The sequence below is a fragment of the Seriola dumerili genome, unplaced genomic scaffold (assembly GCF_002260705.1).
Source record: "Seriola dumerili isolate Sdu_G_001 unplaced genomic scaffold, Sdu_1.0 BDQW01002262.1, whole genome shotgun sequence".
NCBI lineage: Eukaryota > Metazoa > Chordata > Actinopteri > Carangiformes > Carangidae > Seriola > Seriola dumerili.
Genome location: NW_019176517.1, coordinates 57,863 through 128,817, shown reverse-complemented (window position 1 = coordinate 128,817; position 70,955 = coordinate 57,863). Strand labels below are relative to the sequence as shown.

Below are 70,955 nucleotides of genomic sequence, written 5' to 3'. Positions count from 1 at the left end.
ACCTTGAGTTTAGATCTTTTTCCCATCTGTTTAGTGTTGGTTTATCAACTTGCTGTGTGATGACAGACCAAGTTGTTAGAGCAATGAATATAATAATGAAAGCATGCTTTGCAGCTGATTTTAGGAGTATAGTGCTTGGTTTTTGTGATGAGTGGAAATTCCCACGAGTTGCTGGTGCTATTGATGGTACTCACATTAACATCAAGGCATCAGCAGACTACTACAATCGAAAGGGACAGTGTTCAATCATTTTATAAGGTGTAGTAGACGATAATATTTCTGGAAGTTTTTGTATATATATTTGAGTATAAACATGGGACAACCAAGTCCATGACACCCATGTTTTTGCACTGTCATTGCTCTCTGATTGAGGCGTGTGTAAATGTGTTTCCAGGACTGGGCTCATTGGCCAATCACAATCACTGCCTGTCACTCCCCCTCCCTGGTCAGCTAACACAGCTAATAGAATCTAATTCTGAGGAATACACTGAAACACTGCACTGCACAGTAGGGTGAAAGTTTGCAGGGTTCTAAATCAGGACTATGAGAAGTGGTTCTTAATATCTACCTCAGATGAAAAATGACTCTCTAGATTATACAGAATAATGATGTGCTTTACCCCTCTCAAAGTCGGAAAAAAACTTTACCTGTTCATGGTTCAGGCCAATGTCTTGCAGGATAAGACTGAAGTGGAACTCTTGGATAGGAAGTTTCCTGAAACAAATAAATTCCTTTATGTATTGTCAAGTGCATAAATTAAAACATTGCTAATAAATTACTGACTATTATTTGTGTTGCAACACCGTGCATATTGTCTCCACATGCAAATATACACAACTATCCAACCTCAAATAATTTAATAGTGAGATGGGACTGCCATAACAAATGTTAGGTTCCCACTGGTACATGGTGAAACAAACTAGTCTGCGATCATCAAAATTTTATTACTAGTTCATTAAAAAGAGAAGAGAACGGTATGGGAGAGAATTCCTCTAAAGTTTTATTAATATGACAGTGGAAAATCAATGATGTAGGTGTAACATTACTTTGCTTCACTTGCAGTGAGGTGTCTGAGCAGGACATTTGTACCAAAGGTCAGCCCATCCATATCCTCTGTTGCCGTGGCAAAGACCTTCCCTGCTTTAACCAGAGCGGCACAGCTGGCCTCTGCCTCACACGGAGCCTGCCATACAAAACACATCTAATTACATTTAACAATAATTTACCCAGAACTGTCCTGTTGCAATTAATTTCTCTGGCATGGGGAAAAACACTTTGTTCTACAGTATGCCTGGTAACTAGGGTCATTTTAAAAAGAAGAGGCATTTTTCACATTTATTATGTTGCAGCCTTATGCTAAAATTGTTTCATTTCCCCATATAGACAGGTGTGTGCCTTTCCACATCATGTCCAATCACTTTACCAAAGGTGAACTCCAATCAAGGTGTAGAAACATCTCAAAGATTATCATGAGAATTAGGAGGAACCTGAGCTAAACTTCAATTGTCATACCAAAGGGTCTGAATACTTACGTGATGTTTATGTGATATTTCACTTTTTACTTTTTAATAACTTTGCAAAAGAAAAAAATAACATTTTCTGTTTTGATTTTGTCATTATAGGGTACTGAGTGTAGATTGATGAGGAAAACAATGAATGTACATGATTTTGGCATACAATTGCAACATAACAAAATGTAAAAAAAAAAAAAAAGTGAACCTGTGGTCTGAATACTTCTTGAACACACAGTGCAGTAACTCAACAAATTTACTTGAGTTTTTCTCCAGATATATTGAGGATACGGATATTCCTGTTCTGGTGTGAAAGACACATCAAACATATAATTCTTATGACTTTTTCAAATTGTAATTCATGAATATTCCATACTTTATGGTGCAATAAAATATCGATTTAACATTTTGTGTCTTTAGGGGCCTGAAGTCTGTCCTTACAATAAAAAAGTAAGTGGGAAAGAAATTATAAAAATGTAAAATTATCAGGGGAAGGATTCAAGGATTCACACTGTTCTACAAAATCACAGTCAATACAATGTGAGGAAATTCTTAAAAGCCAGCAAGAGATGCAGTCAAATCTTGATCTAACCTCAATGTAAGGCACTCCCATCAAGGTCAGCAGGTTCTTGCACTCATCATTATGCTGCTTGGTGACTTTTACCAGACGCTTGGTGAATTTGTCAATATTCTCTTGTTCCCCTAGGGTTGACAGAAAAAATTTGACATTTTAATATATAACCAAATTGATAAATTTCTACACTCAAAAAAGTAACACTGATCGCACTGTTTTACCCAAACTGCAAAAACAGAGTTTTTGACTTCAATGACAAAAAAGAGCTTGCATAAAAACATGCCACAATAAATCCAAACTGGCACCATTTATGACTATAATCCAAGTGCGAAAAGCATTAATTGTACCCAGTTCCTGAGCTTGAGCAAGCATCTTCTCAGCTTCTGCCCTCCTCTCCCCTCTCTTCTCCAGCTGGGGGTGAAAAGAAGAGCAAACACAGTTAAGAGAGAGAGAGGACAAGAGAAAGATGACGTTACAGTCCACATAGCTCGTAGTTCTTTGAATATATTGGTATATTTTTTGTCGATTGATGTTTTTTATTCTATGCCATTGTTTCCTCTGACGATGGAGAAAATAATGTACAAAGGATGAACTCCGGCTTTAATGTTTACCAGATATGGAATTAAACATCCCATACCGGCTGAGCTTAAGAAGCCGTACCGTGGATGCAGAGCTGGGGCTAAGCTAAAGGCTAGGAGATGGAGATATAAGCCTTTTCTACCATCGATCCTCATGGGAAATGTAAACTACCTGGCTAACAAGTGTGATGAACTGGAGGTACTTGTCAAGAGCCAGCGAGCATATCGTGAGTGTATTCTCATGTGTTTCACGGAGACCTGGTTAAACGACAACACTCCCGACCGTTGTGTAGATTTACCCAGCTTCACGAGCGGACACAGACGCCAGAGGAAGTGGGTAGAATAAAGGTGGAGGACTGCTTCTGCTTGTGAACAATACATGGTGCAACCCCGGTCATATCACAGTGAAGGAAAAGATCTGCCATTGGGATATTGAACTGTTGGCAGTTGGTCTTAAACCATACTATGTACAGAGGGAGTTCTCACACATTGTAGCCATTGTTGTTTACATTCAACCATGAGCAGAGCCTGCAGTTGTGATGCATTCATTGCAATTCATTAACCATGTCACTCTTACCTCTCACCTGACTGACTTCACTCAGTATGTTGACTGTCCCACAAGGGAAAATAAGACACTTGATCTGTTGTATGCAAATGTCTACACTGCTTCAGCTCTACCATCACTTGGCAGATCAGATCATAATCTGGTTTTTCTTCAGCCTTCCTACAAGCCCTCAGTACTAAGGCAGGCTGCAATCATCCGCTCATTCAGGAACTGGACCCCGGAGGCCAGTGAGTGTATAAAAGACTGTTTTATACACTCACTGTACACTGCTTTCCAAACAACAAACCCTGGATCACTAGTAACATCAGGACCCTCCTCAACCAGCAAAAGGAGGCCTTCAGGGATGGAGACAGGGAGAAGCTCAGGTGTGTGCAACATGAGCTGAAGAGGAGATTAAATCAGGCGAAGGACTACAAAAGGAGAGAGTACACAGCAGCACAACAACACCAGAGGTGTGGAAGGGGATGAGGACCATCACTGGCTATAAAGAAAACAACAGCCAGGCAACATCAGGTGATGTGGATAAGGCCAATGAGTTCAACCTGTTCTTCAACAGGTTTGACACAGCCTCACCTGTTTTCTCTCCCACTGCTTCAGCTGCAGTTTCTCCTACAGCATCTCCTTCACAACCTGACATTGCAGCTGCAACTCCCTCCACACTGGGGTCAAGTCTCCTGTCCTTTACAATGGAGGAGGTGAGTGCGGAGCTCAAGAGGCTACATCCTGGAAAATCAGCAGGCCTGGATGGAGTGTGTCTGAGGCTGTTAAAGGACTGTGCAGCCCAGCTGGCTGAGCCTCTCCAGAGGATCTTCAACTTAAGCCTACAAACAGGGAGGGTCCCAGCCCTGTGGAAAACATCATGTCTTATCCCGGTACCTAAAGTAGGACGACCGGCTGAGATAAATGACTACAGACCAGTAGCCCTCACATCACACATCATGAAGACCCTGGAGCAGCTGCTTCTCCACTTTCTGAGGCCACAGGTTTAACATGCACTTGACCCCCTACAGTTTGCCTACAAAGAACATATTGGAGTGGATGATGCCATTCTTTACATGCTCCACCATGCCCATTCTTACTTGGATGAGCCAGGTAGTTATATGAGGATTATGTTCTTTGATTTCTCAAGTTTTCACAGGGGACTGTTATGGCTCTGTTCCTGTTCACCCTGTATACTGCGGACTTTAAATACAACACTGAGTCCTGCCACATTCAAAAATTCTCCAATGACACAGCTATCATTGACTTTCGGAGGTCTAGGCCCATCCTTCAGCCAGTCAACATTCGAGGGAAGGACATTGAGGTGGTGCACATTTATAAATACCTAGGTGTGCACCTGAACAGTAAACTGGACTGGTCCCTGAACACGGATGCCATCTACCCTAAAGGGGCAGAGCCGGCTCTTTTTCCTCAGGAAGCTCAGGTACTTTGACATCTGCAGTGAAAAATGCTGTACATGTTTTATGTGTCAGTGGTGGCCAGTCTACTCTTTTATGCTGAAGTCTGCTCAGCAGCATGTCAGACATGAACACAAAGAGACTGGACAAGCTGGTAAAAAAGATGGGGTCTGTGCTTGGCAGGAGTCTGGACTCACTGAGGACTTTTGTGGAGAGACGCGTGCAATTTAAGATGGAGGCCATCTTAGACAATACCAACCATCTTCTCCACAACATTCTGGCAGGACAAAGAAGCAGCTGCAGCAGCAAACGTCTCATCTCACTGCACTGCAGAACAGAGAGATTCTGGAGATTCTTTGTTCCCACTGCCTTCAGGCTATACAACGCCTCAGCCAAAGGAATTGGACTAATCTAATTATTATTATTTATTTATTTATTATTAACTGTTTTTATTATTATCATCATCATCAACGAGCTAATGGACACATGAATTTCACCTAGGGGATAAATAAAGTATCTATCGATCTTACTATCTAACTATCTATCTATCCAAATTATTTAAACACATCGACATGTCTTTGCATTTACTGATTTATCAGACAAATTAAAATATTACAGAAACTAACACTATTGCCAAATCTGGTAAAGAGTGCAATTTTCAGAAGCTTAACCATCATTTCAGAAAATGTTGATTAATGGCACATTTCTGACACACTGTTCGACTTACAAGTGATCAAGATTATATGTGATGCACTGACTGCCACTTTCACAATGTCTGCTTGCAGGAAGAAAAGCACCAGAGGAAGTCAGAACCCATACCAACCTCTGCAGACTTGAGCTGTGGTGGCTTGCCATCAAACACATAGACAGGTTTGATGCCGTGTTCCAGCATGCGGATTGTCCGGTAAAACATTCCCATCAGGTGACTGCGGAAGAGAGCAACCAGGTGGCAAATAAATTTCAGCATCATTTAGATTTGAACTACCTGGTCCAAGTTCAATCCAAGAAGTTTTGCATTTCTATTGAGTGTCTATTATGACTTCTCAGCCTGAGTTTTTAAGTCTCTTATTTGTAGGGGTCATACCTTGTTGTCTCTCCATCTTCATTCTGCAGAACATTGCCATCCTGTCGCACAGCAATCAGGAACTGATAGATGCACATGGAGGCATCTATAGCAATTTTTCTGCCTGTTAAGAAAAGCAGTTAGCAAGTTACAGTGGAAACCACATCTATTGATCATGGTTACAGTGATCAACGGCTTACATGGATCAAAAAGCTTCAAGAAATATTTCTGTGCAAATGCCGTTCAATAATTTGCTTATAGTAATCAAGTGTTGCTAACAGTAATCAAATACAGTGTTTATTTTTAGGGCTGGGTATTGCCACTGATTTCCTGAATCAATTTGATTCCAACTGTCAAGGTCCAGATTTGATTCGATTCCCGATTCGATATTGATTCAGTTAAGAGATATTTCACTTACAACATAAATTTTTCTTGGATATCAATGAGATTATCAGAGAATTACTGCTGTAAATTGTTCCTCTAACTTGGTGCATTATTAAAAACATTCATGCTTACATTATAAATGGACCCCAAAGCAGTGACAATAATGTGCTTTCTATTTAACCTGACCAACAGTTTCAACACATCTCAAGAAATAATAGATGTAACATACCCCAGTGCACCAGCTACACTGTGTATGAACAGGTACACATGGTTTATTCTTCACATCTTGCACATAGCTTTGCTTTTGTCCAGCTCTTCACTGTGTTCATCTGAAATGCAGCCACACATCTGCCTTGAGACTAGCCGCTGACTTCATTGGGACCTCATCTGTCATGTTTCTGTCTCTCTGATGTGCAGTGCTGTTTGTTTAAGCACTAGAGCGCACCTATGGTGCACTGCACGGTTGAGTTGCGGCTCGTTTCAAAGTTTATGTAACCACTATTCCTTCCAAGTTTACATTCATTTACTGACTTGTTTCGAGCAAATGAAGCCGCATTGGAAACATTCATTCAAAGGAGAAGCTGTAGGGGTGAAGCTAACAGGCTAGGCTATGAAAACGTAGCTAAGCTAACAGGCTAGGCTATGGAAACGTAGCTAAGATAGCTTTAATTTCCTGCTGCACAAACTGTCCAAGTGTGAACAGACTGGCTTTGTCATGTTTCTGTGTAAATGCATCACAGATAAAGAAACTGTCAGAAGAGTGAATGATGAATGAAAGGAGGTCCTCTGTTTTTTCCTCTTTACTACTCAACTATTTAATTCACTGGGCAGCTTAAAGGTTACCGGCAGCTACCGGCATCTTTTAAGGTGGACTGTTTTCTTGCGTGTTACTCAATGCATGGTTGGCGTTCGGAAATGACCTATACTCACCTTACCAGATCTCGTTGTGACAGCCTCACATGTCCACATGAGAGTGTAATAGACGTATATTAAAAGATCGATCTGGGGTTTCGTGAATCGATATCGGATTATTCTAAAGAAAATCGATTTTAATAGCAGAATCGATTTTTTCAACCCGGCCCTATTAGCCATATTTATTTTCATACAGTAAAACATAGGGGGGGGGGTCACCTGATACAGCATTCATACAATTTACCCAAGGGAGATGATTAAACGTTCATCTAACGTCATCAATATAAAGGAAGACATGTACCAAAGTAGTTCTTGATGTCTTGTTCTTTAATGGCACCTGGGGACTGGTCAGCAATCAGCTTGGCAAGTCCGTGTATTCCCATTGCGGTAGGAAGTCTGAAATGAAATAATCCTTATCATATTTATATTATACAAACACCCTGCCGCCTTCCACGTGCCTAAGGAACTATAAGGAACAATAAACGGCCTAGCAATTCACAACCTTTCACATTTTGTTTAGATACTAGCACGCCGATTAAAACTAGCTCATAGTGGTAGATTAGAGTAAACTATGTGTAAAGTGTGTGAATTTAAAGTGAAACAAGATCACATTCTGGCGTTAAGTTCACTGCAGCCAGAAAAGGTTGCAGAACTGCGGTAGAATGAAGGGCTGAAACCTGAGCAAAAATACATGTATTCACATATTTGCTATTAACGTTTTACAACTACTGACACTTTGAATTTCAAATGTTGAATTAGGTTAAATAGGTTAACTGTACATAACGGACTCACCAGTTAGCTGTTTCACTGTAGTTTATTGTCTTTCTCCGGTGTCTCGGGCGTAACGACCTGTCTGTTTCGCGGGAAATAAAATAGCAGGCATTGCCAGTCAATCTATCGAGTACAGCGTTCTTGCTCTTGTTTTTCTTCTTCTTCTTCTTCTTCTTCTCTTCTTCGTCTTCGTCTTCTTCTTCTGTTTGGATTTGCGGCAGACTAGATGCAACAAAGGCGTGTTGCTGCTTTCCACAGGCCATTTGTAGAATTCCATTGACCATTAAATCCTTATGTAGAGTCCAGTATGGTGGAGAAAGTTATTTACAGTTTTGTTATTTCACAATGCTCTGTACCTTCAAGAATGATCCGTAACTGTAGCTCGCTTGCACGAGGCTTTTCTTTTTTTCTCAGATTTCTCAGACTTTGCAACTGTCTTCTCCTAAAAAAAGGATGCCCAGGAATTTGAACGTTTAACTCCTTCAAACAGGTGTGTTATATAGAATGCAGTCCCGCTATCATGATTTTTTTTTTAAAAGATCAAATACTTTGACTTTTCGAGCACAACATTCTCGAAGACCCCGATGAAGTGCGCATCGATAATGCAGGTGTGATTAAACTGGTCTGAGTTCTAACAAGGAAGTCCTGGAGGGGCATTCGATTGGTTCATTGAGGCTGAAGGAAATCCGGTCAATAGGGCAAAATAATAGAGTCGTTAGGGTAGGGATGCAATCCGTTTAAATGCTGTCTTTTGGTGGCGTTAAAGCACGAAAATAAACCAGTTTCAAATAGTTTGTGAGAGGGCAGTAGCACTGGCTGCGAATAACCTGTAACGTCAGAGGTGTGTTTTTGTTTCTTCGGCCACTCCGGAAAACTTAACCGAGCCGTCGTTATTTTTATTTTTTAGGGTGACGTGGAGTCGGATGCCTTCTTCGAGACTGTCTAATGTGTCAGTAAAAGTACTCAGTGTAACAGGATATAACCTTAATGAATGCATAATATACTGGGACATTGCATTAAGGCTTTCCAAGATGTTTAGCTGTAAATCTCTACATTGAGCTCCAGTATCGGCTCACAACGGAGCAGAGAGGAGACTGTCGGGGCCTTGAGTCAGAGGAATCCGGCAGACAGACAGGTTTTGTTGGATCTGCAGCATCGGGACTGAAGTGACACAACAGTGATACTGGTAGAGCACATTTCGCTAACTTCATGTCCTCACTCATTTGCGGGCTCAAAATGAAAATGTATTGTGTATCAGTTATTAGTTTTACATGGATCAGTAGGGGTCCACATTGTTGTCACGTTTCCTTCCACAGGAGCAGCAGACAAATAGGATGGGCCCTGCGTTTTGTGGCACTTTTTAAACATTTTAACCTCCTATTGCAGCTGTAAATTGGGGAATATACTAATTTTGCCATTACTTAAATCACTAGATACAGGCGCAAAGGGCTCTTAAGCACAACTGCCTTGGCTATAGTCATCAGTCTGTTCTTAATGGTTCAGTTGATATACATTGACTTTAGAAAATATTCAGACTCCTTCACTTTTTGCACATTTTACTGTGCTATACATCTCATTTTAAAGTCTACACTCAATAACCCATAATAATAAAATGAAAACATTTTTTTTTTTTTAAATTGGCAAATATATTTAAAAAATCCAAAACTCCATTTACAAAAGTATTCAGTATTAAAGTCTTGATGTTTACAAATGACCTGTAAAAGTAATATTGGCAGCAATTACAGCCTTGAGTGTTCTTGGGCAAATCTCAACTTTGCACACCTGGATTTGTGCTGTTTACCCAATTCTTTCTGTCATCCTTTCAAGCTCTGTCAGATTGGATGTGAAGCATCTCTGAACTGTCATATTCAGGTCTCTCCACAGATGTTCTATGGGGTTTAGGTCTGGGCTTTGGCTGGGCCAGTCTCAGGTTGTGTGCACTCAGGAGTACATTTTCTTCAAGTACTTCTCTGTATTTGGCTGCATTCATCCTTCCGTCAATTCTGACCCATCTCCCTATCCCTGCTGCTGAGAAGCTCCCCATAGCATAATATGTATTATGCATAGCATAATGCTGCCATTACTATGCTTCACCATAGGGATGGTATTAACCAGGTGATAAGCAGTGCTTAGTGTTCACCAGAAATAGTGTTTGGAGTTATGGTTGATGGTGCTTCTGAGAGAGTTATCCTTAAAGCAGGTTCTCCAACCACTGCAGAGAACTTCTGAAGCTCTGTTATAGTGACTCTTAGGTTCTTGGTCACCTCCCTGAGCAATACCGTTGTTGCCCTGTGGCCAATTCAAGCAAGTGTCCTGGTGGGTCCAAACAATAAGTAACAATTATTCAGACTACTGTGCTCCTGGGAACATCTTATCAAATGAGGGTTCTTAGTGGCTGTCCTGGCACTAAAAAAATCAGAAGGTCTAACTCAACAGAGAGCCCGCCCCAAGCCACTGCCAGTTGCTCTAATCTGAAACTAGCTCACCTCTCAAAGCCTTATTTTAGTATGACCAGAAAATTAATTTGTTCTGAAGGTTACAGCATCATCAAGCTGATTTGTAAAATATGTGGTAGAGAATATGATCAACTAGATTTTAATTGCATTGCAACAGCAAAGTACAAATTTTGCATTGCTGTGGTGTTTGGTTAATAATGCTACATCTGTCCTGAGTATGAATCAAGCTTTTAAATTCCTCTTTTTAAATCCTACCTTAAAAAACAGAGATCTGTTCTGCATTTTGAGACAGTGGTAGTTTCTACACCAAGGTTGAGGACCAGCCATGTGACAAAAGTGTTGGTAGTGCTCCCTTTAATTCCAGTCAAAAAGCCCCATACACTGATGAAGCTGAAATACATTATAATTCATGTTTACACAGAGTCTCACAATTCTGAATGAGTTTTTCTCAATTTTCTGTTGTGTTCTTTGGAACATTGAAGGAGTGACGTTGAATAAAATTCAATATGACTTAGAATTTTTCACATACCAGCCCTAATTGGCAGGGACACAAGCTCATTTCTTTACTTGAAATAAGAGGCTGTAAGGCCCTGTTCAGACCTGGCATTATGTGTCTCAGGTCATCTGATCACAAGTGGACAGCTCTAAGAACAGGTGTGAAGGCACCCAAGATCTGATCACTCAGACCAAATTCAAAGGTGGTTTGGGCCGAATGTGGCCAAATTCTTTTAGTTGTGTTGGCAAAAGTGTCCTGGGCCACATGGAGGGACCCCCTACTCAACTGACGTCCTCTGCCACAGTGTAATTAGTCCCACCACAGATTTTAAAGAAGCTACACTGACTACAACATATTGATTTTCTATTTTATTTTTTACTTTTTAAGTGGCTAAAACCTTATTTAATTATAAAGCTGTGTGCAGTGCATTGATTTGCTCACCCCCTCCTTGCCCCCGCTCGCTCTCTCTCTCACATTGACAACAGACCCATTTGTTCATAGTTGGACTGGTCAAAACAACAACACATTTGGTCTTTGCAAACAGAAGTGATGTACGTGTTTATTTGCATATTGTGCGGGGAAGTAAGATCCATTCACAAGAGGTCTCTCAAGACTCTTGAAGTGTCAACTGATGCGCATACAGCTGTCCACTTGTGATCGGATCTCTCAAGATGTATTTGATGCCAGGAACAGGGCCTATGTGTCAGAACATACAGTCTAGTTTAAATCACACCTGTTCCTGATGAATTATCCATCTTTGCAGCAGGGGTTATGCAGTGTGGAGTAGGACAACTGTCTGGTGGCTGCCAGAAGACAATGGGACTGCACTGCATCTTGATCCTGTGCTTGTTCTCAGGCTGGATAGTGGGCTACAAGCAGGGGGACAATGTGACTCTCTATGTCAACAAAGTGGGTCCTTATCATAACCCCCAGGAGACATATCACTACTACACCCTGCCTGTTTGCAGGCCAGAGAAGGTCGGTCTAAATTCTGTTTTACAGTGTATCGCCCAAATTTACAATAGTAGTACATATTTCCCACCATAAAAGGAATATGGTACTTCAACAGTGATGAAGTGTGATTGTAGCCAGCTGCAAAGTTTTGGTTTGCATGCTATAACTTCTTCATAGCATTATGTGCTGTTTGAATTCACTTGATCAGAGAATTATGACCACCTAATGCTTTGTGCTCCCTTTTTACACCTTGTAACATATATTGTATCACTTCTTCTCTAGGTACACCATAAGTCCCTGAGTCTGGGAGAAGTGTTGGATGGTGACAGGATGGCAGAGTCGTTATATCTCATCCGATTCAGAGAAAATGTGGAGAAAAAAACTCTTTGTCAGCTCACTCTTTCAGAGAAACAGGTTTGTATTTACACAAGTAGGGTATAGTTTTGAACTTAACACTGTATATTAGCAGACATCTTAGTTTAAGTGACAATGCACTCATCTCATAGGTGATTGAAATTGTTTATAATTTATTAACTAACTTGATTTTAAATTGAATTTCCTGTATCAATTAGTCCCTGGTTGATGGGTGTTGCAAGACAAGGACCATTTAGTACAACAACTTTCTAAAATCTTGTAAAGTTCAACTTTATAATTTTTTTTATCATTATTAACCAATTCTTCAAGTACATTGTTCTCTTTAATGTGCTAATCTATTGTAATTTAGTTTTAAAAAATTGTGAGTATAATTCAATTAAAATGCAAATTTTCCCTCTTCACAAATGTAAGATAATGGAACTGAAACTTTTATTTAGATATTTGAAGTTCTTGAGGTGTTCTTCTTTTTGTTACATACCTCTTATAAGGCCATATTATTTTGTGAGTTGGAAGATATGTATTGGTATCGGGATTTAATGCTCTAATGCTCGGTGTGTGCTGTCACAGCTGAGAACCTTTGTATGTTAAAACCTGGTTTGGATCCTGAAGAAAAGGGCAATGTAGCAGAGCAGGATCATCAGAGATGTTTCATTGAATTAGGGCCACAACACCATTAAGCTTCCACCACAGCTTCATTAATATATCAAGCTGACTTGTATATTATTTCCTCAACAATTCTAATAAAAATAAATCATTAAAAAATTGGTTGTAATGGAAGCTGTAAAATTTAAAACACACAAAATGTGATCCATGGATTGTTTTATGTGTGGTAGGTGGACCAGCTCCGTGAGGCTATTGAGGAGCTGTACTACTTTGAATTTGTCCTGGATGACATTCCAATTTGGGGGTTTGTGGGATACATAGAAGAGAGCGGCTTCCTGCCTCACAGCCACAAGGTAAACCTGTTGTGCTTCTGAAAGTTTGTGGGATATGTGAAGTAGGCTGAAAATTGCTAAAGAAATACACAGAATGAGACTGTAAGTTTTGTTAAAGTTTCATCTTTATGCAAAGGTCTTGTCTCAGCTGAACCAAATTGAATGTCAATCTCCATTTGTCATCCATCCTACCTCTCACACCTCTCTTTCTTTTTCTCTTTTTGTTCTGTCTCTCTCTGTCTCCCTTTCTTTCACTTCCACCAGGTGGGTTTGTGGACTCATCTAGACTTCAACATCGAATACAACGGCAACTCAGTGATCTTTGCTAATGTCTCAGTAAAAGACGTCAAACCTGTTCCCTTGGAGGAGTGGGTGGGTGCAGGAGTGGGTGGAGTTGGTTTGGGTGGAGGAAGCCTGACCGTCACCCACACTTACAGTGTACGGTGGTTTGACTCCCCTCTACCTCATGCCCGGAGAGCTGAGCGTCTCCGAGACTACTCGTTCTTCCCCAAAACACTGGAGATCCACTGGTTGTCCATCATTAACTCACTGGTGCTGGTGGTGCTGCTACTGGGCTTCGTCATCATCATCCTCATGCGGGTCCTTAAGAATGACTTTGCCAGGTAAGTAAGCAAAGCAGCTTAAAACGGTAAGTTCTTTTGATGGTGATTGGTCTCATGTATTTAAAACAAGACATGTTTTTTTTTTTTGTTGTTGTTTTTTTTTTTTTTACGTGGGCACGTCAAAAACTTGTTCCTACGCACAAGTGCACCTACGGAGTACACTGTATTATGCCACTTTCTGATTCACTCAGCTGACCTGTGTCAAGAATGCGGGCACAGCTCTCACTTTGGTTAAACAGGGACGACTGGCTCGTAGCAATGGGCCCGGTACCCTATACTCCTCCAGTACCCCCCACAGGGCCCCCTGAGGGACACGGTCATAAGCCTTCAACAAGTCCACAGAACACATGTAGACTGGCTGGTCATACTCCGGTCGGCGCCTCCTTTCCTTTGACCTGAGCTTCTCCCCATCTATGTCCCCGAAGACCTCCTTTTTCTGATTGAGGGAAAGTTTTAATGTTACTGGTGATCCAGGGTTCGAAAAGCATTGCACAGTCCTTGCTGGTATTACAGTGGCCATACAGAAGTTAATGGAGTCTGTGGTGTAGTCAACCATTCTATCAAGGTCAGTGTCCTTGCTGGTATCATTTTCCTGTGACTCCAACAGTACATTCCAATCTGTGTACTCAAAACAGTCTTTTAGAGACTTACTGGCCTCCTGGGTCCAATTCCTGAATGAGCTGGTGGTTGCAGGGTTCGTAGGAAGGCTGAAGAAAAAACAGATTATGATCTGATCTGCCAAGTGGTTGTAGAGCTGAAGCAGTGTAAGCCTCCTTTACATTTGCATACACCAGATCAAGTGTCTTATTTTCCCTTGTGGGACAGTCAACGAACTGAGCGAAGCCAGTCTGGTGAGAGGTGACATAGTTAAAATCCCCCGATATTGCAATGAATGGACCAGGGTGCTGGGTCTGTACCCGTGAATGTCGTCACATGTGACAACAGTTGACAGAGTTGACATTTCGATGGTAGTATATCTCCATCTCCTAGCCTTTAGCTTCGCCCCGGCTCAGCATCCCCAGTACGGCTTCTTCAGATCAGTCAGTATTGGCTGTTTAATTCCATATCTGGTACACTTTAAAGCCAGGAGATCTTCCTTCATGTTCATTATTTTGTCCATCATCAGACGAAAGACCAACATACATAAAACCAGCGTATCATTCGAATTATGAGTTTGTTATGGCCAACTATGACAAGCACAGAAGTCCAATAACAAAGCACCACTCATGTTCAGATCAGGGAGGCAGTTCCTCCCAATCACGTCCCTCCAGGTTTCTCCGTCGTTGCCCGTTTCCAGGACACCACCCAGACACCCCAAGAAGGCCTGGTACAGACCACATTGTTTCACTGGGGGCTGGTTTCCCTTTTCTTGGCGAGGTGTCGCATCTCTTATAAGGTCTCTTCATTGATGGTTTTATGAATCGCTCTTAATCTGGCCTTCCCCTGGGACCAATTTGCCTCTGGAGATCCTACCAGGGGCAGTTGCCCCCGGCAACACACCTCCCATGGTCTCCGGGACACACAAACCTCTCTACCACCTTAAGGTGGCGGTTCTCTGAGATCTTAATTGGCATTGTTAATTGATGAGTTTTAAATTTGGTTGTGTGTTGAACATTTAATTTTGAGAATTTTGAGGATTTGGCAATATTTTACAAAAGCTAAATATGGCTGACTGGTATGATCCTTTAAACTGTTGTTAGAAGTGTATACATGAAAGGGAGAGTTTTCCTGTGGCCTTTCTGTTTGTGTGGAACCCAAGATTACATCCTGGTTGAAAACACTTTTCCCTCACCCGCAGGTACAATGTGGAGGAGGAGAGTGGATGTGATGATGTGGACCAGGGAGACAATGGCTGGAAGATCATACACACTGATGTCTTCAGGTTTCCCCCTTACAAAAGCCTGCTGTGTGCTGTTTTGGGAGTGGGGGCTCAGTTCCTTACCCTCGCCACAGGTGAGCATTTGTTCTCAAATACACTAATACAGCAACACAGCTTTCTGAACACCGCTGACCCATAGCAACAGTCTTTGTATTGAGCACCAGAGTGCTAAAAGAACCAGAAACCTGATAATGATATATGCACACACTTCATATGCACAGACCTCAGATGCAAGAGTCTGATCACCCTAATGTTTCTTCATTGCTATAGGGATCATCGTCATGGCATTGTTGGGAATGTTCAATGTGCATCGTCATGGTGCCATCAACTCAGCAGCTATCGTCTTGTACGCTCTGACCAGCTGTGTGTCAGGGTACGTCTCTTGCAGCTTCTACACACAGATCAACGGCCAGCACTGGGTGTGGAACATCATTCTCACTTCATCTCTTTTCTCTGGTGAGTCTGATAAGAAGGGTTTGTGATGAAGTTCATAGAGCACTTGTACATGTTCAGGTCATTGTGTCAGTATGTATGTGCACTAGTGCTGTCAAAATTGACCAAAAATGACATTTGATTATTCTTTCTAAAAAACATACACACATCGGTTTGAACCATTCGAATATCTATTTTTGCTCATATCCAAAAGAGAGCAAACCAATACAACATCACAACATAACCACTTGTCTAGGTGAATATTTTCAAGACGTTTCCTCACGTTGCTAGTACTGAAATGGTAGGTTAACTGTAGCTTAAATAGCTTGCATACAACTTTATCTTGAGGGTCCACAATTCTGCTGTCTACTGACTAAAATCCAAAGTATTTCTAAATTTGTAACTTCTGTCTGTGGCTGAGTTGGGTTGTGAATTCCCTGCCATCATTACCCCACAGAATTATTTGCTTGTTTTCCCTTTCATTTTCAATCATCTGCTGTTGTGTGAGTCCTCTCTGTCATGAAGTGTATTCAGTGCAGACTCAGGCTGACATGCTAAGTTGCAAGGCAGACAGGCGTGGTACTGCTCCTTTTTTTTTCCACAATTGACTATTGATTTTCACAATCAATTATCTGTTTCTTTTTCTTTCTTTTTTTTTTTGTAATTTGATTATATTCATTGATAACCCTCATGTGCTCTTCCTGAGTGTCTTCAAACAAGGTGGTACGTACACTTTTTAGTGGCATTCTGTATGTTGTTATCTCTCCACCTCTCTGCTGAAGAGCAATCAAATTATTTCTCAACTTCATTAGTTTCTTTGGAAAAGCATGTTGACTCTATACAGTTTACTCATATCTATACTCACAATCATCACATACTTTTTCCTACAACTTTTTCTCCCATGGTTAATTTGAACATGGTCTCTTAACCATATTAATGTACCTATAAGTAACTTCAGAGTACTGAAACTTTATTTCATCAGTAATGGATTCAAATAAACTAATTTCTGCTGACAGCTTGATGTTTTCTCTACACTATTATTTTGTTTATCCCTTTAGTCAATCTGTCAACTAAAAAAATGAAGCCTTTTTCTCAAGAATAAATATCACCAACAATGATGCTGGCTGCCATTTCACTTTGCTACTTTTTATTTGTGTACAATTGTTGTAAACATCAACTTTTACTTTGAGCTGAAACATTTAGAAAAGAAACTGGAATGATTTTACCCAAGCCTAATGGCTTACCCATTTTCAGAATTAGGCTGGATAGGTAGAGTAACTCTTCTGTATTATATTCTGTGCAAAGCTGACAATGCTGCTCTACTCAGTTAGTGATTTATTTATTTACCAATAAGATATTCATAACATTTGCATTTTGTAGGAGTACTTTGTTCAGGTTCAGGAAGGTGTTTTAAAAATATTTTTCTGGCACATAATATTATGTGGTCTTATTAAGTAATTAAGCTGCCTTATTTCATTGTATTTTCATAATTAAAAACACTGATGTAATTGGCCATTTTATTTAGAATTATCTAGCCTAATTAAAAACAATCCCTCTCCGTCACTTGGTCATTCATTCCCACAGCTCCTCTGTTCCTGACGTGGAGTGTAGTGAACTCAATCCATTGGTGGAGTGGTTCCACTCAGGCTCTGCCGGCCACCACAGTTCTCCTCCTGCTGGGTGCTTGGGTGCTGGTGGGCTTCCCCCTCACCGTCATTGGAGGTATTGTGGGAAAGAACAGAGCCGGCAGCTTCCAGGCACCCTGTCGCACTCGCAACATCTCCAGACAGATCCCTACACAGCCCTGGTACAAACACACAGCTGTGCACATGGCCATTGGCGGCTTCCTGCCGTTCAGGTGAGTTGTCCTCGGGTGTGGAAAGGTTAAGCTTTATTTAAGGGAAAACTGAATAGCATTAAATGTTTCCTCTACATTCTGTATATTCTTAGGGCAGAGAAGTAAAAAAGTTTAGTACAGAATAAACACCGGAGGTAAAATGGCATCATATTTAAGGCTTCACTCTAAATTACAATTAATAATCAATAAAAACTACTTTTAGTGGAACAGGATGCCCCACAATCAGATTTTATTTATCAAGAATTAGTGTAGGATCATTTATTGTAAAATATCATTGAGGGACCATTGAGCTTTAAGGATTTATCTACCCCAATAGAAAATGTTGAAAGTAAAGCCTCTTGAATTCCTATTCATTACACTAATTCCTCCTTTCCATCAATTTTCTTTCTCAGTGCCATTTCAGTGGAGCTGTACTACATTTTTGCCACAGTTTGGGGCAGAGAGCATTACACCCTCTATGGCATCCTGCTGTGTGTCTTCGCAATCCTCCTCTCAGTGGGCGCCTGCATCTCTGTGGCCCTCACCTACTTCCTGCTGTCAGGTGAGGACTACCGGTGGTGGTGGCGGAGTGTATTGAGCACAGGTTCCACAGGCCTCTTCATCTTTGTCTATTCCATTTTCTACTACCGGAACCGGTCTTCTATGAGTGGCCTGGTTCAGAGCACAGAGTTCTTTGGCTACTCTCTGCTCACAGCGCTTGTCTTCTCGCTGATGCTGGGCAGTGTGTCATTCTGGGCCTCATTGGCATTTATTCGCTACATCTACCGTAGCCTCAAGATGGACTAGACATGAAATGTGCATACACACACACAGCTCTAAACAAACATTTCGTCATAGCACACATGGACAATCTTCATTCTCCTCTCTTGCTCTTTCAGTCATACACACACACACACCTGCACTGTTATGGTGTTAATGGGAGGAGAAACAGAAACAGGGGCCTTTACCTTGATTTTACAGGAGCTACTGAACTACTGGAGCTTTCATTGTTGGAATAAGAAATGGATGGGTGGATAGATAGATGGATGAAAGGCAAGTAGGGGAGGGGGCTATTTCCATCAGTAGGGGATGTGTAAAATGCACAATGAGATCCGAGTGAGTGGAATTAATATTGTATGATGCAGTGTGGCATCATCTGCTCTGGTTCTTACTTCACGGTCTATCAAGGCTTAGCAGGATCTACACATTCTTTACAGAAAGTTTTGTCAGGCTATTCAAGTAAAAATAGCAGATATTATGTTTTGCACTAGTCCTGCTAAGCTCATGGCCCTGCAGTGCATAAGGACTGTTGATACCTTGTAGATTCAAGAGCTGTTGCAAACCGTGGGTGATGGGAGCAATATTGTCATTGTTATGTTATTGGTCCCCATTGACTGTGATTTTGGTTCTACTGTAAATATTGTCTTTTCAATAAAGTGCTTTTTAATACAATGATGCCAGCAAACAACTCTGGGCTGATTTTTTTTTTTTTTTTTTTAAAAAACCAAGACTTTGTATTTTTCCCCTTTATTTTATAAGGGTAACACTAACCTAAATTGTGTTAGCTAAAGATGCTACACTTTTCATGTCCAACGCTTTTTTGAGCTGTTGGACATGTTTGATGCATATCTACTGCCTCCTAGTCTTGATAGCTAGTATTGGAGTATGGCATTTAAAATTAGCTGCTAATAGCAAAACTATCACACCATGTGTATCATACTCTATTCAATCACAAATTAGAGAGGAGTAATGTGAATGTATGTTATCAAGGTCACCATGTTATGCTTACAGCAAAACATTCAAAGTGAAATGAAGACAATTTTTCAAGTTTAAGTGAACTTGTATTTATAATAAAAAAAATAAAAAAATAAAAATGTGTAGCATATCAGACCTGTATCAGTACTTTGCCTTTTAAAAAAAAACAAAAACAAACAAAAAACAATGTAATACAAAGAATGCATCCAACGTGGACTCATCTAGTATCACCAAGCGCAAAGAACACACCAACATACCTTAAATAGTTGCATATAAAAATAAAACTTCAAGATCAAACAGTAAAATAATTTTGAACAGTATGTGTATGAACAAGGCATATGTACACCAGCCAATCAAAAAAAAAAAAAAAAAGACCTCAGTTAATTACAAACTACATTCACATTTACAAACAGTAAAGATGGCTGTCAGGTAACATTTACAGAAATGCTTATGAGCTCAAACAACTGCTTGCTGGAATGATGTACTATGGCTGTGTTTAAAGACTTTCAGCTGTCGACAGGCTCCTCATCTTTGGTTTCAAAGCTCATATCATGCCCAGTGTTACTTGCAGATAAGTTGAATACATTGGGACTGTATTCATACTGGCTGACACCTGGGGGCATGGACCAGCCAGTTGCCTGGGGCCTTGTGGACACTGCAGTCTGGGATGAAGTGGACGACCAGGAGTGGTACCCAGGAGGTCCAGCGGCACTGCCCATAGCAGCCAAATAAAAGGCCACGTTCTGAGGAGCAGTCTTCTTTAAGGCTGCCTCCACTATGTGCTGGTTGTAATGCTCCTTGAGCTGGGGTTGGGCCTCTCCCTGATACTGCAAGATAAAACATTCTAGTAATAGTATCAAATTCATATAGTGATCTATATGACGACAATATATTGTTTGATTGTTTTTTGTCTTCACTTTGAGGGGCCATAACCAGGCTATCATTAGGCCTTCATTAAAAGACATCTTGCCCTATGCCCAAGCCTGGTTCTCAGTTATCAGTTAAAAAGAAACCTGGGCAGGACAATGAAAGAATAAAGGAAAATGCATTATTCACAATCCAGTGAAATGCATAGTTCTTGTTCAGAATTACATGAACAAAATATCTATTTTAATAATAATTGCATATGAACAAATTTTAATTACTACAAATAATGGGAGCTACTCACAGATGGGATATGTGAGGGAATGTTGGTGTATATGGTTCCATTAAGTGGGCTGTCCTTGTTGATTGTATAGCGCTCAGACACCCAGCTGGTATCTTTCTGATGCCTTCTTAGCTTCATCCTTCGGTTTTGAAACCAAGTCTTCACCTAGAAACTCGAGGGAGATCCCAGCTGATCACAGAGTGAACATGAATTCAATTTTGTTGTGCTTGTTATCCAACAAACTTCTCAAATTCCTCACCTGTTTGTAGGTCAGTCCTGTCATTTCCGCCAGGTTCTTCATTTCAGCTGGGGTGAGGTACCTCTGCACGCTAAAGCGCTGGACAAGAGCATTCATCTGACTCTCTGAGAAGGCAGCCCGGACCTTTCCTTTAGGGTTATTTCCAACAGTATTACTTAGCTTATTAGTGGCAGTTAAGGGTACGTGTAAAGAGGGGATGTTGTTGGTGCTTTTATTCCTTGTGACAGCAAAGGTCTGTGGCTCCTCCACCAGAGAGCTGGAAACATCCTTGCTGGCAGTGGAGCTCCTGCTGCCTGCCTCGTTGCCAAGATCTTTCTTTGTCCATGTAGCAGAGTCTATCTGGGGCAGACTTCCTCCTCTGCTACTGCTAGAACTCCATGGCTCTAAGTGAGGGGGAACAAACAATGACTTAAGTAAGCAAGTCTACATGGTCAAGAGGGATCATAACATTCATTTGTCTAAGTATGGAGTTTTGTTTTTCAGCTGAAGTTCACAAAAGAGACCATTATAGTCATCATTATAGTACATTAAAGTTTGTATACAACAGGAAAAAAAACAAAAAACATCTCATTGAACTTCATTCCTTAGATTAATTAATTTTGTTGTATTGGCACAAGTCTCAAATTCTGTCACAGGATATAGACACTTGGCTTCTGCCAAGTAAAAAAATAAAAATAAAAAAAAATAAAAAACTGTGGCAGAATATTTGGAATATTCAATTAAAGCCAAGAAGAAATTGAATTGGACTGAATAACCAATTCTGGAGGAAGAAATCGTCGCTTCAAGCATCCAAAGGGGAGATGCAAGCACTGGCACAAGGCCTCAAGTTACAGGTAATTGTGAAAGTTGCTACAGGGCCACAGACGTTGGCCGAGTTTCTCTTATATTATAACCTCCTTTATAAAATGTGGTTCAGAATTTTAAACCTGGTGAGGTGTGCGGCTCCGAGTCGCTAGTTGAATCGCTCCCTGCTCGCCTGACCCCATGTGCCCGTGCATCGTAGGCAGCCCGGTGTGGTCTGGCCCGGAACAGACGGCCTGCCTGGGTGTCACCGAGGTACACCACCCCGGAACCCTGGTAGTGGTGATGGCCGTTTACGGCATGCTGCTCCGGACTGCCAGGTGGAGACTCGTCCCGGGTCCTGGCGGTGGTGGCGTAGTAGGCCTGTGTTACCCCGGTGTTGTAGTTGTTCAAGTCCGTGACTCCGGCTTCGCCCCAGCAGGTCAAGTTCCCCTGGTTTTGCTCAGGCGCAGGTTGGTACATAAGGCCATAAGCATAGGCATGGTAAGAGGGGTTGTAGTTGTAACTTATCTGCGCCTTCCAGTCTGCCATTTCTCAGATTTTGAGCGTAGCGATAAAAATGTAAAAACAAAATACAAGATACGGTCAAATATTGTTGTCAAAATTGATTAAACTCAAGCGAGACAAACCCACATGAGCTAGGGGGCAAATTAAGGCAAGCCAATTAACTGCAAAAACTTAAAGCACTCTCCCAGAGCCTGTTTATAAAGGTAGCTGTGGGTGTGGGCAAGAATGTAGGTGTGTGTTTTCATTTGAGCCAATCTCCATGGGCAGCAGTAAATCCATTTTATTGGCCACGTAGATCAATTTGCTATTTTTTACTTTTGGAGCCAATAAAAAAAGTTAAACATTAAAAGGTTCCTTAAAAACAACCATTTTACATTAACCCTCTTCTTTAACACTGTCACTGAAGGGGCTTTAAATTCAAAATGTTCATATATGATATAGGCCTACTGAATATGTAGAATTACTTATATTATTATATTATATATAATTATCTTGATGTCTAGATTGCATGGTTGTACCCACCTCTGAGGTCACTGGTGTCCAGACCTCAGTCTTTTTTCAGAGTTGCATAAAATAAAAGTAATGAAATGATTGTCTAAAAAACTCCATTTAAGTGTTGTGAAGATATTGTACAACGCCAAGATCACCGACTTTCTAATCTGATCACATCATTGCTTGCTTCTCACCAGAAATGCATGCCAATTGCGCACAGCTAAATTGGAAACTACCAGACATTGTAATGATTTCTAAGGCAAAGTACGGCTTGAAAACATTACAACATCTTTATCGGTTTTATAAATGATTATCCAGGGTCTATAGTTTATGAAAGTTTAGAGTTGTTAGACTCTAGCATTCTTGAAGTGCTTCTTCTGAACATTTCTGAAGGCCGGCTCTTTTCTATTCTTGATCAGTGAATTTGTATAGGCACAGCATTTTAAACCGTTATAGAAAATTATTCTGTAGTGAGGTTTTCAAATGTGGACCATTGAATAGATGTGAAAGTCAGTACAGTCAGTAGACTATTTTTGATTAAATAATGTAGGCAGATAGCACTGATAGATTCCTCGCTCAGATTTACTTGATGTGTCCTTTCTGAGTGTAAGTGGTGGGTGCACTGCTGATTACAGCTGTTGACCAGTGCTTAAGGTATTAGGTAATAATTAAAAATTAAAATTGTCAAGACGAAATGGTCCAAATAGCTCATAGCCTATATTGAGCCATTTGATTCTAAAGTCCATGTGGATGCCGGTGTTTTGCATTACATCCCCCCCTTTCTCAGACCAAGTGAGTGTTGGATGTTTGAAATTCACACTGTCAAGCTAAAATGGCCGAAAAAGGAACGTCTATTCATTCATGCACTTGGTTCATTGTTAAGCGTTGCTGTTTTTTGAGCTGCCAAGATTTTCATCCCTGGTTTTTTAGCCAAGATGAATGTTATATCAACCCAAAATTCACAATGATAAGCTAACACAGTCCGAAATATAATGTGGATAACATTATTTGATACTGAAATGTCTGTAATGAAATACAAGCAGGGGGTACATTATTTGGCATGGCTTATTTTGGAGCTGCTGAGATTTGCATCCCCTGGTTTTTTAGCCAAGATGAATGTTATATGTATGAAATTCACCGTGATAAGCTAAAACAGCGTGTCTGTATTGAAATACAAGCAGGGGGTACATTATTTGGCATGGCTTATTTTGGAGCTGCTGAGATTTGCATCCCCTGGTTTTTTAGCCAAGATGAATGTTATATGTATGAAATTCACCGTGATAAGCTAAAACAGCGTGTCTGTATTGAAATACAAGCAGAGGTGCATTATTCGGCATGAAAGTGGTCTGATCAAAAGAATTAAGTGTTCAGTGAAATGTTTTTTTGTATGTTTGTCTGGTTAAGGGGTATATTGAACTCTGGTCCACACTCCAACATAGGTGGCAGTAATGCGCCTCAACCCTAGTTGCCACCTACCATATAACGGAAAAAGAAGAAGAGGAAGAAGGAAGTCCTAGCTGTAGTCCAGGTGGAAGCAGGAATGATGCCACTTCATTTGAGAAGACACCAGCTAACAGATGTGTATTGGACATCACTGAAAGGAGAAGGTTCCCATCCCACAAAATAAAATTTTAGGAAAAGTTGCTTTTATTGGGAAGGAGACAAAATTGCAGATGAGTTGATTCTCAAAACACATACAGTAAATACAACCCAACAGTATTTTTTGCAGCAATTCTTTTATGGATTTTATGGATTTCACTTCTGGTGATGGAAAGAAATAATATCAAATATAACTTCAGAGAGCAGGTTGATATTATGGAAAGACCATCTGGATATATACAGACGGGTCAAAACATGGAATCAGGTGGGGTTGGAGCATGGTTTGTAATAGGCTACCAAAATTAGAAATATCAGAATCTAAAAGGGTTTCAGATCATATTGTGGTATTTGCAGCAGAGATGACAGAAGTAGTAATCTTGCTACAATGGAGGCAAACTAGACAAGAAGAAATAGTAATTACCTGTTCAGATTCAAGTTAAGTACTAGTAAGTAACAACCACAAAACAAAACCACAGATCAAGCAGCCAGTATACTTTACGAAGCACTTCTGCTATATTCCCACATAGTGGAAATAGGGATGCCAATTAAATTTGTCTGGGTTCCAGCACATGTATGGGCATAAGTGGGCAATGAAGCAGCAGACAATGTGGCTAAACAGGCATTAAACAGGAACAAGGTGGAAGTGGTAATTAGCAAAATGAAGCAAATATGATAGTAATATCAAAAAAGAAAAATAATACTCAAGACAAATCCAAAGGGTTTCTGGGTTGTACAATATCCTGGTGAAAGCCTCTTACAGACCTCTCCTTTTAGGTAAACTGTGGAGAAAGGACTTTATCCCAATTCCTGGAACAACTGGAAAGTTGTATGGACCAATTTATCCTTGTCATCAAGAAACCCAAACCACCAGATGATACATTATAACGGGGGTTATCTCCCTCCCCACAGGCTTCACCAAATAAAAAAAAGAGCAGACCCCTACTGTTCCTTTTGTACAGATGACACCATTGGCACATTTATTCATATGATTTGGGACTGCCCAGAGGTCAGAACTTTTTGGAAAAGAGTGTTCTGTATTCTCTCCACTCTGTTGAGGCTACAGATTCCTAAATCACAGGACATACTACTCCTCAATCATACCTCAGCACAGAAGCTAAACAAAAGCAGACATTTACTTTTCACTGGGCTCACTGCAGCCAAAAGGATGGTGGTCAAACCCCTGCACTCCTTATCAATTAAAGAATGGCTATAAGCATTCAGAGAGACTGACCAACTAGAGCTTTCCTTTGTAAGGTTCAAAGCATCAAAACCCCAAATATTACAGAACTGCAGGAAAAAAAATCAGACAATTCCTCAAAGTTACATGAATTTCTGGTATTTGCTATGTGTTATACCCATGTGTATGTGTATACATCTGGGTATTTAAATGCCTGTATATATGTAGGTATACATGCGTATGCATATGTATGCATATATGTATGTATATGTGTGCATATATGTATATGTATATATATGCCTTTTTAATGTGTATATGTGGGTGCAGAAGGTGCAGGGGCCCATGCATGCATGCATGCACATATATATGTGGACATATGGGTGCATGTACAGATTTGATATTTCAATGGTATGAAACAACTTGAATTGACTTTATCAATAATCTGGGGTGGGGAATGGGGATAATGGGAATTTGGGAATAATTTATTATTATTATTATTATTATTATTGCTATTTTTTTATTTTGTTCATATTTTGTAATTATTATTATTACTTATTATTTATTTTATATTATTCTTATTATTTTTTGTTATGTAATTTTTTTTCTCTTTGCATGCTTGTAGATGGAGCTGGGGAGCTCTCAATATACTTGCACACTTGACTTACTACATTTTGCATATATTTCATCTCTCCAGTAATATTTTGTGTTGTTACTTCCTGTCCGTTATGCAATAAATAATTGATGACAAAAAATAAAAAAGAAGTCTCTACATATAGGGACACTGAGACAGGAAGACACTTGTATAATGAGCAGAGTCATGAGAAACAAAGACAATAGGTAAAAAGAGAGGAAAAGAAATTACATTCTCAAGGTTAAGAATAGGACATGCAGGGTTAAATGCAACTATGCACTTAATGGGAAAACACAACACAGGGCAGTATGAAGGATGTAAAGAGAGAGACAGAGGTGAACATGTATTAACAAGATGTGGAAAATATCAAAGGGCCAAAGAAAATCAGCAAAAATGTAGAAACGGGAGAGTGCAAGAGACAAGTTTAGAAAAATTGTTACATGTAGATATAAAAGACAGTAGGGCAGCAATCATTCGTTTTTTCAAAGAGGCTGAAATAAAAAATAAAATTAAAAAAAAATATATTTGATAGTATGTGTGTCTGTATTTATAAATGAGCGCATGTAATTGAACCTTGTGCGGAATGGAAACTGCTCATCCCTTTGCAGCGTTTTTGCAGTTTTCGCTCCAGCCAAGTAGGTGGCGGTAATACACCTAATTGTTGGATGTCAACCACCTCACCAAAGAAGAAGTAGTAGTAGTAGCAGTAGTAGTAGTAGTAGAAGAAGAAGAAGAGGAAGAACTGTCCGGTTCCGTCCCACGTGCAGGCAGTTGAACCGTTAACAGATCAGACGGAAATCGAACCTGTTAGTATTCAGCTCCTAGGTTCGATAACTAAAAATAAATATCCGACAATTTCGAAGTGAATTTTCACGGCTAACTCGATAGCTAGCGATTGAACCTGTCCACGGGGACATCGCTAGTACCTACACCGCGAAAGGACAACTAGTCTGTCTAGGTTTATTAGGAATATTAACGTTAACAGAAGCTGATACCTCTGAGCTATCGAGATGCCAGCGGAACTTGAGAAAATTCTTTTACAGCTTACACAGCCCGACAATGCAGTTATTCAGCAGGTGATGCCACATTAACTTTGTTCACGTTCGCAGTAGTTTGTAATCCAGATGACAAATTTGAAAATCGACGGTTAAAGCTAACTGTTGTCGAATTAAGCTAGGTAATCAGCTAAGTTAACGTGGTAACGTATGATTAACAAACTGTCAGAACATTGGTCATGGCATATAGGACCGATTTTCTTACGTTAGCCGCTTACTGTCAGTGAAGTGACTTCATTGAGAAAAGGGAAAATTTAAAGCTTGGGCTGGGAATCTTTTGGCTTCACGTTTAAATGTATTGCTGTCCTGTGATTCTACAATAATGTATATGTGGCAGTCAGTCGAACTAAGTAAGATCTTTCTTGTCCTTTTTAGGCCACAGCCCAGCTGAAACGGGCTTTCGAAGACCCAGCCATTATTCCAGCGCTGTGTGCTGTCATGAGTGGCTCCCAAAATCCACAGGTATTGTGTGTGTGAGAGAGAAGTGTGTGAATTTACTTATCCCATGGGATCCAAATATAATTTCCAGTGTGTATGAGAGAGAAAGAGAGTGATGGGTCTCAGCTCTTGTCTGTCAAAATGATAAAAAAAACTATTGATCCCTGCAAGGAAATTGATTTGTTACAATTGCAGAACACACAAGAAAGAGGAAGAAAAAAAGTAAAAACTACAATAAAATGGTACACAGTGAGTGAAGTGGAAAATATACTTATGCAAATGTATAAAAAGTTATGTAAGGGGTAGCCAGGCCTCTTTAACATTAACATTTAGCAGGTCCATGGTCCTGTCTCTTCTGGAGTTTTGCGAGGAGAGGTGAGATCGAAATGTGGCCAGTGGTAAGCTGGTAGTGGTGGAGCGGCTTATGCCAACCCTTTTCAGCGACAACCTGAAGATATCCACCAAGTTTTATAATCGGACAAATGATTAATAAGTTATGACCAATTTTAACTAAGCCTCGCCCTTTGCAAAGACATTTCGATCCATGGCGGGCATGTTTTTTCGACCAATCATGCTCATTTGTAATACAAATCTCAGTCACCCAAAGCTGTATACCAAATTTGGCATTGATAAAGTAAATATTCGAGAAGTTCTATTAATTTTAAATTTTTTTAATGTTATGCTACATAGCTCAAAATTCATAATGGTAGTCGCTATTATCACAGAGCCTTTTTGTAGAGAATATTGACCTGTAGCTGTGAGGTACATTTGAAAATGATGGGACTCTCGGTGTGGCGGGGGCAGCCTTTCAAACTCTTTACAGTTTTGACTCTTAATTATAGTGCCACCATATGGCTGAACAGGATCATATTTTTTGTAAAGCATTTACACACCATTTGGAGTTATGATACCAATTTCGTGTGTCTTGTCAAGATGTAAATACCTGGAAATAAAAGCTGAAACGTTGATCTCTTGTCTCATATTCATCTTTTGATGTCAAACCCAAATGTTTTCAGTCTGCAGCAAAAAATAAAGGAATTGACCTCACTGTTCCAATACTGTTGGAGGGGAGTGTACATTGAATTGTGGCAGGCAACTTAAACTTAGTATTAATTTAATACTACAAATAGTAAGTTATTACATAAATGGGAAAACAAGTCAGATATAAGGTTTGGTATCTTAATGATTTTAACGATACTACTACTCTTACTGATACTGCTTATTGATCCAGTACTTTAACAGTACTCTTATCGACACTTTTTGAGGAAGACACTGTCTGTTGTGTGTATCTGTCACTGAAACAATAGCCCCGCTCCCCTGCCCTCTGCTCACAAACAGCAGGCAGGCAAAGAGAGAGAGACAGATCTCTCGTCTTTTGTGAGAATAGTGAAAATATATCATACATAGACGGATATTTGATGGAGTTAGTGAAATAAATGTGCAAGATAACGTTTATCTACCGGAGAAAAAATAAAACAAAAAAAAGGCGACTGCTCAAGTATCGATAGCAGAACCGTTAAGGTTGGAGCTTTTTCATACTGCGGTCTTGAATAATGTATCCTCGAGGCCTGTTCAATACCGGGGCACGGTACCCATCCTTAGTCAGATATCGGCTTGACATTTGCAAAGGCATGAGCAATCATCGATGATTCTAATGGTCTGCTATCATCAATATCATCGTCCATCGTCACAACCCTAGTAGGGATGTCACAATACCATTAATGGTAGTGGGTACTATTACCAACAAAATTCCATGCTTCTCAATACCAAATTGGATACCACAAGAAAAAATAGAAAACAGAGGCTGCTGCACACACAGTGTGCTCACACATACACACACACACCTCCATATAGTCAGTGTGCAAGCTTAGATTGACTAACCTGGTGACACCTCAGTGGTGTGAAAAAATAATTTAAACTGTCAGTATTATATTTTGACAGACTGAATGGTAATGACTGTAGCTTACTAATGTTGTGAGTACGCAGCTCACGTCATGAGCTGTCGCTATATTAGCCTAAACAGGATAACATAAGCCTTTGTGATTGTTGTGTGTGGAATGGTGGAAGTGTAATTAAGGCAAAAAAAAGTCATTTTCAAAAGGCCACGCCCAATATATATAATCTTGGCCATAACCCATTAAACATTGGTCCGATCATCATGAGACTTGGTCCATATCTTCGGGACAGGACAGGGGCATACCAATGCATTTTGAGCCTGACCTCTAGGGGGCCAAAATGCCAAAAATACTTATCTAAAAATCGGTTGAAAAGATTTTCACCAAAATTGGTACACATGTTCTGGAGGCGAGTATTAATGAAAATATGAAGTACCCTATTGATTGATGATCAATCTGCAGAGAGCTGAACGAGCCAGACACATCAAAATTGGTATCATAACTCCAAATGGTGTGTAAATGCTTCACCAAAAATATTGTCACATTCGACTATATGGTGGCACTATAATTAAGAGTCAAATTTTTTTTTTTTTTTTTTAATTTGAAAGGCTGCCCCCGCCACACCGAGAGTCCCATCATCTTCAAATGTACCTCACAGCTATAGGTCAATATTCTCTACAAAAAGGCTCTGTGATAATAGTGACTACCATTATGGATTTTGAGCTAAGTAGCATAACATTAAAAATACTAAAATGAGTAGAACTCGAATGTTTACTTTATCAATACCAAATTTGGTATACAGCCTTGGGTGACTGAGAGGCACATTTGTATTAAAAATGAATGAGATCGGTCTAAAAACATGGCTGCCATCAACTGAAATGTCTTTGCGAAAGGCAGGGCTTAGCTAATATTGGCCATAACTCATTTACCGTTTATTCGATCATCATAAAACTTGGTAGATATCTTCAGGTTATTATAGAGAATGGGACAACCAAAGCATTAAATAGCTAAAATTCAGTTGCTTCTCTCAGTTGAGCGAGTTTTCTTATCAATCTACACACAATACCCCATAATGATGAAGCAAAAAAGGTTTTTTAGAAATTTTTGCAAATTTATTAAAAATAAAAAACTGAAATATCGCATGTACATAAATATTCACACCCTTTACTCAGTACTTTGTTGAGGTATCCTTGGCAGCGATTACAGCTTCAAGTCTTCTTGGGTTTGAAGCTACAAGCTTGGCACACCTGTATTTGGGGTATTTCTCCCATTCTTCTCTGCAAATCCTCTCAAGCTCTGTCAGGTTAGATGGGGAGCGTCGCTGCACAGCTATTTTCAGGTCTTTCCAGAGATGTTCAATCGGGTTCAAGTCTGGGCTCTGGCTGGGCCACTCAAGGATATTCACAGACTTGTCCCGAAGGCACTCCTTCGTTGTCTTGGCTGTGTGCTTAGGGTCGTTGCCCTGTTGGAAGGTAAACCTTCGCCCCAGTCTGAGGTCCTGAGCGCTCTGGAGCAGGTTTTCATCAAGGATCTCTCTCTACTTTGCTCCGTTCAGCTTTCCCTCGATCCTGACTAGTCTCCCAGTTCCTGCCGCTGAAAAACATTCCCACAGCATGATGCTGCCACCACCATGCTTCAACGTAGGGATGGTATTAGCCAGGTGATGAGAGGTGCCTGGTTTCCTCCAAACGTGACGCTTGGCATTCAGGCCAAAGAGTTCAATCTTGGTTTCATCAGACAGGTGAATCTTGTTTCTCATGGTCTGAGAGGCCTTTAGGTGCCTTCTGGCAAACTCCAAGCGGGCTGTCATGTGCTTTTTACTGAGTAGAGGCTTCCGTCTGGCCACTCTACCAAAAATGCTTGATTGGTGGAGTGCTGCAGAGATGGTTGTCCTTCTGGAATGTTCTCCCATCTCCACAGAGGAACACTGGAGCTCTGTCAGAGTGACCATCGGGTTCTTGGTCACCTCCCTGACCTCCCCCGATTGTTCAGTTTGACAGGGCGGCCAGCTCTAGGAAGAGTCCTGGTGGTTCCAAACTTCTTCCATTTACGAATGATGGAGACCACTGTGCTCTTCGGGACCTTCAATGCTGCAGAAATGTTTTTGTATCCTTCCCCAGATCTGTGCCTCGATACAATCCTGTCTCGGAGGTCTACAGACAATTTTCTTCCATTTACGAATGATGGAGACCACTGTGCTCTTCGGGACCTTCAATGCTGCAGAAATGTTTTTGTATCCTTCCCCAGATCTGTGCCTCGATACAATCCTGTCTCGGAGGTCTACAGACAATTACTTTGACTTCATGGCTTGGTTTCTGCTCTGACATCCATTGTCAACAGTGGGACCTTATATAGACAGGTGTGTGGGGCGTCGTGTGGCGTAGTGGTCTAAGCAGGCGCCCCATGTGTAGAGGCTACAGTCCTCGCTGCAGTTGGCCCCGGTTTGAGTCCTGCATCGGACGGCCTTTGCTGCATGTCATTCCCCCTCTCTCTGCCTCCCCATTTCCTGTCTCTCTCTACTGCACTATCAAATAAAGGCATAAAAAAAAAAAAAGACAGGTGTGTGCCTTTCCAAATCATGTCCAATCAATTGAATTTACTACAGGTGGACTTCAATCAAGTTGTAGAAACATCTCAAGGATGATCAGTGAAAAAAGGATGCACCTGAGCTCACTTTTGAGTGTCATAGCAAAGGGAGTGAATACTTATGTACATGCGATATTTCAGTTTTTTATTTTTAATAAATTTGCAAGAATTTAAAAAAAAAAAACTTGTTCGCTTTGTCATTATGGGGTATTGTGTGTAGATTGATGAGGAAAAAAAAGGAATTTAATCCATTTTGGAATAAGGCTGTAACATAACAAAATGTGGGGGAAGTGAAGGGGTGTGAATACTTTCCGGATGCACTGTATGTAAACTATCTGAAATCTTTTCCTCATATTACCTCTTAGATTCGTCAGTCAGCTGCAGTCATGCTGAGATTGAGAGTAAAGAAACATTGGAAGAAGATTAGCCCTAACGACAGAGAGAGGTTTGTTCATAACTTTCCAGTGAAAAATTTCACACTATTGTAACATTACACCCAGTTGTTATAGTTGAAATTAAGTTGAAAATGATTTCTAATTATGATTGCTTTGCTCATACAGCCTTAAGGTGGTGGTGTTGCAGGCCTTCATGCAGGAAACAGAGTAAGCTATTCCTTCTATATAACAATAATTTACTTTGTCTTCAATTTCTCAGATTTTTTTGTTCTAAATTAAACTGACACAGAGAAAGATACAGATGAAACAGATGTTACTTGAAGTTACTTGATGTATACCCATATTACTTATACACACAGTACCAGTCAAAAGTTTGGACACACTTTCCCATTTTGGGAAAAATGGGCACAATTTTCCATTTTGGGAAAGTGTGTCCAAGCTGTATGTAGCTATACATACTTGAGAAATGTCGTGAATGAATAAACAGGGAGTCCTGTCTATATCTGTTTCTGTTACAGGCACACAGTGCAGCACTCTCTCTCCCAGCTGTGTGCAGTGATGGTTAAACATGAGACACCAGACCGCTGGCCTGCCCTACTGCAGCTCCTCAATCAATCCACCAAGAGTAGCAACCCTCATGACAGACAGGTACAGGACTCATAGAACAGTTAGGAATTTAGACAAGGTGTTTAGAGATGTTCAAACAATTCAGACTCATGTTACATTGTATTACATGGTCTTTGTCAATAACATCCTAAGAATGTAAATGCTCTTTTGCAGTGATGTTGCTAGGTACGCGTCCTGCGTCCCTGACGCATTAAAATCTGAAAGGACGCAGTAAACTGACTATCCATGCGTCCCAGGGACGCAACTCATTTTTCCCATGAAAAACGAAACATTGTGAACAACTCGTGTTTAAAATCACAGTAACTAGCAAAAGTAACTTCGCTGTCAGCAGACCAGGCAAGTGCTGTTTCAACCCTCTGCGCATCTACTCCGCGCAGACGTGATCCCCCGTGTACAGTATCGCGACATGCTAGTTTAGCCACTACCACAACAATTAGCCAGTCACCGCGGATTTCATTTCAACAATTAAAGATACGAACTTCATAGTAGTAAATAAACTCATGTTTCCACTGCTCGATGCTGTGTTCACTCATGTCAACAATGTTTTAACGTCTTGGGGACATGCTGTAATGAAATAAATAAAACATACTCCGGAGCTTAATAAGCTGCTGACAATACACCACAAACATATCTGCATCACTTTATTTTTCTCAACAGACTTTCCACTGTTTTAGTTAAGTTTCATTTGTGTACTAAAAGTTTCACAGTGATTGACTCAGTTCATTTGATTTAGTTGATGTTCAGACAAGAAGATTTTGGTCTTATTTTGGTGAAAATTTATTTGTTGACTCTGTCATGGGGATGAGAATGTTTTGTTTATGTGTTAAAATCAGCACCATTTTGTTTTCATTTGAATTTTAGTAATTTATTTTAGTGCTATTTATGTTGCTACAAAAATGCTATTTTATTTGAATTTTGTATGTCATGCCGCTGTGACAGTTGTTTTGCAATAAACTTTTCAGATTTGGAATCTTATTTGTTTAATTTCAGATACATTTTGAACATACATGAATATATCCGTTAATTATAACCATATCATACCACCATCAAAGGAGTTTAATACTACAATTTAAGAAATAGAAAAATATAAGAAATGAAAAAAATTTATATGGGACCCATTGAATTTCCCAGGGACCCACTCAAATCACCACCTGTGGGTCCCAGGGACTCACTACATTGAAAACCTATCAACATCACTGCTTTTGTCCTAACAGGTTGGCCTCCTGCTGCTGAATAAAGTGATGGATTCCAACCCAGAGGCCTTCAAGCCTCATTTCTGCCAGCTGCTGCAGCTGTTTAGTGCTATACTGCAGGACCACAAAAACCCAACAGCCCTGTACTACTGCATCCTAACCCTCACAGCCATAACTGCATACACTGGCTCAGAAGAGATGGTAGTATTATTGTTTTCCCCTTGATATCTCGCAAGTACAGTTTGAAATAGTATATAGACATTCAAACCACCTTAGATTGGATAGATTTCGATCTCTTAATGCATGACCTTCTGATACATCATAATGCAAGCTAGTTAACAAAATCCCTACCATAAATCTAACCATAGTCTTAGCCCTAAATTGTATCTAAAATATGGTCAATTTGAATACCTAGAACCTACACTTTTTAATGTCTGAAGTGACATTTTTCTCTCTACAGAACCAGATGCATTCTATCATCCCAAGTCTGATTGTTGCTCTGAAACACCTCATCAAAGCAGACCAAGTAAACTGTGATATGTTAAAGACATATAATGACAAGTGTTGCTGTTTTCTGCTGCCAGTCAAGTGTATGGATAAATCAGACTTGTTGAATTATTGGGTTTGTTTGTGTCTGAATAGGACCAAGCCAGTGAGGCCATGGAAGTGTTCAATGAGCTCATGGAGAGCGAGGTGTCTATCATCGTCCCTCATGTTGCTGACATTGTCCGCTTCTGCTTGGAGGTAGGAGATTAATGTCTTTATAATGTATTTCCTCCCCAGTTTTGTGTTCTGAATTTCATTTTAACTTAACAAAATATTGTTTATCTGAAGCTATGGGCCATACATGAGAGTTTTAACTGTTGAACTGGCAAATGATGTTCGTTCCCTAAAGCTCGATGAGAACTTAACATATGTGTTTGTATCAGGTCGGCAGTGACACTGCACTGAGAGACTCTGTGCGAGTGAAAGCCCTCTCTTGCATAGCCTTCCTCATCAAGTTGAAGAGCAAGGTAAAGTCACCCCTCAGTTACTATGAATAAATTGCCTATATATTTCCTTTTGTTTGTGATGAGTAATAAGTGTCAAGAATACAAGTCATGGTGCACCTCATGGACACCCTGCCTGCTTCAGAAATGCTTGCACAATAAGCTCTGTGGGAATGTCTTCCCAACTTTCTTTGATCCACTCAGTGACACAGTGACCAGTGCAGGTCTCTTCATGTTTCCATTAGGTGTAAAAGAGCGATCACCTGAAAGCCAGTCCACCCATTTCTGCCTAACCCAGCCTTTAAAAGGCTTGTTCAGGGGCACGCTCAACTGGTAGAGCATATACCACTTAGGCTCAGTCCTTACCGCAGCAGCCATGGGTTCGAATCCAACCCATGGCCCTTTGCTTCATGTCATCCCCTCTCTCTCTCCCCAACATTCCTATCATTCTCTCTCTGTCCCTATCTGAAATAAAGGCAACAAAAAAAGGCTTGTTCACTCCAACGTGCAGAGCCTGCAAAATACTAAGGTCATCCTGCCTGGAATGATGGACACGTCTGTTTTCAAAGCTTTCAGCCCTGAATGCATTCATCCTTTTCATGCACCCCTACGGAGACACCGACTGGTATGTGCTCTTTGCGGACCGTTGTACTTTTGAAGATGACCAGTGGCTGCAGTTTTGTTCCATCTGCACAACATGACAAGACTATGGTGAAATGAGATTTCTCATGTCCGGACTTTTTAATATGTACTGTTTTCTCGCCTGTTTTATTAACAGTGCGATAGGGCGGCATATCAAAGCACATGGAAACGTCATCCATGTTCCCTATCTGTCCGAGTTAATTGGAATTCTTCTGATGCACTTTAATTGTGAAGTGCTGGAATTTCCTAATTTTCTCTTCATAGTCTCTTGGCATCTTTTGCGAAATGTGTGTTCTTCTGTGAAGTTACAGTCCTTTTCTCTTCATAATCCTATCACACCAGCTAGCGCAGCCATTGTAATTTGGCTCGCCTAAATCTCTGGACACCTCAATTGCTTTAATGCGAGATCATATTTTTTGGCATGGGGATCAGACACTGTCTTTGCCCATCAATCAACTCAGAAACAACGTCCTCCACCCTTGGCCACAAACATTTTCTTCCTCTTTTAGCTCTTTTGTTTTTTCATGGCCTCAAGTTGAGCTTTGCCTCGCCACCAGTCACAAATCAATTTCTCGCTGACATTAAAGTCTTCCCGCATGGCAATTTCCATTGCATTCAGCAAAATCAACAACGTGAAGTTTTTGTGCAGCTTGTATAGTGTATTCTTCTAGTTTTCTCTGTTTTCGCCATGTTGAGTTTGTAACAGTAGGCTCGCACACTGTAAATACTGCTAGCTGTAACCTACAGCTAGTTGACTTCAGCCTAATCGTTGTGTGGCTACTGGCGGCTTATGCACTGCACTGTGACGACACATGCAAGCTCTAGTTTATAGCGTCACATGCTGGGTCTGCGTTGGATCCAACCCATAGGCCTATAAATAAATTAAGCAATATCCAGATCCAACTTTTCTCTTCATTTTACTGGTGTAAAGGACGCACTGGTTTATACGACGCACTCAAAGTAAAAAAAAAAATTGTTTTAACTGTGCGTTTTATTTACCAGCTTTTACGGTATTCATCTCCATTTATTGGCAATTATTCTAACTGTAGACTGGTGAATATCTAAACTAATTGAGATAACTTTTGAACCCTTTCCAGCTTTATGCAAAACTCTTGATTGTAGGTCTTCTGAGCGCTCTGTTTTGCGAGGCATGGTTCACATCAGCAGATGCCATTTATGAATCGCGAACTCCAAATGTTTTTTTAAAGTGTTCTTTCTTAGACAAAGTAGCTCTAACACACATTGTTTTGTTTCAACTTGTTTAATTGATTGGACTCCAGGTGAGATAACTCCTGACTGCAATTAGCTTTTGTTGAAGTTGTTACCCTAGGGGTTTACATACTTCTTCAACCTACACTGTGAATGTTTGATGCAATATTTTGTTATTAGCTACAACAGATTGTGTTGTGTTCATTATTGTAACTTTGATGAAGATCAGACCATATTTTAAGATACATTTATACATAAATACAGGTATTTCCAGAGGGTTCACTCACCTTTTCTTGTTCCTGTTTTGGAAAATTGGGAAACAAACTTTCTTCAATTCTGTGGAAAATTTCTTCACCTGAGTTTAGAGAAAAATGTTCACTATAAAAGTTTCTAGGCCATTGTTTATTGGTGGAATTAGTATAGAAGAATATTGTATATCATTCAGAGGTACACATAAATTAAAAGCCCTAAATGACAGAACATAAATGGCATAATTAATTGTGAATTAAATGTTTAGGTGTCCTGGATATACATATTTCTGTGCTAAGTCACTTTTTGATTGCATGCAAAATAAAGAGAAACAAATATACTATATTATACTTTTCTGGTTCACTACCTGCAGTCTTAACTAGCTCAACCAGAAACAAAGGTTAGTATTAGGCTAAGTATTTGATATTATATTCACTAAAAAGTAAAACAAAATACTTCTGTGCTTTATAGACGGTGCTGAAGCAGAAGCTGCTGAACCCCATCCTGCAGGCAATTTTCCCCATACTTATTGCAGTTCCCCCACCTGGTGAGCAGGATCCAGAGGACAATGAAGATGACAGTGGAGATGGCACAGACAATGACAATCCAAAACATTGTGCTGCACAGGTGGGGAGAAGTTATTGAATTTTGTTAATATACTGTGTCTTCCTTTTGTTGTGTCCTGTTTTGGGACAAAATTTTCTTCTCAGAAACTTCAGCTGATTCAGTATGCTGTTTCAAGCAAGATTGAACTTGTTCAATTGTTTCTGTATTTTCAGATTATTGACACCATGGCACTCCATATGCCTCCAGAGAAACTGCTCCAACAACTGGTAAGCCATCTAGATGTATGATCTGAACGAGAATGTGATTTGGTGCACTAAATGGTAGTAGTAATACTTAAGTTCCTTTTTAATCACATTGAGTCATTTCATTCAAAGTTAACATTAAAAATATTGTTAGACAGACAGACTGAGGGAAATTCATAATGCAGGATTAAGTAACTGCTTAAATCATTAAGAGCACACACTTACATACTGCCTTTTTATAATGTATTTCTTTGTGTCTTGTGTTTAAGATGCCCCTCATCCAGACTTGCCTTGCCAGTGAAAACCCCTACCAGAGGAAGGGGGGTCTGATGTGTCTTGCTGTGCTGGCTGAGGGATGTGCTGACCACATACGCACCAAGTCTGTTCAGTTGACATAAATAAAATTCTCTTGAGTTTCACTCTTAGTCATTTATTTTTTTTTGAGGACACACATTCTCTATGAGAGATGGTCTGTTGGCTAATTAATAACAATCACAAAGATTTGAGTATATTAAACTGTGTGTCTGTATCTATGTTAGGATGCTGTCATCTATGCTGCAGACAGTGTGCCAGAGTCTTTCTGATGGTAATCAAGTGGTGCGCTGTGCGGGCCTTTTTGCCCTGGGACAGTTCTCTGAACATTTACAGGTGAGTCAGGACACACATCACAACATATGCAATAGTACACATGCTGATTTCTGTGCTTACATCCAGTTACTTTTAAAGTATAGCACATTGATATCATACCTTTTTAATGAAAATGTATTATTTATCAGTTGTTGTCGTTGTTATTATTGCTTGTACTGAGTACAATATTAAATCTCTTAGCACTTACTCATACCGATGCAGAACACTGCTTACCTAGTGTAATAATACTTATGTAAGTACATCCTACATATCTACAGTGAGGTCCAAAAGTCTCAGAACATGGTCTCAATCCTGCTGTAGTTTTACATAAATAAAAGGATGATTGTAATTTGGGTTTAATACTTAAAATTTCAGTTTTCTGTTGTTCCCTCAACCAAGGAGGTTATGTTTTCACCCATGTTTGTTTGTTGGTTCGTTTGCCAGGACTTTTTTTTTTAACAATTTCCTTAACATGAGAATTTTCAACATTTTTGTCAAGTTCTAAGGAAATGATGTATTAGGGCTGGGCGATTAATCGATCGTTATTTTGATAACAATTTTGGCTTCCAATGATTATGAAAACAAGATAATTGAGATTGTGCTGCATTCTGTTCCACAACAATTTCATTCCCCTACAAAATCCATCTGACGTTATCGGTTCTGCTCTCGGTACTGAAGAGATTAGGAAAATAGATTTCCTATTTGTTATTGCAACATAAAAGTCCTCTTGCACGTTCATGAACTTCGTTTCTGATTAAGACATTTGTCTATTATGCATTTTCGCTATTCCCTACGCAAAATTTCATCTGCATCTCTCTCTCTGACCCTGTGTGTGTGAAGGGCGGGGCAGTGCTCACACATGGGGGAGCACTGTGTGCACCCCCCCCCCCCCCCCCCAAAAAAAAAAAAAAAAAAAGTAAGAGTGATTGTGTTGAATAATCGTGGTCTCAATATTGATCAAAATCTTGATTATGATTTTTGAAGAAAGGAAGAAAATGCTGAATCCACATTACACATAGAGTTGTACTTATTATTAATAGTAAGTAACAATGCGTCTGGCACCATTTAGGAAAACTTACATCATTCAACATGCAACTGATAAAATTACGTTATAACAATAGCGTTTGACCTAGCAGTGAGACATTTCACACAGCTGTTAAGCTGTATGAACTGTATTATGCTGATGTCATCATTTCACACAACAGGTAATAAAAAGACAATAAATGAATAAAGCTATACTTGAGAACATAAGACAAACTGTTGGATTGTTTGGCCATGGCGCTCTGCTCGTTGTCATTCTAGTTCACTCTGTTTCCACCTCTGCGTTCTAGCCTGAAGTAAGTCAATACTGTGCTGAGTTGATGCCTTTGCTGTTGGGATACCTCTCATCCTTGAACCAGGCCAAGATTGGCCATGTCACCAAGGCCTTTTACGCCCTAGAGAACTTCATGGAAAACCTGGGTAAGGGAAAAAGGAGGTTTACAAATGACTAACACAGAAGAAACTGCATATCATGCCCACCTCAAGAGAAGACATGAAACTTCCACAGACTTTCCTGACATTAATTAAAATAACCCAAACTTTCCAATGAACCTCTGGGTAAAAAAAAAAACTAATCTAAAAACTACAAACCTACATGCTTTATTTCTTCTGTTTTTCTCTGTAAATAGGATCAGATATTGAGCCATACCTGCCCACCCTGATGGACACTATGTTGTCTTCCCTCAACAACACTGAAAACCTCAAGATAAAAGAGCTCACTGTGTCTGCCATAGGTGCCATAGGTAAGAGATCAAAGATTTGTCCAAAGACCTGCATAAGAAAATAATGTAATTTTTCTGGCTAATGTGTGAGTAGGGGTGGACAATCTTACTTTGGTATGTGATCTCCTTTTCACATGAATAGTAAGGATTGTGTCATTAAAAGGTGCTATATTTAGATATTTAAGTTCAATCAGTGCTAATCAGACCATTGTTAACTGTTAAACAGCTAGCCCTCTAATTGCATCTGGTGAAGGTGACAGTGGAATTAGTAGTCGTATAAAATAGTCACACACCTGTATCAGTAAATTTGAGGTCACAGTGAAAAAATGCTTTAGGAGTTGCATACTTGTCGATTTTTGTCTCTCCCACAAACAACAGTTACACCTTCTGAAATTCTTCATTGCAAGTGCACAAATCCTGTTTTACAAATCACAAATTATGAAACTCATAAGCTTGCATTTTTGCTACAGGTGCTCCAGTGAATGTAGTGCAAAACACGTTCATACACCCGTATCAAATGATGTGAAGTCATACACAAAATATGCACATCTGTAAATCATGTTGTGAATTCAGGCAATCAGAGTTGCACACCTGTAGAATATTTTCTCGAAAATAAGTTTTTTGTTTTTTTTTGGATATTTTTGTAACACAAAAACAAGTCAATAACTACAACTACTTGAATCTTCTACTACAAGTCGCAAATTCAATTTTTTCGCTCACAGATGACAAGTTCTGCATGCTCTCACTTTGCACCACATATTTCTGTAATATGTGGAGCAAAAGTCATTTGTATATCTGTTGAGTCAGGGGTGGGCACTGTTCAGAGATAGGAAAACTTGTGGCCAATTAGAGGAGCTCATTTAGGTGCCTGTCCTTGATGAGCTTTTAGGGCTCCACATGTACCAGTTCAACTGAGCAGAACAAAAACCGCCATCCCCAGCTGCAGTCCACCATTGAGTTACAGTTCACCCACAGGATGAGAGACCTGCCTGCAGACTGCATCTCAAATGAATACTCCATATGAACTAAGCAAAAAGTGTAATTGGTTGTGACACAATTTGTAAACAGAAGACAGCATTGTGGGTGAAGAACAGTGGCGGGTGGACAAACATCTGAAAAATGTGTCAAAGTGGTGGAAAGAGATGAATCACAACTTCCAGTCAGGACTTTCACAATAAAATCAGATTGGAAATAGAATGCAGATCGTGATTAAGATCCTGATTTATGGTGTTGCTTCGTAGTTAACAGACTACATTGACAATGATAGCGAGCATTTTGAATTGTGGTATTGACTTGACAATTCTACTCCTCCTAAATGATAGCTGGGATTATTTGACGTGGAGTTGTGTGAGGTACTTTTTTATAGTTGGTGTATTATCTGTTGTAGATGTGCTAAAATACATTTTTGCTTTAAAAAAAAAACACATTATTTGATACATTTTTCATTGTGCTCCCAAAGTTCTTGATTCAACATGTCTAAAAAGTGTAGAGCCCTGTAGGGTTGTTGATTTAATGTCAGCCTGTAAACACTTGGCCCACTATGACAAAAGCTTGCAGAGAAAATATTGTGAAAGTAACTCTCAACCATTGTGAATCACTGTCTAATTAGCCAATGCTGCCAAAGAGCTGCTGGTTCCCTACTTCCCTCCAGTTATTGACAGCCTTAAGGGCTTCCTGACCACAACCACAGAGGAAATGAGGTCTCTACAAACTCAGTCCTTGGGTAGGTAAACCCCAGAGATTTGCATCTGAAGGAAAAAGCTGTGATATTAGTATATTTACAACACAAACTTTTTTAGACTTATCCCTTGACTTATCTAGTCTTTGAAATTCTTTAGTTTCTCTTGCACTTAAGGCAATGAAATAATGCATCTGACTCAACGTCAACAGCATGAATGAATGGAGGTTATTCACGTTTTGTTGCTGCTGTCAGATACCCTCTCTGTGCTGGCCCGTACAATTGGCAAAGATGTTTTCAGTCCTCTTGCTGCAGAGTGTGTCCGGCTGGGCCTCAACCTTACTGACACCATTGATGACCCTGACCTGAGACGCTGCACGTATGTAACTTAGATTTGAAGATGCATACGATTATCAATAGGAGGGGTTTTGTATTTATATTCTAGATAATCTCTTTCTTACTGCATGTACCCTGTTGCAGCCATCTTTCTGCTTTGTTGATTTTTCAGCAATAATAGTAGAGCATAAAATCCATTCCAAATATCCCCACTTTTTGTCATTTTTCTTTCACCTCTCTTTCCCTCTGTTAGGTACAGTCTGTATTCTGCTGTATCCACAGTGAGCCCTGACTGCCTGACTCCTCACCTCACTGCTATTACAACAGTCATGCTGCTTGCCCTCAAATCTAATGAAGGCATCATGGTATAAAAAATAAAATATACATGCAGCACCCTCAAAGTAGTGTAAGAGACTATCCATGATATAAACATAACACAATGTTTCAGTTTTCATCCTCGTCTCTCTACAGGCACACCTTGAGGAGGACAAGACATTTGTCCTGCTGGATGATGATGATGACAAAGAGGAAGACAAAGATGTAGATGATTTTCTAGAAGATGACACTGAGTCGGATGTCCACGATGTTGCAGGGTAGGAGTCTCACACATGCACACGTATTCTGTCCAGGCCATATGTTTTTGGACAGTTACACATTTTTTGTTCTTCAGCTTTTATTGCTTTAGCACATTCGGTTTGAACTAAATACCAAGTACATATTTTTGACATTCAGTACCAGTCAAAACTTTTGACTGGGACTGTATATGGATTAAATTACTTTTAAAACACAGCAGTAATGTGCACAAACAGAGTTCCCAACAGACAGTATAGAGAGACAGAAAAAAATAAAAACATTATTCGATGAGGTCACATTGAAGTCATAGAGCATGTGTCTTAGACCACTGAATCATGAGGATAACAGTTGTCCATGACAGCAATGGAAACTGAGTTCTACAGTATAGTACTATACTAAAGTGAGCCAGACTAAATAACATAATGACCCATAAAATGTAAACATAGTCAATTACTATGCTGGTGAGAGAAAAAAAAAAAAAAAAAGTGCAACTATCCAAATACTTTCAGTCTGGATTGCACATGTGTGAAGAAAATCTTGTGAGTTGAAGATCCCCAGAAGTTCAGATGTCTCAGGCAGAAGTATTTATTGTAAGTTCTACACGCCATGGAGAAAATGATGACAGCAAGTGAACCAGAGTAGTGCAACAACAATTTTCTCAAGATGTCTGATCTGACATGCTGTATATATTTCTAGGTATCTCATGATTGCAACACTTCCTTAAGACTATTGGTCACTCAAACCTGACCATTGTCACATTCTCTTACCTAATTAATATTACGTGTGTCTTGCCCTTTCCCCTACTTAGCTCACCCTTGACTAGAACTGGAGTTTATGCTTTATGTTCTACATCCTTATCCATAAGACCATGGTTACTCTAGCAACAGAGGCTAAAAGTGTCTCCAAATGGCTACTTTTAGTCTTAATAACAACTAAACGGTAAACTATTGCATAACACAGTGACTTTATGACCTGAACCTTTGGAATACGAGTCAGGCCTAACACTAAAGTATGAAAACTCCTTCACAACATGCATGCATATTTACTACTCCTGTTGGGCAAAGGATTGCTCTCTATGCATCTGATAACATGTTTATCCATCTCTCAGGTTCAGTGTTGAGAATGCCTACATTGATGAGAAGGAGGATGCCTGTGATGCACTGGGAGAGATAGCCTTCAACACAGGGTTGGATTTTTAACAGATTTTAGATCTAGGCTTAGCATTTATATGATGGTTCTTGAATTTTTCTTCTAGTATGACGCTAGTCTCAGGAATTTTATCGCTATATATATTCACTTATTCGGTGTGCAGTAGGGCTGGGCGATCTGACAAACTTAAATTGCGGACAATTTTACTTTGGCATATTATTTACTTTTCATATTGATCATACAGATCATCAAAAGGTGCTATAGTTAGATATTTAATTTCAAGAATTCAATAGCTGCTAACGACACTATTGTTAACTGTTAAACAGCTAGCCTACTAACTGCAGCTGGTGACATCAGTCCTTGTTCTGCTCTGCAGCCTCGGCAAGTTTGGCATAGTGACTCGTACAAGTTCACCTGTGCAAGAACAAGAACCACCGTCACCAGCTGCAGTCCAAGACGGTGGAGTTGCACTCCGCCTGCGGGATGAGAGACCTGCCTGCAGACAGAAAAACAGGAGGCGGGACAAGCCAGAGCAGCAACTGAATTTTCTATTTAAAATACTTACATATTGCACCTCATGGATAAATAAATAACAGCGCTATCAAATACCCATATGAACTAAGCAAAAAATGTGATTGGTTGTGACACAATTTGTAAACAAGACAGCATTGTGGGCAAAGAATAGCAAGTGAACAAACCTCCGAAAGAAGCATCAAGATATGAATCACAACTTCCACACTCGCAAAACATGAACTTCAGAATAAAATTAGATGGAAAATGGGATGCAGATAATGATTCAGATTGTGGATTACGATTCTAGATTGTCATATGATCTTTTGGGCAGATCTCCCATCCCTAAAGTGCAGTTATGCTAGTGATGGTTAGTGATGGTTAATGTTTTTAATTTATTTTCTGTCTGATTTGTTCAGATGTTCTTTCAAAGCCTGTAACTTAATTTCATTGTGTAATTTTTAACTTGCGTGGCTGTGGTTTCCCTTGACAGTGCTGCCTTTCATGCCTTCCTGGAGTCCAGCTTCCAACAGGTTTATGAGATGAGAGATGTAAGTTGCTCTGTCTGGCTGATTGGCCCAGTCATCCCTCTAATGGGCTGTGTAGGGCACTTGGTGATCTGTATTTATAAATTGTGCCTCCACAACTTTGTGTCTGTTTATAAATGGAAGTGCCTGTAGGCAGATAGATAATTGCAAGTTCTGAACTCAAATCATTAACCAAACTCAGACCTTAAAAGGTGTTTAGCACAGTTACTGTAAATTGGTTATCTATAATTGACTTTCTTTCACATTATCTCAGTTTAGCAAGACATTTGATGTGGAGATGTGTCATATTGCCAAAGCACAAGATAAAGTTAAAGACACTTTGTAAATTCTGGTTAATAGCAATCTGGGTATTTGTTTAATTGATAGGAATGAGTTGGCGTAAAAAATCATGTGTTCAGTTAAATTCAGTGTGAACCTCCTGTTTTTGTGATACGGTGCGGCATGCTGGTTTAATGTTTAGCATTCTCACCTCAAAGGAAAAGTTTTGGGTTTAATCCCATTTAGACTTGACTGAGGCATTTGTCTAGCTTTCCTTCCTTCTCAAAAGATGCTAATTAGATTAATAGAGCTGGAATTGATCCCTGAGTGCTGCACTATGCTCACTGGTTGCACTTAAATTGTTAGAATGGGACCACGGACTAATAAAGTCCTACTGCACTGACGCTTTAATATTTTCCCTCTCATGTAAGTCTCTTGGATAAAAACATCTGCCAAATGAGTAAATGTAATAATGGATAGCATGACTAATAATGTATTAATCAGCCGTGTGTGTGTGTGTGTGTGTGTGTGTGTGTGTGTGTGTGTGTGTGGTTTTTTTTGTTTGTTTGTTTTAGTTTTATGCAACACTACCCACTGTGCTGTAACTTTATGTTTTTGTATGCTTCCCTACCTCCCTAGTTTCCCCACGAGGATGTCCGCAGGGCAGCATTTGGGGCCATGGGCCAGTTTTGTCGAGCTCAGCACAAAGTGTGGAAGCAGAATCCCACTGAGGCCAACCACCATGGTAAAGCTCTCTTCTCAGGAACTCTATGCTACTGTTATTATTTTTAGGAAATACAGAAATGGGCAGTTCTGCTTTTTGCTGCAATCGGGATTATTGATGAACAACATCAAGGGAAATTAAACAAGTTGGCTCTAAGAAGATTTATACTGTTAGATTATACAGACCTGCCAGCCTGTAAGCAGTTTGTGTAGCAGGAATGCATTTTGACATCAAAGTGTAATAGTACAATTTGTCAATGCTGGTCCCGCGTTTTGAGTTTGACCAGTTGTGTAGTACTCAAGTGTATGCCAATGAGTGTCTGTCGAAAAGCAAAAGAAGAATAAGAATAATTAAACCAATCATAGCACCGGGTTTGTTTCCCTTGCCTGCACTCACCTACCAAAAACATATTCGCAAGTGGGGATGATTGACAAAGGTGTCATTTCAAGAGACACTAGCTAGGAGCAGCAAATTGACAACAACACTTTGACCTCCTTTGCAAAGGTATACGGACTGGGGAGGACATAGAAATTTGAGACTGTAAATTAAGTTAAAAGAATGAATTACATTTGTATTTGCAAGCTATCTTGCTTGTTTACCAGTCATTGAAGTTGGCAAATTAAGTCATATTGTCCGTATGTTATAGATGGTTGAACGTGATTTTCCATAGTATTCATAATATGAATTATTGCAGCCAAATGTGTAATTATAATTACCAGAGCAGATCATGGCACCCCAGCTGAAAAGGTTTTTAACTATCAAACGGGTATTAATGTAGTTGCCTTTAGATAATATTAACTTAATTCCTCCACATTCTTGTTTCCATTGTCCAGCCCTACTGAAGTTACTGGACATTGTGCTTCCTTGCTTTGTGGAAACGATTCGGACGGAGCATGAGCGCCAGGTTGTGATGGGCATCCTGGAAACCATGAACAGTGTCATCAAATCCTGCAAGGAGGAGGTTTTCAAACATCCTTTACACCTTAAGGAGATTAGCTATGTCATACGTGATGTGCTCAAGAAGAAGGTGAGAGGAGAGAAGACTAATGGGGGCTGGGGAGGCATCATTTTCCAAGGCTAAGGTTGATAAAACAATTTCACATAAATGATGATTCCTAGGTGACTGTTGATCTTTTTCTCTCTCTGTTCAGACTGTTTGTCAAGATGGTGGTGATGATGAAGCTGATGATGAAGACCAACAGGTTAAATGTCCTTGCACTGCATGAGTCAGAGTTATGAACATTGAAGTCCATATTTACAAGTGATCTATTCTTGACTGTCGCCACATTGGAATACATATCTGAATCACATTTTTTATTAATTACAGTGGCTTCAGAAAGGGTTTAGACCCATCACTCCCAATCTCTCATTTACAAAAGTACTCAGACCCTTTTTTCAGTACATTGTTGAAGCCCTTTGGCAGCTGGAGTAGGGCAGTCATGTGGCAGAAGTGCAATGCATAAAATCTTGCATATACAGGTCAGGAGTTCAAGTTAATGTTCACATCAACCATCAGAATGAGGACAAAATGTGATCTCAATGATTTTTACTGTGACATGATTGTTGCTGCCAGACAGGCTGGGTTGAGTGTTTCTCGAACTGCTAATTTCGTGGGATGTTAAAGCGCAGTAGTTTCTAGACTTTACTCAGAATGGTGTGAAAAACAAACAACTGCCAGTGATAGGGTTGTGCTGATGGATGATGATATCTGTGATCATGATCATTAGAACGATCGCTGATTGCTCATTCCTTTTGCAAAATTGACTTGTTTTCCCATTAATGTAGTAACTTAATATTTGTAGTATTAAATTATTATTACATTTGCCAAGCCACAGTTTAACGTATATAACGCACCAGCACACACGCACACACTCCGATCAGCTGATGGTAATGTTGTGTGTAGGAGCTGCACTGTGATTAAACAGAGCGGAGGAGATCGGCAGACAGACAGAACAGGAGAAGAACGTAACGTATATGCCCCCCACGCCACCTACAGTTCACATAATCTAGTTGATATTTATATTAATTTCAAGTACTTCAATCCAATGACTACTTCACTGGATTGACTACTTCAATCCATTGATCCAATCATCACTAAATCATATGTCATGAAGAGGGCTAATAAAAAGAAATGAAATGGTCAAAGTTGTCATATTGACATTTAAGGTGTATTGATTGATTTTCCAAACATCAATCATGCATTTGAGTAACATGCAAGGAAACATTCCACCTGAAAAGTGTCTGGTAGCTGCTGGTAGCCTCTGCTAAGTGAATTTAATGGTTAATTAATAAAGACGAAAAGACAGAAAACAAACTTTTATTCATCATTCACTCATGATGAAGCTGTTCATAAAGTAGGTGGAAATCTTTTATAAAGATCTGCTCTACCTGTGATTAAGAAAGCAGAGGAGTGTGCTCGCTTTTTGGCCAGCGGAGAGAAATGGGGCTGCCCGATTATGTCAAAAATCATTATCATGATCATTTTGATCAATATTAAACCACGATTATTCAACACGATTTCTCATTGACTTGGGGGAAAAAAAAACAGAAAAACAAAAAAACTGATTTCAAAACAATAAGCTTTGTGTCTATGTAGTTATTCCCATTATACGTGATATAAGTTATATATAGTATTAGATATCTGAACGTGGGATACATTCCCCTCACCACCCCCACCCTTGACTGACCTGAAACTGAATTTCTTAACATTTCATATGATGCTCTGTCCATTTCAGATTGAATTTAAGAGCGCACCCAGAACAATCAGCTGGTTAATGGTTACTTTTCATCATTAACCCATATTCGTATAATGTAGTTAACTCTGTGTGTGGGCTTTAGGCTCCAGCATACAAAACACTCCCGATGCAACGACGGGCAAACTACGAACTAGTCGGTCGAAAACTGTACATTTCTCACCCGTGTTTCCGTCCTTACATGAAAAAGACCGAACCACACTGCAAAACATTTAGTTCTCTCTATTATCACTAAGAGCAGTGTGTGTGTGTGTGTGTGCTGCACCGTGCTCCAGCGTGTGTGAGAGCGCTGGCTGCTCTGCTCCTCACACACAGGTTCAGCGAGAGAGATGCAGATGCATTTCTGTGTAGGGAACAGCGAAAATGCATCATAGACGAATGCCTTAATGAGAAACGGAGTTGGAGAATGTGCAAGAGAAGTTTTACATTGCAATAACAAACACAAAATCTATTTTCCTAATCTCGTCAGTACCGAGAGCAGAACCGATAACATTGGATGGTTTTTGTAAGGGGGATGAAATTTGTTGTGAAGCAGAATGCGGCACAATAATCGTTTTCTGTTGATTATCTTGTTTTCATAATCATTGGAGGCCAAAATTGTAATCAAAAACAAAATTTGATTTATTGCCCAGCCCTAAAATGCGCAATGCAAAAGGATACAATCAGCATCCATACTAGGGTCAAGTGACTATGCAGTATTTATTGGCTCCGGCTCCAATCGGCATTGATGTAAACACAGCACCCTCGTTCACCCCTTTTCTGACTTTCAGAGCTCTGTGAGTGCACTTACTGCATGCAGTGACATTGCTCCCTGCAGTTGCGTGTGTCCTCTCAGGCAAACTTGGCAGGCATTGTAAAAGGACTCTGGGTTTTTTTTTCTGCATTCAATAAACTTGTTATATACAGGGTAGTTTTGGTGTAAAAAGGATATCAGATAAGCACTCTTTGCAGCTGTGGTAAGCAGAAAAGCATCTCATAATGCAAAGCACATTGAAACTTTAGGCTTATGAGCTACAACAGCAGAAGAAGTTGTGTTCCACTCCTGTCAGCTAAGAGCAGAAATCTAACGCTGCAGTGGGCATAGGCCACCAAAAGTGGACAGATGAAGACTGGAATAATGTAGCCCGGTCTGATGGATCTGGATTTCTGCTGAGGCACACAGATTGTGGAATCGGAATTTGTTGTCGACAGCATGAATTCATGGTCCCAGTCTGCCTTGTGTCAACAGTCCAGGCTGCTGGTAGTGGTGCTATGGTGTGGGGATGTTTTTTGGCACTGTTTGTATACCAGTCAATCATGGTTTGAATGCCACAGTGCCACAGCCAGAGTGTCCCTGTGTGGCCACAGTTTACCGATCTTTTATTGCTACGACCAACATGATAATGCACCATGTCAGAAAGAAAAAGTAGTCTTAAACTGGTTTCATGAACATGACAATCAGTACACACTAATATTCCACTATTATTCAGAAGAAAGATAGATTAGATACTTAGATAGATACTTTATTTATTCCCTAGGGGAAATTCATGTGTCCATTAGCTCATTGTTGATAATAATATAAAACGTTAATAATAAATAAACAATCATAATTAGATTAGTCCACTTCCTTTGGCTGAGTTGTTGTATAGCCTGATGGCAGTGGGCACAAAGGATATCCTAAACCCCCCTGTTCAGCAGCGCAATGAGATGAGACGTTTGCTGCAGCTGTAGCTGTTTCTCTGTCCTGCTAGAATGTTGTAGAGAGGATGGTTGGTATTGTCCAAGATAGCCTCCATATTACATTGCATGCGTCTCTCCACAACAATCCTGAGTGAGTCCAGACTCCTGTGTCCAGTTTCTTTGTGTTCATGTTGGACCTGCTGCTGCCCCAGCATAAAAGAGTGCACTGGCCACCACTGACTGATAAAACATGTAGCATTTCACTGCAGAAGTCAAAGGACCTGAGCTTCCTAAGTGAAAAGAGCCGTCTCTGCTCCTTCTGGTAGATGGCATCCGTGTTCAGCGACCAGTCCAGTTTACTGTGCAAGTGCACACCTAGGTATTTATAGTGTGCACCACCTCAATGTCCTTTCCTTGACTGTTGACTGGCTGAAGGGTGGGCCTAGACCTCCGAAAGTCAATGACCATCTCCTTGGTCTTGGAGGTGTTCAGAAGGAGGCAGTTCTTGTCGCTCCATTCATGGAAGACCATCGTCAGATCCCTGTTGCACTCTTCCTGCCGGTTCCTGATACACGCCACAATAGCTGTGTCATCAGAGTATTTCTGGAAGTGGCAAGACTCAGAGTTGTATTTAAAGTCTGCTACAGAGTGAACAGGAACAGAGCCAGAACAGTCCCCTGTGGAGCCCCAGACACAGTTACCCAGCCTGACTGTGGTCATCTTGTCAGGTAATCCACAATCCAGGATGTGAAGCAGGGATCAATCCCCATCCCTCCCAGCTTGTCTTTAAGGATGCGGGGTTGGATGGTGTTAAATGCATTGGAAAATCAAAGAACATAATCCTCATGTAACTACCTGGCTCATCCAAGTAAGAACGGGCCCGGTGGAGCGTGTAAAGGACGGCATCATCCACTCCGATATGTTCTTTGTAGGCAAACTGTAGGGGGTCAAGTGCATGTTAAACCTGTGACCTCAGAAAGTGGAGAAGCAGCCGCTCCAGGGTCTTCATGATGTGTGATGTGAGGGCCACTGGTCTGTAGTCATTTATCTCAGCCGGTCGTCCTACTTTAGGTATCGGGACAAGACAAGATGTTTTCCACAGGTCCAGGACCCTCCCTGTTTGTAGGCTTAAGTTGAAGATCCTCTGGAGAGGCTCAGCCAGCTGGGCTGCACAGTCCTTTAACAGCCTCAGACACACACCATCCAGGCCTGCTGATTTTTCCAGGATGTAGCCTCTTGAGCTCCACCCTCACCTCCTCCGCTGTAAAGGACAGGAGACTTGACCCTAGTGTGGAGGGAGTTGCAGCTGCAATGTCAAGTTGTGAAGGAGATGCTGTAGGAGAAACTGCAGCTGAAGCAGTGGGAGAGAAAACAGGTGAGGCTGTGTCAAACCTGTTGAAGAACAGGTTGAACTCATTGGCCTTATCCACATCACCTGATGTTGCCTGGCTGTTGTTCTCTTTATAGCCAGTGATGGTCCTCATCCCCTTCCACACCTCTGCTGTTGTTGTGCTGCAGTTTACTCTCTCCTTTTGTAGTCCTTCGCCTGCTTTAATCTCTTCAGCTCATGTTGCACACACCTGAGCTTCTCCCTGTCTCCATCCCTGAAGGCCTCCTTTTTCTGGTTGAGGGGGGTCTTGATGTTACTGGTGATCCAGGGTTTGTTGTTTGGAAAGTAGTGTACAGTCCTTGCTGGTATTACAGTGTCCATACAGAAGTTAATGTAGTCTGTGGTACATTCAACTATTCTGTCAAGGTCAGTGTCCTTGCTGTTATCATTTTCATGTGACTCCAACAGTACATTCCAATCTGGCCTCTGGGGTCCAGTTCCTGAATGAGCAGGTGGTTGCAGCCTGCCTCAATACACAGGGCTTGTAGGAAGGCTGAAGAAAAACCAGATTACAATCTGATCTGCCAAGTGGTGGTAGAGCTGAAGCAGTGTAGGCCTCCTTACATTTGCATACAACAGATCAAGTGTCTTATTTTTCCTTGTCGGACAGTCAACATACTGAGTGAAGCCAGTCAGGTGAGAGGAGACAGTGACATGGTTAAAATCCCCCGATATTGCAATGAGTGCATCAGGGTGTTGGGTCTGTACTCTCGCAACAGTTCGTGAATGTCGTCACACAAGACTGAAGGCTCTGCTCGTGGTTGAATATAAACAACAATGGCGATGATGTGAGAGAACTCTCTTGGTACATAGTACGGTCTAAGAACAACTGCCAACAGTTCAATATCCCGACAGCAGATTTTCTTCTTCACTGTGATGTGACCGGGTTTGCACCATCTATTGTTCACAAGCAGAACCAGTCCTCCACCTTTATTCTTCTGACTTTGGTGTCTGTGTCCGCTCATACTGCAGTGAAGCCTGGTAAATCCACTCAACGGTCAGGAGTGTTGTTGTCGTTTAACCAGGTCCCTGTGAAACACATGAGACTACATGCGCCATATGCTCAATGGCTCTTCACAAGTGCCTCCAGTTCATCACACTTGTTAGCCAGGGAGTTGACATTTCAATGGTAGAAAAGGCTTACAGTATATCTCCATCTCCTAGCCTTTAGCATAGCCCCGTTTCTGCATCCACGGTGCGGCTTCTTCCACTCAGCTGGTATGGGATGTTTAACTCCATCTGGTACAAAGCCAGGAATACTTCCTTCGTGTACATTATTTTCTCCATCGTCAGACGAAACGACGTAGAATAAAAAAATTTTAAAAATCAACAAAAAATATACAAATATATTGCAAAAAAACTACGAGCTATGCAAACTTGCTGCCACTTGTTGCCAGCACATCATGTGTCATTTGAATATGACAATATTCTGAATTTGTTACAGGCCATGTGAACATCATATTCCATTTGGATATCCCAAATTTGGCCCTTTTCTGAATATTGCATTTTCTGATTAAGACGAGGGATATGCCAATATTGTTTGGGTTTTAGGAGCATTCTTTGGACATGTGAAAAGTGCATGAAGCACTTGGGGGTCTTTACAGCAGTTTGCAACACGCAGCCTCTTGCCTGTTTATGGTCAGCTCTGTACGTTGTACACAAACCAACTAGACAATAGTTTGCAAGGCTGGGGTAGAGATCAAGCATCATCCCCGGGGCTAAAAATTTAAGCCAACACATAGGTGACAAGGTTCATTGAATGGCTGCTTGAGCTGGACTCAAAGTGAGTAAATCCTTTATAAAATATTATAAAATATTTACAGAAGACATATGTTTACAACATGCTACGAAAAAATGTTTTGGTCTCATAGCTAATTTTCCCCTTTGCTGGGTGAATTTTTATATAACTCACCTGTTCAAATTTTATTTATGCATAATTAAAGGTGTGGCTGCTTTGAGGGACAGGTGGGTTAGCGTGTGCTTGCCACAAACTGGCATGCATAGAAGTCTTGGTTTCACACACACTCCACCTCTTTGCCCATTTTTGGGTTAGCCGGGAGTTAGGTGGAATCGGGTGCTGCCAAGAGGGTGACAGTGGGCAGCTCGCTCTGGGATTCTACACCTCTCCTCTCGGTCTGCCACTAACGACTATATTTGTAACAATGAATCTTTTGACTATTTTAACAAATTTTGTCAATTAATCTGAATGATTATTTTTCCTCCAGAAAATTTAAATGACACTCTGGCATGATCAATAAGCCCAGATTCTGGGTTACACATTTTCTCAAACTCTTATTCAGTGTAAATTCTCAGGCAGCAGCGGACGGCTTCATGACTTTATTAAAGTATGTATCAGCTAAAGGGACAATAGATATTAAAAAGTTCTACTAATGAACAGACAGCATTTACACATGAACTAATCCTTCACATGTTTGTGATTGATTTCACTGTGCGCCATAAAAAATAATAATCACAAAATAACATTGGTTAAACAAGACTTATAGTGAAGAGATTTGAACTATGATGTGCTAATCTTCCCAAAGTCAGACATTAACCAGCTGATTTATCTTATCCATACACTTATTGATCCAGCTCAGACTATTAGTGGTTCTTTTTTTTAAATAATAAATTCAGAGCAGGGTTTGAATGCATTTGGCTGGTTTGTCTCAGCCAGTTGCTCAATTTACAACAGTCTGCCATGTTTTAAGATTTGTGTTAAACTAAGATAATCAGTTAGACTTGCATACAGACAGCTTTCATTGTAGCCTTTCCTAACAGTTAGCTATTGGCTTAACCAGTGCAATGTTCTTATTGGCCTTTTATTTTTTATTGCACTTACAGTGATGTAAAGTTCAGTGATAGTTGTCGTCAACTCCGGTCTTCAGTTATCTTTACTTCACCTGGTTCTGTGGCTGGCAGAGACTCTGCCATGCTGTTTGTGCCGTGTCTGTATGTGTGCGTGCGCTGTGTACCTGCAGCTCCGCCTCTCCTGGAGAGCAGGGCAGAGGGCAAAGAAGCACTGCAACTATAGTGATTTAGAAAATAAATATATGGCGGTTAATATTGACTGGCGTTCACAAATAAATCAATTTGTGGTAAACGATTCGTCAACATGAAATATTGACGTCGATGCGTTTTCATAGTCGACATCGTCGATTATGGCGACTTATCGCAGCAGCCCTACTCTCCTCAGAAACCTATTCATGATGTTACAGGCTACGTCCATCTTTATTTACAGGCTATAGTACAGCATTTTCAAAAGAATAGTCCACATTTCTGAATGGAAGGCCAAATGTACCTCTTTTTAAACATTTTTGAAAGTCTTGGATATCAGTAGGTTTTTAAATATGAACAAATATCTCAATGTTAACCTTAGTTAATCAGAGTATGCATGGCTGCATGTAAACGGGAATATTCGTGGAATATTTATTTTCATTAGCCATGTGAACATGTTTGTAGGAATATTTTCTTTTGGCATAAGGGCAAAAACTGGAATATTTTGTGCATGTAAATGACGTGAATGAGTTCAGTGTAATTCACTGACCTCTCCAGTCACCAGGTCTGAATCCAACAACCTTTGGGATGTGGTAGAATGGGAGATTCATAGCATGAAAATGCACGTGACAATTTTGCAGAAATTTTGTGATGCGTCATGTCAATGTGGACCAGTGGAAAGGAAGGTTTCTAACATATTGTGAACACCATGCCATGAAGAATTTAGGCTGTTTGAGAGCAAAGGGAGGCCATAATCAGCATTAATATGATGTTCCTAATGAGGTGCTTGGTGTGTGCAGTTCGGTGCCTACATCCTTGTCCAATAACTCAGAGTGCTTACTGTTGTCTTGTTGTCTGTTTCAGGCGGAGTATGATGCCATGCTCCAGGAGTTTGCTGGGGAGGGAATCCCCCTGTTGGCTTCTTCTGTCCCTGCAGACAACTTCGCCCCTTTCCTCAACGACCTGCTGCCTCTCATCATGAGCAAAGCTGTGAGTCTGGATGCACTGACAAGAACAGGAGTTTAGCCTATTTAATCCAACACGTTTTATGCCTCTGTGCCAGTGACGCTCTCTTTCTGTGTGTGTGTGTGTGTGTGTGTGTGTGTGTGTGTGTGTGTGTGTGTGTGTGTGTGTCTAAATGAGGGTAAATGAGGTTAGCTTATAATGACAGGAAATGAATCATTTGATTATTGATGGCTATTATGCAAAGCAAACACAATGTAGAAAGATACAGCTAGCTGTAGCAAAGCTGCAGCACACACACTGATCGTGTGGGCAAACGCAAGGCAGTCCAGCAAGGTAGCCATCACACACACGCAATGCAGGTTGCAGTGTATCCAGGGTGTAATGTAACTCTTGACAGTACAGCTGCTGACTGGTCACAAAGTCTTTGCAACTATGTGCTTATTTTCAAGAGACTGAGCTCTGACTTCATGATTGGCTAAATACAAAAAATGGCATTTGGTTGCTTGAAAGTTTGATTGCCTTAACAGAAACACATCTTGAAGACAGGAGGCAACCAACTGATCATAGTTCTCAGTGTCTTCTTTTCCAAAAAAGTGGATGGCTGGAGTGACAAAAAAGTTACTTAATTTCTATATCCATGAGGTGCTTCATATAAACAAGTTTATTCTAATTTACGCAATTTTTGGCTACAGCCAGGAAGGTTTTCTGAAATAATGCCTTTGGTGTATCCTGTTTCGCTCAGTGTCAGGCTCACGTTTGTCCTCTGTTTCCACTTAAAAGAAGTCCTCTTGTACAGTGGCAGAGCGCTCCTTCTCTATGGGTATTATTGGAGAAATCCTGCAGGCCCTTGTGAGTGTATCTGGGGGCAGAGGAGTGGCAGGCCGACTATCCAATCGTTTGCTTCCTGTGCTGGTGGCTGGAGTGAAAGACGGTGATCCTGAGGTACGCAACAATAGCGTGTTTGGACTAGGATGTTTGGCCCAGGCAGCTGGACCCATCGTTGCATCGTATCCTTCTTACCAGTGTGTCTTTCTTATCTTAAGTAAGTGCTGTGTATTCATGCATAATTTGAAAAAATATTCACATAAAAGCGTTCCTTACAAAAGTTTGTTCCAGAGACTATCCCATGATGCTGTCTGTGTTTTCCAACCTGCTGGCCAAAGAGTCAGACCCTAGAGTAGTTGACAACCTCTGTGCTGCCCTTTGCAGGATGATCATGAGTAACGTGGATGCTGTCCCTCTGGAGCAGGTACAGTGCACTCAGAAAGTGTTCAGATCCCTTCGATTTTTTTTTTCACGTTTTGTTATGTTGCAGCATTATGCTAAATTCTAAATGGACCATTTTTTTCCCTCATCAATCTAAACTCTATCCCATAATGACAAGGTGAAAACAGAATTGTTTTGTGTTAATTGACACATAATTATAGCGCCACCATATGGCTGAATGGGATCACATCTTGGTGAAGCATTAACACTAACACAATTGAGATTTTGATGAATACTTGACATGTGGACCAAATTTGGTGAAATTCTGTCCACCAGGTTTTGAGGTACACATTTTTCATGTTTATGGCACCCCCCAGGCTCAAAATGTTTTGGTAGGCCTGTTCCACATCACGCCGCAGAGGTATCTACTAAGTTTTATGATGATTGGACAAATGGTTAATGAGTTATGACCAATATTGGCTAAGCCCCGCCTTTTGTGAAGATATATTTGTTGATGGTGGCCATGTTTTCTGCCCATCTTGCTCATTTATATGAAAAATGTATATTCATTTCCCAAGGCGGTGTACCAAATTTGGTGTTTCTAATCTTACAATTCATAAAGTTCTATTCATCTTACTGTTTTTCAAATTATGCATATTAGCAAAAAAAATTATCCTGTTGGACTTTTAGATTTTAATTGGCTTTTTTGTAGAGCACATTGAGCTGGACATGTGTGTCAAATTTCAAGTCAATCAGACAAATGGTGTGAGGGGTGTGGCCTTTTGAAAATGACTTTTTTGAGCCTTGATTACAGCACCACCATGTGGCGGATTGTGTTCATACTTCTTGGGCCAGTAGCGCACATCATTTCCAGTTATTTAAGTTTTGTGTGTTGCTAATCCCAGCTCATGGCAATTTGGGGTTCTAACAGTTTTGCACTCCCCTAAGAGAAGCAGCCAAATTTCAGCTACTTAATGCTTCCGCAGACCTACTCGCCATAACAACCTGAAGATATCCACCAAGTTTTATGATGATTGGACAAATGGGGGGTTAGAACACTAATAAACCTGAGAAAAAATAATAGGGGTTAGAACCCTAATAAAAATTGAAATATCACATTAACTTAAGCATTCAGACACTTGAAAGTTAGCTCAGGTGCCTCCCATTTCTCGTGAACATCTTTGAGTTGTTTCTCCACCTTCGTTCTGGAAATTTCTCCCATCTCCACACAAGATCTCTGGGACTCAGCCAGAGTGACCATCAGGTTCTTGGTCACCTCTCTTACCAAGGCCCTTCTCCCTGATTGCAGGCAGTTTTGCAGATTACAGTTTGTCCAGGCAGCCAGCTGTTGATAGAGTCCTGGTTGTTCCAAACTTCTTCCTCCATGTAACGATTATTTTGAAAGTTGATCTACAAAATGGGAGGCACCTGAGCTGAATTTCAAGTGCCACAGCAAGGTGTCTGAATACTTTTGTCAATGTGATATTTCAGTTTTTCCTATTTATTAATTTCCACCAAATTCCTAAAATTCTGTTTTCACTATGTCATTATGGGGTATAGAGTGTAGATGGATGAGGGGAATTTTTAAAAAATACTTATTTTAACATAATGCTGCAACATAAAATGTGCAAAATTTGAACAGGTCTGAGCACTTCGGGGATACACTGTATATTGCAGTTTACACTTTCTGTCAAGATGTTTTTATTCACACAACTAATCTTTGGTGCTATCAACACATTTTGACAAGTAGAAAATTCCCCCAGAAACTCAGCTAACAACAGAATTCTGTGCATGTTGTTGTTCAGTCAGTTCACATGCTGTGCTCTGTGACAGGTTGTCCCTGCTCTGGTGGCTCATCTTCCCCTTAAAGAGGACTTGGAGGAGAATAAGACGGTGTTCAGCTGCCTGGCCATGCTCTACACACACAGTCCTGCCTTGGTATCAACTTTCCTTGTGTAGAGAGAATATGTGATGAGATTCTGTTTCTGTTGGGAAGCTAGACATAAAAAGTAATATTTTGAAAAACTCTATGTATGTGGTCTGGAAACATTTTTATGCGTTTGTGCCAATGACAGCCAGTCTTGTTTTCGGGTTGTCCGTTCGTACGTCTGTCCCATTCTTGTGGACAAGATATCTCAGTAATGCCTTGATGGAACTTTGTCAAATCTGGCACAAACATTAGCTAGGATCCAAGAATGAACTGGGGGTCAAAAGTCAAGAGCGTGTGACCTCATAAAACACAGTTTTGGCCTTGTGAACGAGATATCTCAGTAATGCCTTGAAAGAATTCAGCACAAATGTCCACTTGAGAAACACAAGCAGAAAAATTTTACAATATTGTTGCTAGACTGGATGTACTGTTGTTTGAAATGATCCCCACACATGGTTTTTTATGAACAACTATCAGGCCAGTCCTGTCAATTATTAATAAATTTTATATTTTATTCTGTATATTCCTGCAATCTGCCACATTATGCACACAGTATTTTAACTCTCTTGATCATAGTATCTTAAACAGTGAAGCGGGTCTTTGACTACAGGAGTTTTTGGACATATATTCCCAGATTCACCCTCCCAACAATTGGTGTAGAAATCTGGTCTGGGACCTTGGACGGTACTGATATTCGGCCCAGATTATCTGGTAATGTGAGGGGTTTGCACATCCATTCTCAAACCATCTGGACTGCTCACAGACTCATTGGGCTGCCCTGGTTATATCAAACATGTTTGATATTTAGGAGTTAAGAACTTTCGCAATAGCCCACATTAGTCCCTGTGCAGCTGACAGTGTTGCCAAGCAATGGTAAACGTTTTAGCCCTTGAGTCTCCCCAACCATCTTGTAGTGTGTTTGCAAGTAGAGAGAAAAGAATCGGAGGTTTCTCCTAATGTGCATAATACAACCCAATATCAAAATTTGTTAGGATTTTAAAACTCCTGTAGTTGGAGCCCAGCTTTAGTCAAACTCAGCAATTTAGACATGGATAGAGGATGCATACATTTGATTCAGAAAAAAACATCACTTGCATGGATAACAGTGTTAAACTCCAGACATTGTGTGATGTGTGCATTTAATTAATGGACTTACACTAAACATATTTTTTTTCCTTTTTCAGGTTTTGAAGCTAATGAAGCCCATAATTACTGCTTCCAGTCATGTCCTGGGCAATGAGAATGTTGATAAAGGTGAATGTCATTACTAAAATCAACATGTCTTTGGAAAGAGGCAGCACTATTTAGTGTACAGTACAGCCTTTTCCCTTCATTTAGATTTATGTTCCCCCTCACTGAACATCCAGCCTCTGCATTTTTCTAATCGGTGTTGGTCCATTTCAGTACTCTGTCTTAAGGTGTTTTTCTGTCATCCCTAACTCTTAATCTGTTTCTCCTCCGCAGAAACCCAGAAAACTGTGGCCATGATGATGAAAGAATTTTTCCAACACCACTCTGCAGACTTCCAGTCAGCTGTAATGTCACTTTCTGGAGAGCAGCAGGACAAACTCAGTGCGGCCATCTCTGCCTCATAGCCCACACACATCCTTCAACTCTTAAGTGAAAGCTAGGCAAAACAATTTTTATACTGTAGGTGAAAAATGGGACTGTTGTTGGTAATGGATCCCTAAATTATCTGAAAATAGCACTTCAACTATCTACTATAGTTATTATTACATTCAGCAGTTCTGCTTCTGAGTATTAACTATTAATTTATTTGCTTATGTGCTTGCCGTTTTGAAGTTTTATTATTGTTAAAGCTCCAGTTAACCATCCTATATTTTTACTGTTCTACATCATTTTCCTGTAATTCCTGTAAATTTCTAAGGGTTGCCTCTGCCCCCTGGTTTTGCTATCTGAGTGTGAGGCAATTAATTTGATTTCCTGATAAATGTAATATTTCATCCCCATCTCCCACTGTAAGTCAGTGGACTTTAAACTTGGGAGCCCTATGCATTCTATACTTGTTCTGCCTCTCTTTTACTTATTCATTTGCCTGAAGGGATTTCTGTAATGGGCCAACACTACAGCTGTATACTAAGTTCTGCAGTTGTGTTCTTAGTACAGCTCTGTAATAAGTTTTTTTTTTTTTGTTTTTTGTTTGTACTATAATTCTATTCAGTGGTACCCTACAACACAAATTACACCATGCAGTTTATGTTAAGCTATTTAATCTTGCCTTGACATGGAAACAAACTGATGACACCTTGAAGCCTCTAAATAAACGAAAACTTGCCCTTCTCAAAACGAGTTAAAAACTTTGCTCCGCCATGGACTAGTTGAGCTATTTTGTTAACCTCTTTTTAAAGAGTAACCAAATGGGTAGCTTTGATTCACATAAAAAATGCACTCTGTTTAGATGATGGGGACTTTTTGTTGCTCCTCAGACGTCCTGTTGTCCCTGGGCCTCAGTAAAGTCAGGCTGCTTTTTTTCCATTTCCAAAGCCATCGTCATCTGCACTGGTGTCAATGCTTTCTCCCCTGACACAGACACAGAGAGGTCTTTTTAATGTATGTTTATCTGTATGTGCTCCAGATGAGATGGACAAATACCACACACTTGTAGCAGCTATGGAGGCTACCCTATGAATGTGGAAACAAACACTGAAAAGATGCAGTCTGCCTTCTATCTGTTTACTATCTGTTTCTATAGATTTTGATCAGGCAAAATCTCTGGCAAACAAATGTGAGTAAATGGCTAATACTGGGGCAAGTAAACCAGATTTGTCTTGTCTTGTCCAGATCTGGTTGACTTGACTTGCGACTTGTGCAACTGTTTAGGTCCAAGGTTTTCTTTGGACACTAATGTAATGTTTATGTTTCAGTTCCTAAGTCTGTAGCACACCATTATGATCCACATCAGTCTGACAGTTCAGTTTCTGAGAGGTTGCTGTTGAGTGCAGCAGGGCTGGCTGACTTTTGGGATATGGTTGTGCAAAAACCTTTCCTTTATTATATGTTAATATGAACCGTGAGCTAACCCTGATGCACATCATGAAAATCATGAAAATAAGAATCTGAATCAAGAGATCCTTGTAACTAGGAGTAACAGCAACAAAGTAGCATTTAAAGCATAACATATTGTAAAACAATGCAAGATTTTTTATATGAATTTATTTAAACTACTTCCAGACCTGTGCATCTCTGTTTCCATGGAAGGATATTCATTCCAGTGCGACAGAAGGAGCGGTCAGTGTGGGCCTCAGTGCTGTACAGGACCTCTTGGAGCTTTTTATCTCCAGGCTTCTGGGCTTTCACTCGTACCTATAAAGAGAAATCAAATGTGTTAATGTCTTTTACTTTACAGCCTCATTCTTTTGTAGAAACTGAAAATAGATTCAAAAGTTTGTTTCCTGTCATCCAAAGCCGTACCTCCAGGATAGTGATCTCTTTCTCCTTCAGCTTCCCTGCTTTATTCTTCACCTGCGTCTTTTTGGTGTCAACCCACACCACCCTCTCCTTCACCTCAGACCTGACACATGAGCACACAGACTTGTTAATAAATCTATCTGAAACAGCTTTTTAAGACTCACCACACTGAGAGCACACTCACTCTTGTATACCCAGGTCAGCCAGTGTTGTGTCCAGGAAGGGGAAGGGTTGGTGTGTGAGGTCAGGCTGTACCTGGATGGGCAGTGTCACTGACATGGGGATCTCACACTCCAGTTCAACACACACTTTCTTGCTATGTGGCCCGGGGGACTCCCTGCCTGCTGGGCCGTCAAATCCTCTGGTGGCATGTTCCAGATGTGCCTCTCCCTCCTCCAACGAGCTTTTTGTCTCATCTGCTGCCAGCTTGACTTTCTGATAAGTTATCTCAAAAGTATGTGATGTAACTCTCTCTCAGTGCTTGTATGATCTTTTCCTTGTCTCTGTGACTCGGTTTCTGCACCTTTTCTCTCTAGGTGTTCTTTGTTGAGAGTTGTCGGAGATAGTGGCTGGTCTGCTCTCCTCCTCGGTGCTAATGATTCAAAGCTGTCTCTTCCAATGATAATAGCCTCCGAAAAGTGTGAGTGCATGTCTCTAATACATACAGACTTATGCTCCACCCTCCTGGCTGTTATAAGCAGTCGTGTGAATGTGTGTTATGTGTCACTCAGATGTTAGGTTTATTAGACTGTCAGGAGGATGATGGACATATGGTGGTGTTATTACAGTGAGGAGCAATGAGGTGTTTGTGTAGATTATCAGTGTGACCAGGCCACAGTGAAGTCAGAGTTTAGTTGAGTGTGTTTCTTCTGTAAACTGAGGTAATATGAGATATAAAGTACTTCTGGTCTGTTTAAACAATTTGAAACCTAACTGATCTATGACTTAGAACGGATTATATATATGATGTTATATTTTAAGTACATAAATTTGGTTGCATAACACAAACTGTCAAGAGGTCATTTCAGGTTCAGTGTGGACAACAGATTTATGACTAAGATGATCACTCTACCATATCTACACCTCAGCTCAGCATTGTTTTCCTGTTCCCTCTCTCTCTAATTCCTCTGACAGTGTAGGTGACAGGAAGTTGATATGAGCTTCTCACAGTATAGCACCACATTTTCAGCTTATGAATAATGGGCTTTTGCTGTAACTTACACAAACATGGGACACATGTAGGACCATGCTGTGTATCATTTGTGTTTCCCACTGAACTAACACTGGACTCACCATGTCACATTCCCTGTGCAGCCACAACAAATCCACACAGATAACAGCATGGTGAAGGGGGGTGGTGTAAAGGTTTGATAAGGTCAAGAGGCTGATTATCTGGGCCCATATTCACAAAGCATCTTAAAGCTAAAAGTAGCTCCTAACTTGCCGATTTAGGAGAAACTCCTACAAATAATGGGCGTGTCGGTCCTAACTTTAGAAGTCCTATTGTTTGTTTTTGTACTAAGAGCTATTCACAAAGCCACTTGACGCTAAAAGTAGCTCCAAAGTCTGGGAGAAGTTAGAAGTAGTCGAGAGGACTCCTAACTCACTAAGACCAAATCACAAAGAATCGTAAAAGGGCCGCTGTCATTCCACATCGCAGTGTTTTGGAAACCTTACGCGATGCTGATTTACTTAGAAGATACGACTCAATTACGAAGGGACAATGATCGTTGTGGCGTTTGTGAAGGATGCAATAACAACTCCAACTGAAACAACCCGATCAGTGCGGAAATTAAGTGTTTGGCAACGCTGCGTTACTTGGCAACAGAGAAAAGCCGATCTACTCTGTAAAAAATGTCCGTGGAATTAACAGTGAATCACTGTAAAATCGTGACATAAAAAAACTAAATACAAAAACAATGAAGCCATGTGTAATTTACATTAATATGTTGAAAAACCCCAAACCAAATACAACTGTTAATTTGACAGTAAGAATATGTTTAAAAAATCATATTTTTTTGGAGAATTTACAAATTACTGTAGTTTTAACACTGCTAAACTGTAATACAAAAAACATTACAATAGAGTTAAAATTACATCATAGCAGTGTTAAAATTTACATTAATATGTTGAAAAACCCCAAACCAAATACAACTGTTAATTTGACAGTAAGAATATGTTTAAAAAATCATATTTTTTTGGAGAATTTACAAATTACTGTAGTTTTAACACTGCTAAACTGTAATACAAAAAACATTACAATAGAGTTAAAATTACATCATAGCAGTGTTAAAATTTACATTAATATGTTGTAAAACCCCAAACCAAATACAACTGTTAATTTGACAGTAAGAATATGTAAAAAAAAAAAAAAAATCATATTTTTTGGGAGAATTTACAAATTGTAATACAAAAAACATTGCAATATAGTTAAAATTACATCATAGCAGTGTTAGAATTAAATTTTTTTGTCAGTTTTATGTTCAGAGACTATCCTGATGTGACTTAATTAACACTCACTCTACTCACTCTATCTGCGTTCTACTGTTATGTGCCAATGTCTGCACTTTCACAGTGAATTTGTATACTTTGTTTCAATAAAGATTGAAAAAAAAAAATTGGAAATAACTCTAAATGAGAGCATGAGCCTGACCATATCTCCTTATGCGTGGCTTGCGATTCTGGGGCTTTTACATTCCCGCAAAATAAACGGCTGTGTTTGAATCTCAAACTAGATGAGCTCATTCCTCGTCCACTCACTGAGCAGTGGAGTTTGTTTCAGTTCTTTAATTGGACAGCTTGACGTGAAGGGGCGTTGCCGCTGACTACGGCTCAGTCTGCCACTCTGCTGCCATCACACGGAGCTGTGAACGCACCTATCCCAGGTAAGCTAACACTCAAACTTTAAATTAAACGCTCTGCACAAGGCTATAACCTTAGCTTTCTGTGTCAGTTGGTTAGTCGGTTAGTCAGCCAGTCGCAGTTGTTGCCCTGTGGAGGCTGAAATCTGGCTAGTAAGGTGTAACTAACGTTAACGTTACATGTAATTACATGGTCGCAGCTAACTAAGTTACATACACTGTGAATTCGCGCTCTTTTCATGCTCTTGTGAAGCGGTGGTTTTGGAGGGCCGCCAAAAATGTTCACTTGCAATTTTTGCAGTGTAGCAGCATAGTGGGAGCTGCTCTTAATTGATGCCAGCTGGTAGCCAATAATTGGTCCAGCTTTGTATAAAAGTGGCAGCCTGTCACCTTCCCGTCTTGTGCTTCCCCCATTGCGTCATTTCTGGACCAGATGTTTGTTTGCCCTCTCAGAGCGGCAACGGAGGGCCTGTTCAATTTGGCGTCCTCTGTACTGGTAGGTGTCTTCTCTCTCTCTCTCTCTCTCTCTGCCATTGTTGTCTCCGCTGGCTAAACGCTAGTGTGGTTGCAGGTAAATGCCGGTTGCCCTGCGGGTTTCATCTCTCCCTCACTCTCCGTATGCCTGTGTGAACTCTAGAAAGGTAGGCGTTTACTATTGCTGCTTCCCAAATTTCCTTAATTTTAGCTTGGTGATGCTAATTTAGTTTTTTATACATATATATATATATATATTAGGAAGTCTCATCAGCTGACGGAGTCCCCCGGCGGTGTGACGTGACGTCACCACCAGCTGATCGGAGCTGCTGCTGTTTCGTCTCCTGCTTGCGTGCTTTGTCTCCTGTTTGCTTGTTCACAGCTGCTTGTTGGCTTGCTCCTCTGCTCTGTCCTCGCTGCTGTGCTTGTCTGTGCTGCTGCTGGCCTCTGCATCCTCGCTCAGTTCCCGACTCGGCCCTGGTTGGTCGGCCGCTCCGCTCTCTCCCTCCCGTCCTTGCTGCTGTGCGGTGCTTGCTGCTGGGGCTGCGGTTGGCTAACAGCTGCCTTACACAGCTATTTGGGTTGTGTATGGGACTGACACTACTTAATGTTGTGGCAATACAGTGCAGAGTGTTTGGTTCTTAACATTGTTTATTTCATTTCGGGCAGTTTTAGTTTAGTTGTTACCTGCCCACTTTTCTAATTTTGTATGTTTATTTTGTGATTATTTTTGTAGTAACTTGTGTTATTCTTTCTTCAGTTGCTGCAGGCCGGTGGTGGTGCTGGTGACCCGGGTGGTGGTGTCCTTCCCTTCTGTGTGCCGTGTCCCTGGGATTGTGGGTGATTTCACATTGTGTGTGTGTGTGTGTGTGTGTGTGTGTGTGTGTGTGTGTGTGTGTGTGTGTGTGTGTGTGTGTGTGTGTGTGCGCGCGCTTGCCACGTGTGTTTGAGTGTTTGGTTATTTTGACTTTAATATTTTTGCATTTGGTAGATTCCCCGCTCCCCTCACTAGCTCCTGTCCGCACCCATAGGCCTCAGCTCCTGATCCTTATTCCCTCTTTTCTTTATCTTGTGTATGGCTGGATTTTAATGTTTTTATAATGGTATTTTTGTAATAAAGTATACTTTTTTTTGTAAGTATTTGGAATCACGTCTCTTGCCTTGAGTAGAATGAACTTGTGTGTCCTATTGACTGGTAATGGTAAATAAATTCTTTGGGTGAAATTCACAAGGTGGCGTTGTCAGGCAACTTAATGTGAATTTGTATTGGTGTAACCCTCTGCTCGATGCCGTGACAGCAGCAAAACATTACAGACCTTGAGGGGTTACGTGCTGCATTGTAAAATCCATAGGAACGAACCTCATTCGTTTTTCAAATGTGTCGGCACCGACTGCAAGCGGAAATTCTGTACTTATGCCACTTTTAAAGGTCATTTCTATAGAGTTCACAACACACCTGCACCCTCTGTTACTGCTGGGACCGTTTTTACAGATTTTACGTGTGCTATTCCACTGTGTGAGCACCAAATTCAAACAGTCAAAGAGCTTATTTCCCACTTAAAAAAGCATATAGAGGAGGGACGACCTGTGGCATGTCCAGTAACAGGTTGTCAAAATACATTCACAGTTAAATCGTCATTTACTGCCCATATGTCCAGAAAACACAGAACATGTTCAGTGGATAGTATAAGTGGCATGTATGTTTCTCAGCCTTCTGCTGTCAGTGCATTTGAAGGTGCTCCCCAGAGCTCAAATGATGCTACAACAAATGAAAGCAGTGAATTGCCACAGGATTTCAGTGAGACTTTTCTTAGGAATGTCTGTTTATTATACCTAAAATTGCAAGGGCAGCTCCTTCTTCCAGCTTCGACAATACAGACAATTGTTGAAGAGATGCAAAATGTGCATGATTTGGGACAGGATTACACTTTAAGTAAACTACGTTCACTTTTGAAAAATGACGTGTCTAACTGATGATGCTATTGCTAAAATCTGTGACTGCGTGAAGGATTCAGATCTGTTCTCTACCTGTCATCAGGGACCCCCGAGAACAACATACTCAAGGGCTCAGACTTTCAAAAAAATTTTCAAATACATAGAGCCAAAAAAAGTAAAATTAGGAAATGATGAAAATATGAGAGAAAGGTTTGCTTACTATGTACCTGTAACACAAACTGTAAATAACTTACTAGAGATAGATATATGGAAGAATTCAGTGTCACAACAGTCTTGTGAAACACACTCAGATGACTTTTGTGACATAAGTGATGGTCAAAACTTTAAGTCCAACCAGTTTTTCATTGAAAATCCAGGATGCCTGAAACTAATTCTCTACCAGGATGCCTTTGAAATTGTGAATCCCCTTGGCTCAGCTAAGAAAAAACACAAAGTTCTTGCAGTCTATCTTTCTGTGGCAAATTTGCCTGCACATGTGCGGTCCAATACAGATCACATGTCCCTTGTCTTATTGTTTAGAGAGAGTGACCTAAAACAGTTTGGAAGTGCTAAAGTTTTCTCAGATGCTAGTGGATTTAAGAAATCTTGAGGAACATGGAATAACTGTTGGTGGTGAAACAGTCAAAGGGGCTCTGTATTGTATTGCTGGAGATAATTTGGGGTCACATAGCATTGGTGGGTTCACCGAAAACTTTAGCCATTCTAAGTACTTTTGCAGATACTGTGAAGTCACACGAAATGAGTTTCAGAATGATGACCCAAATGTTTGTGGTCCACAGCGCACCCCTGAAAGATATGATTCTGCACTTCTACAAGCTGAAGACGGACAAGGCAGCAAAGGCTTAAAGGTAAACTCTGTTTTCAATGCTCTTAAGTCTTTTCATGTTTGCCAGCCTGCTCTCCCACCTTGTTTAGGCCACGACATATTTGAGGGTGTCCTATCATATGATGTTGCACTGTACTTGAAGTATTTAGTTAAGAAAAAGAAATGGTTTACATATTCAGTGTTGAACCGACGCATAAAGCAGTTTAAGTACAAAGGATCTGATGCTCTCACAAAGCCATGTGCTGTCAACTCTGAGGGGTCCAAGCTTTCAGGCCAAGCTGTCCAGAACTGGAATTTCTTAAGTTTGCTGCCTGTGTTAATTAGTGACAAAGTGCAAAATCCAGAAGATGATGTGTGGCAGTTAACTCTGCAGCTTAAAGATATTGTTGATATGATTTGTGCACAAAAGATTTCGTTGTCTCAAGTAGCCTATCTTGACATTATAATCCAAGAATATTTGGAATCAAGAAAGTGTTTATTTCCTGAGACGCCACTAAAACCCAAACACCATTACATGCGTCATTATCCGGCACTAATTTTTAAATTTGGCCCCTTGATCAGAGTATGGACTATGCGTTTCGAAAGTAAACACAGCTACTTCAAGAGATGTGCAAGGCATTTAAAGAACTTTAAACAGATATGCCTAACTTTATCCGAGAGACATCAGATGTTTCAAGCATATCTTTCAGTCGGGCCAGGCTGCAGTCAGCTTCTGCAAGTCAAAGACAGTTGTACTTTTTATCCCAGCCTTTACAGTGATGCAATTAAACATGCAGTGAGAGAGTTTGGCTTTTCAGAACACAATACTAGTGTTTCCACAAACATACAGTACAAAGGTACATCATATAAAAAGGGACATTTCCTTGTGTCAAAAATGATGAGTCCATTGAGTTTGGAGAACTTCTCATTATTTTAAGTCAAAATGATGCAGCTGTGTATTTTGTGGTGACTAAATAAAGCTGACTATCATCCTGAATACCATCTGTACTCAGTGACAAAGCAGAGTACAAGGTTGCAATGTCTTAAGATCAATGACTTGGTAGATTTTTATCCGTTACCATCATACATTGTTGATGAGCACCAAGTCATTCCACTGAAACACAGTGTGTTATCAAAATAAACATGATCTAGACCACTGTGCTTCTTAGCAAAATGTGACCGGTAGCGAATTTCCCTCCCAGGCCACCGTAGGATTAGACAGCAGGATAGCTCCACCCACTTCCTCATTTATCAGTGTATTTAAACCGGCAGACCAGCTTTCTCTCTGTTGCTGCCTCCTCATGGTCCCTGGTATACTGTTTGGCACACATTGTGTGGTAGGTTTTTTTTATTCCTTCTGTGATATTTGTTTTCTGATTGTGTGGCTTACCCTCTGCATGGTTTGTCCTGCTGTAGGTCCTGCTTCCTGGGTATCCCGCATGTTGAACCACATGTAGAGTGAATTGTGTGGAGGTAATACGCCACCTTTCTTTGTTTATGCATTTTTATTATTGGTTTGGCAGAATTGTTATTTAATTGGCTTGTGTTCTCTTTTATTATAGACTGCCACTGCTGTTTTGTTTTGTTTATATTGTTTTGTTTTATTTGTTTAACTAGTTTAACTAGTTTTGTTTCACTCGTTACATAGTTTATTTTGCGTTTTTTTGGCATTATTTCCCTCTTTGTTGCATTAGATGATTTCTGTTAGTTCTTTAGTCCCTTTGTCATATTAGCCCTCTGTGGCATTTACCTCGTTTAATTTTCCCCCAAGGGTTTTTAATATATTTATTGCAGCAGTTGTTTGTGTACGGTTTTTAACTTGTTGTGTTCTCTTTTCTTTGCACGAGTACTGCAGGGCCGGTGATAGTGTGGCCGCTTGGACGGTGGAGGGATCGGTGTCTGGAGTTTCTCACCCCAGCTTCACACCCCTTTAATTGTGTGTGTGGTGGTAATTTTGCACGTCCTTCACAATTTATGGTTTTGCCCTCACGTTTTGATTGTTTTGACGTGTGTGTGTGTGTTGGGCACGGAGTGAGTTGAGTGCTCTGTCCTATTAGACCCCCCTCTCCCCCGTGTCCGCGGCCGCGCCCAGCCGTCTTGTCGTGCTCTTGCTTAGTATTTTTTTTAAAGTTGTTTATTAAACATGCTGTTAGTTTATCTTGCTGCAGA

General features: G+C 40.4%; 4 protein-coding genes across 8 annotated transcripts in view; 2 read left to right on the top strand and 2 right to left on the bottom strand.

Moving 5' to 3' along the window:
• fen1 (flap structure-specific endonuclease 1) overlaps nucleotides 1-7,929 on the bottom strand; it is an 11,414-nt gene extending 3,485 nt beyond the window's left edge. Inside the window, exons 1-8 of the mRNA XM_022769138.1 lie at nucleotides 7,777-7,929; nucleotides 7,286-7,380; nucleotides 5,710-5,812; nucleotides 5,449-5,551; nucleotides 2,433-2,496; nucleotides 2,104-2,213; nucleotides 1,047-1,183; nucleotides 648-714 (exon numbers count right to left, since the gene is read on the bottom strand). Of these exons, the coding sequence (XP_022624859.1) occupies nucleotides 648-714; nucleotides 1,047-1,183; nucleotides 2,104-2,213; nucleotides 2,433-2,496; nucleotides 5,449-5,551; nucleotides 5,710-5,812; nucleotides 7,286-7,367 (666 nt within the window). The 5' untranslated portion in view covers nucleotides 7,368-7,380; nucleotides 7,777-7,929. The remainder of the gene's footprint in view (nucleotides 1-647; nucleotides 715-1,046; nucleotides 1,184-2,103; nucleotides 2,214-2,432; nucleotides 2,497-5,448; nucleotides 5,552-5,709; nucleotides 5,813-7,285; nucleotides 7,381-7,776) is intronic.
• A 511-nt stretch (nucleotides 7,930-8,440) lies between these two features.
• tm9sf1 (transmembrane 9 superfamily member 1) lies at nucleotides 8,441-19,197 on the top strand. Of its 3 annotated transcripts, none has more exons than XM_022769144.1 (9): nucleotides 8,441-8,941; nucleotides 11,474-11,685; nucleotides 11,944-12,075; nucleotides 12,870-12,992; nucleotides 13,236-13,594; nucleotides 15,393-15,547; nucleotides 15,744-15,929; nucleotides 17,490-17,763; nucleotides 18,156-19,197. In XM_022769144.1, exons 2-9 carry the CDS (start codon nucleotides 11,479-11,481, stop codon nucleotides 18,547-18,549), a joined length of 1,830 nt encoding a protein of 609 aa, XP_022624865.1. In that variant the 5' UTR covers nucleotides 8,441-8,941; nucleotides 11,474-11,478; the 3' UTR covers nucleotides 18,550-19,197. The 3 variants fall into 3 exon arrangements, with proteins under 3 accessions (XP_022624865.1, XP_022624864.1, XP_022624866.1); XM_022769143.1 differs by having other exon boundaries at nucleotides 11,471-11,685; XM_022769145.1 differs by lacking the exon at nucleotides 11,474-11,685.
• Nucleotides 19,198-20,003: 806 nt separating this feature from the next.
• LOC111239303 (homeobox protein Hox-B5a-like) lies at nucleotides 20,004-22,235 on the bottom strand. Its single transcript, XM_022769150.1, has 4 exons — nucleotides 21,830-22,235; nucleotides 20,904-21,286; nucleotides 20,666-20,809; nucleotides 20,004-20,324 (listed from the first exon to the last, which is right to left on the bottom strand). Exons 1-4 carry the CDS (start codon nucleotides 22,233-22,235, stop codon nucleotides 20,004-20,006), a joined length of 1,254 nt encoding a protein of 417 aa, XP_022624871.1.
• Nucleotides 22,236-26,851: 4,616 nt separating this feature from the next.
• ipo4 (importin 4) lies at nucleotides 26,852-61,598 on the top strand. 3 transcript variants are annotated; one of them, XM_022769139.1, is made up of 30 exons: nucleotides 26,852-27,186; nucleotides 27,541-27,627; nucleotides 32,450-32,529; nucleotides 32,645-32,686; nucleotides 32,998-33,127; nucleotides 34,321-34,500; nucleotides 34,760-34,825; nucleotides 34,942-35,043; nucleotides 35,229-35,312; nucleotides 37,860-38,015; nucleotides 38,168-38,221; nucleotides 38,467-38,576; nucleotides 38,737-38,845; nucleotides 40,156-40,285; nucleotides 40,495-40,608; nucleotides 42,197-42,310; nucleotides 42,521-42,644; nucleotides 42,855-42,966; nucleotides 43,073-43,194; nucleotides 44,283-44,360; nucleotides 45,327-45,384; nucleotides 46,279-46,384; nucleotides 47,197-47,390; nucleotides 47,515-47,565; nucleotides 56,024-56,149; nucleotides 56,906-57,132; nucleotides 57,242-57,374; nucleotides 59,165-59,269; nucleotides 60,446-60,515; nucleotides 60,726-61,594. In XM_022769139.1, the coding sequence occupies exons 1-30, from the start codon at nucleotides 27,121-27,123 to the stop codon at nucleotides 60,854-60,856; spliced, it is 3,261 nt and encodes a 1,086-aa protein (XP_022624860.1). In that variant the 5' UTR covers nucleotides 26,852-27,120; the 3' UTR covers nucleotides 60,857-61,594. The 3 variants fall into 3 exon arrangements, with proteins under 3 accessions (XP_022624860.1, XP_022624862.1, XP_022624861.1); XM_022769140.1 differs by having other exon boundaries at nucleotides 26,853-26,916; nucleotides 60,726-61,596; XM_022769141.1 differs by lacking the exon at nucleotides 57,242-57,374 and having other exon boundaries at nucleotides 56,906-57,067; nucleotides 60,726-61,598.
• Nucleotides 61,599-70,955: the final 9,357 nt, after the last annotated feature.

Bases quoted from the DNA above. Each gene is read 5' to 3' on its own strand.
- ipo4 (XM_022769139.1), top strand. From the start codon at position 27,121: ATGCCAGCGGAACTTGAGAAAATTCTTTTACAGCTTACACAGCCCGAC. The intron at 35,044-35,228 runs GTAGGAGATTAA...TGTTTGTATCAG, and splicing joins TTGTCCGCTTCTGCTTGGAG to GTCGGCAGTGACACTGCACT. The intron at 59,270-60,445 runs GTATCAACTTTC...TTCCTTTTTCAG, and splicing joins ACACACACAGTCCTGCCTTG to GTTTTGAAGCTAATGAAGCC.
- tm9sf1 (XM_022769144.1), top strand. From the start codon at position 11,479: ATGCAGTGTGGAGTAGGACAACTGTCTGGTGGCTGCCAGAAGACAATG. The intron at 15,548-15,743 runs GTGAGCATTTGT...TCATTGCTATAG, and splicing joins GTTCCTTACCCTCGCCACAG to GGATCATCGTCATGGCATTG. The intron at 17,764-18,155 runs GTGAGTTGTCCT...TTTCTTTCTCAG, and splicing joins GGCGGCTTCCTGCCGTTCAG to TGCCATTTCAGTGGAGCTGT.
- LOC111239303 (XM_022769150.1), bottom strand. From the start codon at position 22,235: ATGGCAGACTGGAAGGCGCAGATAAGTTACAACTACAACCCCTCTTAC. The intron at 20,810-20,903 runs GTGAGGAATTTG...TCGAGTTTCTAG, and splicing joins CAGGACTGACCTACAAACAG to GTGAAGACTTGGTTTCAAAA. The intron at 20,325-20,665 runs GTGAGTAGCTCC...TTTATCTTGCAG, and splicing joins TTCCCTCACATATCCCATCT to TATCAGGGAGAGGCCCAACC.